General features: G+C 42.4%; 6 protein-coding genes across 6 annotated transcripts in view; 4 read left to right on the forward strand and 2 right to left on the reverse strand.

Moving 5' to 3' along the window:
- Positions 1-786, forward strand: part of LOC122946570 (interferon lambda-3-like) — a 1,638-nt gene extending 852 nt beyond the window's left edge. Inside the window, exons 4-6 of the mRNA XM_044306290.1 lie at positions 1-59; positions 158-238; positions 700-786. The exon at positions 1-59 is cut by the window's left edge and continues 76 nt beyond it. Of these exons, the coding sequence (XP_044162225.1) occupies positions 1-59; positions 158-238; positions 700-786 (227 nt within the window). The remainder of the gene's footprint in view (positions 60-157; positions 239-699) is intronic.
- Positions 787-8,340: 7,554 nt separating this feature from the next.
- LOC122946571 (interferon lambda-3-like) lies at positions 8,341-9,980 on the forward strand. The gene is made up of 5 exons (XM_044306292.1): positions 8,341-8,400; positions 8,938-9,015; positions 9,117-9,251; positions 9,350-9,430; positions 9,894-9,980. Exons 1-5 carry the CDS (start codon positions 8,341-8,343, stop codon positions 9,978-9,980), a joined length of 441 nt encoding a protein of 146 aa, XP_044162227.1.
- Positions 9,981-21,195: 11,215 nt separating this feature from the next.
- On the forward strand, positions 21,196-22,833 carry LOC122946572 (interferon lambda-3-like). Its single transcript, XM_044306293.1, has 6 exons — positions 21,196-21,255; positions 21,358-21,519; positions 21,793-21,870; positions 21,972-22,106; positions 22,205-22,285; positions 22,747-22,833. The coding sequence occupies exons 1-6, from the start codon at positions 21,196-21,198 to the stop codon at positions 22,831-22,833; spliced, it is 603 nt and encodes a 200-aa protein (XP_044162228.1).
- An 8,374-nt stretch (positions 22,834-31,207) lies between these two features.
- On the forward strand, positions 31,208-32,876 carry LOC122946574 (interferon lambda-3-like). The gene is made up of 6 exons (XM_044306295.1): positions 31,208-31,312; positions 31,415-31,576; positions 31,850-31,927; positions 32,029-32,163; positions 32,262-32,342; positions 32,790-32,876. Exons 1-6 carry the CDS (start codon positions 31,208-31,210, stop codon positions 32,874-32,876), a joined length of 648 nt encoding a protein of 215 aa, XP_044162230.1.
- A 3,141-nt stretch (positions 32,877-36,017) lies between these two features.
- On the reverse strand, positions 36,018-59,076 carry LOC122946576. Its single transcript, XM_044306297.1, has 11 exons — positions 59,056-59,076; positions 58,860-58,940; positions 53,425-53,502; positions 52,950-53,030; positions 52,620-52,687; positions 39,521-39,710; positions 39,136-39,213; positions 38,885-38,995; positions 36,553-36,570; positions 36,360-36,440; positions 36,018-36,089 (listed from the first exon to the last, which is right to left on the reverse strand). Exons 1-11 carry the CDS (start codon positions 59,074-59,076, stop codon positions 36,018-36,020), a joined length of 879 nt encoding a protein of 292 aa, XP_044162232.1.
- Positions 59,077-63,805: 4,729 nt separating this feature from the next.
- On the reverse strand, positions 63,806-65,202 carry LOC122946577 (interferon lambda-3-like). Its single transcript, XM_044306298.1, has 5 exons — positions 65,062-65,202; positions 64,654-64,731; positions 64,367-64,510; positions 64,169-64,249; positions 63,806-63,895 (listed from the first exon to the last, which is right to left on the reverse strand). The coding sequence occupies exons 1-5, from the start codon at positions 65,200-65,202 to the stop codon at positions 63,806-63,808; spliced, it is 534 nt and encodes a 177-aa protein (XP_044162233.1).
- Positions 65,203-71,604: the final 6,402 nt, after the last annotated feature.

Raw genomic sequence — 71,604 nt, forward strand, 5'->3', positions numbered from 1 at the left:
ACACTGTAACAAATTCCATGAAGGCTTTCCTTAAATTGAGGGACCAGCTGATAATTTGTGTAAGTTCCTTCTTCTTATCCTGTATGTCCATCACACTTTTGCCCATGAAATAGACCCAACATGGTGTAAATTCCTTATATCCTGTTCTCCTTTACAGAGAGAGTTGCCTGAATACAGTGATCCTGCCTCTGAGCAGCTGGAGCCGTGGCTGAGTCATCTCCAAGATTTCAAAGACAAGGTACGTGTCTTACAGAAGCTGCACACTGATAGTTTACAGGATATTTTTTTGTAAGGAGTAAAATGATGAGGATTTTATAGAGATATTGAAAGCAGAAAGCTTTATTGGAATGGTATGTTTCAGTTAGGAAGAAAAGAAACGGAGGGGGGTGCAGCTGCAGGATGTTACTGTCAGTGTCTGTCTGAGACTTCCTGCTGTGAGAGGGGAGAGGGAGCATCGAGGGGAGAGGACAGGCTTTGGAGCATTTATTCCAATAGGCTGCTTTATTCTGCTGTTGGTCTTGCGATGTGTATTTCTCTTGTTCTGTGATCATCTAGTACAGGACGATGGCACAACTGGACCTTAGAACTGACAATCACACTATAGTGCTACCCACATTCAGTTACTCAGCATTGTCACCATTTGGGGAGAGACTGTTGTGATCAGTACATAATGAGATATCTCACTGTCCTCCATTATAGGCCTCCCCTCAATGTGTCCAGGACGCTGTTGTGCTCAACCTCATCTCATTAAGGATGCAAAATGTGATGTGTCCAAGTGATTCCTAGTGTCTCCAAGATGGACTCTTTCTTAATCGTATGCACAAGAATAATCAAGACATCAGTTTTCTATCTTCTGTCATCAAATACTGTTCAAGAAATATGAGAAACTACCTGGAGGTTCACCTATAACCGTCCACATGACCTTTTATTATTTATTTATTTATAATTGTATTTATAATTATATTTTATATATTGTAATATTTCTCTATTTATGTTATATCTAATAATATATTGTTTTATACAGAGAGGTTTCATCCCTGGAGGATGCATTGAGTTTGTTAAATTATGTTTATTTATACATGCTCTATTAAATTAAGATTTTAAAATAATTCTGTCTCATAATATTTTTAATTTTTTTGTCTTGTCTGAAAAAAACATTTTTAAAATCTGTCACCAGAAACCTACTGATTACCCAGACACTGTGCATTGTAGGGCTAGCTCCGGTTAATGTAATGATACCTTTTACTTAGCAATTCCTGGAGAAAAAAAAATGACAAAAAATTACTTTCCAAAATTTTTAGTCCCGGTAGTCCGTAGACATCACAGGCACAAATAGGTTAAAGCCTGTAACCTCTAGACATAATTAGACAGCAACAGGTTAATAAGCAGTAATATAATTCCAGTGACCTGAAATGCGCCGCTCGCCAGTGATAAAATACTTGCTTTATTTATTAATCGATGTGGCGAAACCAACCTCGCCACCGGGTTTTGGAGGGGCCTGTTTGCCAGCCTCTTGCCTCAGGATTATGGCCCATACTAACTTTGAAGGAGAAGACAGATCGGCCGCACAGCTTAAATCTGTGGAGCAGGAAAGCCATGCTTGCGGCCGGCCAAATGTGACTTCCATGGAATTCGGGAACCCGAATTAATTGTGTCTCATACAATGCTCATTGTATTTTGTTGATTGCGTTACAGACAGAGGGAAGGGGGTTTTGTGTACAATTGCTGGGAAGGTGTCAATACTGTAAATGCATGTGATTGGCTGTTTTTACAAAACCCTGTGGGTGGTAACCTTGTTGGAAGATGTGTATAAATCAATGCTGTGTGTTCAAATAAAGAGTTCCTGTTTTACACTCAACATAGAGCCTCGTCTCATGTGTGTGGGGATTGCTATACGTGTATACTCCCCTGGCTATTACTTCTAGCTCTTGTAAGAGCTGTTCCTGTTCCTGGTTCCTGTGGTGGTATCAGTGTCGAGTGGAGTGCTTGGAGTCCTCTGGAGGCACTGGGAGCATCCATTAACGGAGTTACCCAGTCGGGGTGCCGGGAGATCTTTTACATTGGTGGCAAGCGGCGGGATCGTTCCCACAGCCAGAAGGACAGCTACAGGAGACACCATTCCATGGATTTTACAATTTGAGGGCAACACATGTCCTAGTACAGCGACCCTGACAGCACCAGAATGGAAACAGCGGTGGAGTACGATGAGGGTGTCATGGATGACCGAGATGCAGTTAACAAAGGCATCTGGTACCAGGCACTGGGTATTGTGGAGTATCTGCGGGACGAGAGACTCCCCACGGAAGACCAGCGGTTGCAGAAGCGAGTAGCCTTGCGGATGCCCTTCCTGGGAGAGCAGCCCCGGGAGGAATGGGTAAAGGAATTGGAACTCCTAGCATGGCAGGAGCTGTGGCTGAAAGATGCCTACCAGGCGCTCTGGTGGTATGGGGCACAGTACCTACCCAGGACAGCTGAGCATGACAAGCCAGAGGGAAAGGAGTTTCATGGTCCTGGCTTGTTATGGGAGACTTTTTCAAAGCTGGAGTTTGGGAGCCTTACACAAGCCCGGTTCCGTGATCTCTTGGAATGGAGGGAGAGCAGGTATGACTGGGATGACACTCATGAGCAGGACCTGGTCCATCTGGTGACCCGGTAGATGGAGCTGGAACAGGGCTACCAGCAGCTGTTCCACTCCAGTGAGAAGGCTCAGCAGGAGAGCAGAGTGACAGACCCAGGTCCAGAGCCCTTCAGCTGGGAGGATATTGTGGATGTTTACTGGGAAGAACCCCAGGTGGCTGGTGGAGATGGGACTGAGGTCTCTCCACTGCTCCTGCAGGGAATTGGGAGCCCAGTCTCCATTCCCCAGCTGCAGGCTGAGTTACAGGGAACAGAGACAGTCGGTCCTGTCCCCCAGCGGCATTTTGTCCTACAGGGAATAGAGAGCCCAGTCTCCTTTCCCCAGCAACAGGACACTGTATTGGGAGCGGAAAAAGTCTGTCTCCCTCCCCAGAGGCTTGAAGTATGTATGGGAGAGGAGCTTGTTACCCCCTCTCCCTATTGGCAGTGTGAATTGCAGGGAATTGTGAGCCCAGTCTCCATTCCCCAGTGGCTGGGTGATTTACAGGGAATTGGGAGCCCAGTCTCCATTCCCCAGCGGCCGTGTGATTTATTGGGAATTGGGAGCCCAGTCTCTATTCCCCAGCAGCAGGCTGAGTTACAGGGGACAGAGACAGTCGGTCCTGTCCCCCAGCAGCAGATTGAGTTGTTGGGAATTGGGAGCCCAGTCTCCATCCCACAGCAACAGAAGGATTTGTTGGGAATTGGGAGCCTAGTCTCCATTCCCCAGTGGCAGCTTAACTTACCAGGGGGAGACAGTAAGCCCCACAACTGTGCAGATGCGACCGTGGTCTCTGCACTTACAGCACAGGGGGTAGGGACTGTCGGTCATGTCCCCCAGCAACAGGGCTGTTTAGCAAAAGGGGAGACAGTCGGTCTCCCTCTCCAGCAGCAGAGCTGGGTATCCAAAGGGGAGAGAGTCAGTCTCCTTCTCCAACAACCAGGCTCCAACCAGGCTTTTTCCGTGGTAGCGCTGGCACCAAGGCAGAGTACCGCTGATCCCTGCCCACAAAGCAACCTCCACTCCAAGCCAGGGAGCAACACAGAGACCGGCAGTACCAGTTACCAACATAACCTTGCCGGACTCACTGGACAGAGACAGGCTACCAAATTCAACAGGTCCAGTATTTAGTTGTGGGTGGACTGCCAGACTAACTCAGGTACCGACTGACTCGAGGTCAGGTATCTGGTTAGTGTTCCCTGGGAGGGGGAGATGTGTGGCGAAACCAACCTCGCCACTAAGTTTTGGAGGGGCCTGGTTGCCAGCCTCTTGCCCCAGGATTATGGCCCATACTAACTTTAAAGGAGAAGACAGACCGGCCGCACAGCTTAAATCTGTGGAACTGTTTTGGGCAGGAAAGCCATGCTTGCGGCCGGCCAAATGTGACTTCCATGGAATTCGGGAACCCCTGCTCGGATCTGGGTGATTTTTGGATATGTTGTTCACCCAGATCAGAGCTATCCATGGATGTATACGTTATGGGGATATGTGGGGTTTTGAGGTGTTTTCTGTGTTTTGGGAAAAATGTGTGGTTTCTGTCTGTGAGTAATTAAGTTAGCCCATTACGTTTGGTAATTGTATTTTGTTGATTGCGTCTCAGACAATGCCAGTGTGTTAGTTAATTGTGTCTCAGACACTGCTCATTGTATTTTGTTGATTGCGTTACAGACAGAGGGAAGGGGGTTTTGTGTACAATTGCTGGGAAGGTGTCAATACTGTAAATGCATGTGATTGGCTGTTTTTACAAAACCCTGTGGGTGGTAACCTTGTTGGAAGATGTGTATAAATCAATGCTGTGTGTTCAAATAAAGAGTTCCTGTTTTACACTCAACATAGAGCCTCGTCTCATGTGTGTGGGGATTGCTATACGTGTATACTCCCCTGGCTATTACTTCTAGCTCTTGTAAGAGCTGTTCCTGTTCCTGGTTCCTGTGGTGGTATCGGTGTCGAGTGGAGTGCTTGGAGTCCTCAGGAGGCACTGGGAACATCCATTAACGGAGGTACCCGGTCGGGGTGCCGGGAGATCTTTTACATTGGTGGCAAGCGGCTGGATCGTTCCCACAGCCAGAAGGACAGCTACAGGAGACACCATTATTTTCTGGATCCACAATCTGTCTACATGCACACCCCAGGCAGAGGAATCTGTGATGAGAACTTCAGATTTTCAATGTAGAAGAAGCTTCAGCTCTTGGCGAGTGGATGGATACACTTAACAACCCCTTTTCTAGGCTCTAGAGCAGGGTTTCTCAACTCCGGTCCTCTGGACCCACCTACCGGTCAGGATTTGAAAATATACCACAGAATGAATACCTGTGGTAAGTCCTGATGCATGGACACTAATTATATCACATGCTCAATACTAAGGAAATCCTGACAACATGACTGGTAGGTGGGTCCCAAGGACCAGAGTTGAGAAACCCTGATCTAGAGACATCTGTGGAAAGAAATGGAAGGAGCCTGCATGAGCTATGGCTCATAGTATTACATCTCTTGATGAAGTTAGGAGATCCAACATTTTCATGACGTAACAAAATTATTCTTTGGAGTGAGAAAAGAGGTGACTTGCTCCCTTCAGGATTGTGTCTCCTCTCTGACGACAATTTTACTCTTAGCTTATGAGTGTTTATGACAAAAACAGATGTTTTAGCTCCTGAGTTGGATCTAGCTTTGACCCCTTGTAAATGATCCAGAAGACATGATCTTGTAACAGCTGCATGGTTGCGAGCAGATCCATCAGAAGCTGTTGTCTGGAGGACGCCTTAACCTGGGCACACTTTGAATCTCTAGGGCTGCTCTCAGAACTACTGTGGTCTTCATGAAAACTCTTGGAGCAAATGACATGTTAAAGTGCAGACAAGTTATTTGGAGATAAAGAATGTGCAAGATCGTGTATTCTGAGAAATTTCCTGTGGATGGATAATATGGGGATGTGCAGTAGATACCGGTAAGAGGTATTGTGGTTAGAAAATCCTCTTTCTCCAAAACACCAGGAGTGATCGGATAGACTTCATTTTGAATTTCGTCTTCACCAGAAACCTAGGAAGGTAGGTGAGAATTTCCCTGCCTCTCCTCGGTATCTCCTAGAAACCAACCAGTTTTAAAGGCCATCAGACAGATGCTATTCTGTAGAAAGGCTGTCAAGAAATGGGATCAATGACTTCTATGGGGTCCTTGGGCCATCATAAAAGTAAAAAATAGGACATGTCATTTTTATTTTATCACCAGTATTCATAGTCCGTTGAAACAATGAATATGTGAATACACCCATAGATTTAATTGTTCTAAAAATGATTGTTTCCCTTATGTCCTAACTAGCAGCACAATAATGGGGGTATTTCTCCCCAATGTGTAGGACAGATGGACTCAATTTACCACTAATTACAAAATTTTTCAAACTATGAGACATAACTTAGGTTTAAACAACAATAAAATAGAAAAAAAAATGTCTACTTCCTTGGTAGTTTAATGAAATGGAGGGGTCAAGGTCACTCAGCCCTTTGCAGACAGTGCTCTGAACCATTCCCTTCGCGCACCCAGCACCTGCTACTTACTATTATTACCAATGTATGCCCAGTGCCAGTACACAATGTTTCTGTTACTCAGCCAGTGCCAGTACACAATGTTTCTGTTGCTCAGCCAGTGCCAGTACACAATGTTTCTGTTGCTCAGCCAGTGCCAGTTCATCCATCAATGTGCCCGATGCTTGTATAGCTCACTCACCAATGAGTCCAGTGCTCATCTAGCACCAGCCCACGTGTCAAAATGACAGATTCTGGTGAAGTGCCAGCTTGATAGATGTATGCATGACCAGAGCTAGTTCACATGCCAGAGCAAAGACCACCCATCATTGTGCCCGAAACTTGCCCAGTGCAAAGCTTATCCATGGTGCACCTGATGGTTGCAGGTGACTGCCCAGCCAAAAGGTCACGTGTCATTGTCCCTGATGCTTGCTCAGTGTCAGCTCACCCATCAAGGTGCCCACAGCATGCCCAGAGTCAATTCATTCAAAAGCTCCTGTTGCATGTCCAGTGCCAACTAACCGGCCAATAATTTACCTATCAATTCATCCACTTCATGTCCTCCACCACTTCACCAGTCATTCTATGCCAGGCTGATTTTCTCCTACCTGCCCAATACATCTAATGTATTTCTTCTATAGTGACAGGCCTGGAGGAAACATGTATACAGCATTCTACAGTGACAGGATCTCCCACACCCCATTCCAACTTCTCCTCCAGTGACTGGAACCTGCCAAATACAGGCCGCAGCCTGGGGCTATGCCAATTTGTGTCTCACATCCCCTCCACACCAAGTGCCACTTACAGTTTCTAAAGACCAAGATAAACATGGCCCCTGTGTGCCATCACTTTTTGACATGGCCAACATCTTCCCAAGTAGCTGAGCTGACCACACCTGGGCGACGTCTACTGCTATTACACGGTGGAGGAAGAAGGCAGGAGCTGTAGCATTGGCTTGTTCAGTCTGTGAAACCGGGCACTTTACTTTGGGACAAGGAAGCTGCGTATCTGGCACAAGTGCAGGACAACTCCATTGTGTTAGGTGGAAGAAACATAAAGGTGGCTAGATCCAGAAACTTTGGTGCTCAATCATTGAGGGAATATCTTTCCGGTTCTCAGGGGAGACAGCTCTTGGGTGTTCAATTTTGAGTCTGCCACATGAGAGGGCCCTCCCTATGAGGTTACTTCTTGTTAAATCCCCATTATTGTGCTGCTGGTTAGGACAGAAGTGAAGCATTGATTTCTACTATTATTTTGTTTTCCCTTAGTCCTAACAGCAGCACAAGTTTCCTGCCCTAAATAAGTTACTTCTTTATAATAAACACAAGGTGGGAGAGGATGGATGTCTTTAATAATATTAGAAATCAAAGCTTGTCGCTATTGTGTGAACATAACATTAAAGGGGTTGGACCAAATGTATAAGTTACAGAACACAGTGCTCAGCTATCTCGGGCGCTCCCATAGAGAATTGATGGCGCAGTAGTGTGCATGCAAGACCTGACCCTCCATCAGAACGGGGAAACGGGACCCCTGTTCTCAGGATCGGTGTGGGTCCTAGCAGTCAGATCCCCAGAAATAAGCTAGTTGTCCCCTATCCTGTAGATAGGGGATTACTTATCAACCTGGTACAACCACTTTAAGATCTTCACTGTCATAAAATGGACGATATTGACAATAGGTTTTATTCAATGAGAAGCAAAATTTTAGATAAGTTAGACTTTAGGTTTATTGCCATTTTTGTGTCACAAAGCAATAACTACAATAAAAACCGTATGTACATACAGGCCATTATGGCTAATGTTTTGCCACCATCAACATCTAAGTTAAACTGCTGTATATAATACCAAGTAAAAACTTCCAAGTATGAAGAATCACAGCATGATTCTACACGAAGTCAGAGGGTAAGATTCTTCATAAAACACTGATGGCAGGGAGTTACTGAGGGACGGGGGATACTGGTTATGTACAGATATGCTGTGCAGTAACAGGAGGATTCCTGTAGAGATTTCTCACCTGCAGGAGTCTCCTCCCAGTTACCTGACGTCTGCTTCTCACCTGTATAGTAAGGAAACTGAAAGTGGCAAGGGTTTCCCAAGGCTGCCTTGTCTCCCGTCACTTGAATTCTGAACGTTAGATGAAAGATTTCTCCACATCCTGAAAATAAAGGGATTTTTCTCCTGTAGACTGAACTATAAAAGGAGAAAGATGGAAGGGCTTGAGATAGAACTGAGATCAACAGGAGAGAGACACAAGACAACCAATCAGGTAAGTGTCTTCTCCTGGGTGTATACAGATTAATGGGAGCCAGTACACAGTCTGTGATTATGGACATCAGATATGGTTTAGTAACTCATCTCATATTCACAGATTTCCAGAGAGAAGAAAAGGTTGAAGTATTCAGCAGGAAGCACTGACCATGGACATCAGATTGTTGGCTTTGCTGGTTTCTCTGGTTGTAGTGGGTGGACGTCCACACAGGAGACTCTGCCCTTTGTTCCAGCACTCATCCATGTCTACCTCCGACGTGAAGTCCCTCAGACATCTGCGAAATGATCAGGTCAGTGTAAAGCGCAGCTTCTATTTCCATTATTGAATCCCATTTCTAGAGTGATATGAGGACATTGAGTTGAGGGTTCATCGCTCTATAGCATACAGAGGAGCTTCCTGAATGGCATGTATGAGCTCCAGATAAGGTTACAATACCTGAAAACTAACTGACCAAGCCCCTAGATGGTGGGGCAGGACCAGGGAAACAATTATGTTTGTCCACATTGTAGAAAACTCATTTTTATTCTTCAACAGCAAAAGAAAATATCCGGTGATGGAGTGAAATGTTACACCACCATGACTAGACACAAGACATCTATATGTGACCTCAAGGTATGGAAATAAGATTCCACCAAAGTCTTTGTCAAATCACCTAACTCTATAAATGAGCAATGGCAGAACCCCTCATATCACATTTGTATTTTGTTCTACAGCCAAGTGACCGCCTGATCCTGACCCTGGAACGAGTGTCGCTGACGCTGGACGTCCTGACTAATATGTCTACCTCTGACACTGTAACAAATTCCATGAAGGCTTTCCTTAAATTGAGGGACCAGCTGATAATCTGTGTAAGTTCCTTCTTCTTATCCTGTATGTCCATCAAACTTTGGCCCATGAAATAGACCCAACATGGTGTAAATTCCTTATATCCTGTTCTCCTTTACAGAGAGAGTTGCCTGAATACAGTGACCCTGCCTCTGAGCAGCTGGAGCCGTGGCTGAGTCATCTCCAAGATTTCAAAGACAAGGTACGTGTCTTACTGACGCTGCACACTGACAGTTTACAGGATATTGTCTTTGTAAGGAGTAAAATGATGAGGAATTTTATAGAGATATTGAAAGCAGAAAGCTTTATGGGAATGGTATGTTTCAGTTAGGAAGAAAAGAAACGGAGGGGGGTGCAGCTGCAGGATGTTACTGTCACTGTCTGTCTGAGACTTCCTGCTGTGAGAGGGGAGAGGGAGCATCGAGGGGAGAGGACCGGCTTTGGAGCATTTATTCCAATAGGCTGCTTTATTCTGCTGTTGGTCTTGCGATGTGCATTTCTCTTGTTCTGTGATCATCTAGTACAGGACGATGGCACAACTGGACCTTAGAACTGACAATCACACTATAGTGCTACCCACATTCAGTTACTCGGCATTGTCACCATTTGGGGAGAGACTGTAGTGATCAGTACATAATGAGATATCTCTCTGTCCTCCATTATAGGCCTCCCCTCAATGTGTCCAGGACGCTGTTGTGCTCAACCTCATCTCATTAAGGATGCAAAATGTGATGTGTCCAAGTGATTCCTAGACTGTCTCCAAGGTGGACTCTTTCCTAATCGTATGCACAAGTATCATCAAAACATCAGTTTTCTATCTTCTGTCATCAAATACTGTTCAGGAAATATGAGAAACTACCTGGAGGTTCACCTATAACCGTCCACATGACCTGTTATTATTTATTTATTTATAATTGTATTTATAATTATATTTTATATATTGTAATATTTCTCTATTTATTCTATATCTAATAATATATTGTTTTATACAGAGAGGTTTCATCCCTGGAGGATACATTGAGTTTGTTAAATTATGTTTATTTATACATGCTCTATTAAATTAAGATTTTAAAATAATTCTGTCTCATAATATTTTTATTTTTTTTGTCTTGTCTGAAAAAAACATTTTTAAAATCTGTCACCAGAAACCTACTAATTACCCAGACACTGTGCATTGTAGGGCTAGCTTCGGTTAATGTAATGATACCTTTTACTTAGCAATTCCTGGAGAAAAAAAAATAACAAAAAATTACTTTCCGAAATTTTTAGTCCCGGTAGTCCGTAGACAGCACAGGCACAAATAGGTTAAAGCCTGTAACCTCTAGACATAATTAGACAGCAACAGGTTAATAAGCAGTATTATAACTCCAGTGACCTGAAATGCGCCGCTCGCCAGTGATAAAATACTTGCTTTATTTATTAATCGATGAGGCGAAACCAACCTCGCCACCGGGTTTTAGAGGGGCCTGTTTGCCAGCCTCTTGCCTCAGTATTATGGCCCATACTAACTTTGAAGGAGAAGACAGACCGGCCGCACAGCTTAAATCTGTGGAACAGTTTTGGGCAGGAAAGCCATGCTTGCGGCCGGCCAAATGTGACTTCCATGGAATTCGGGAACCCAAATTAATTGCGTCTCAGACAATGCTCATTGTATTTTGTTGATTGCGTTACAGACAGAGGGTAGGGGGTTTTGTGTACAATTGCTGGGAAGGTGTCAATACTGTAAATGCATGTGATTGGCTGTTTTTACAAAACCCTGTGGGTGGTAACCTTGTTGGAAGATGTGTATAAATCAATGCTGTGTGTTCAAATAAAGAGTTCCTGTTTTACACTCAACATAGAGCCTCGTCTCATGTGTGTGGGGATTGCTATACGTGTATACTCTCCTGGCTATTACTTCTAGCTCTTTTAAGAGCTGTTCCTGGTTCCTGTGGTGGTATCGGTGTCGAGTGGAGTGCTTGGAGTCCTCCGGAGGCACTGGGAGCATCCATTAATGGAGGTACCCAGTCGGGGAGCCGGGAGATCCTTTACAATCGATTTTACGTCAAATGGCGCGAGAATGCGGAATGCAGAAAGGCGACAGCTGTTTCGCAATAAATGTGCTTCTATAGACATTTAGTTGTGGAGGCACAGGGGTGTGAAGATATGCACGCACACTATTGACTTGACTACACCACTTCTGATGAAATTCGCATCCCCATTAGGTCATCCTGAGCCCTTCTAAAGTTGCTGCAGTGTTTAACATAAAGATAGTGGTGATTTTTTTTAACTTTTGGTTGTTGACTTAATAAGCAGTAATGATTAATTAATTAATTACCATGGGCCTAAAGCTGGGCAGAAAGGAGCGAGAACCATGCTCTGCGAGGTCAGAGTGGGAGAACGGCTTCTACTTGTTCCTCCAAAATCTTCCGAAACACTCTGGGCACTAATGGCAGAGGTAGGAATATATACACCATTGCTGATTGACAGACGGCCTGTTGCTAGAGCATAATGAGAGCAATATAGAGAGCAAAGTTGGAAACCTTAGTATTCTCCTCTGTCACCCTGGCATCTAGAGGTGGTCCTTCCACTTTTTGACTGAGAGAAGATTGTACAGTTGAGTTTTCACTACCCTGGATGAACCTCTTTGCAGCCTGTTTTTTTAACTCCTTACCTTTGGTAAGTTGTTTGACTGAACAAGCTTTTGTTGGTTTGGCAGGTAAGGTTGGAAATAAGCTAAGGTCAGTCTGACAGCCCTGAGATCTTTCTGGTTGGGTGACAACCCTTTTGTCGTGTTTTATTTTCTGGATCCACAATCTGTCTACATGCACACCCCAGGTAGAGGAATCTGTGGTGAGAACTTTAGATTTTCAATGTAGAAGAAGCTTCAGCTCTTGGCGAGTGGATGGATACACTTAAAAACCCCTTTTCTAGGCTCTAGAGCAGGGTTTCTCAACTCCGGTCCTCTGGACCCACCTACCGGTCAGGATTTGAAAATATCCCACAGAATGAATACCTGTGGTAAGTCCTGATGCATGGACACTAATTATATCACATGCTTAATACTAAGGAAATCCTGACAACATGACTGGTAGGTGGGTCCCAAGGACCAGAGTTGAGAAACCCTGATCTAGAGACATCTGTGGAAAGAAATGTGTATATTGTCTTGGAAGGAGCCCGCATGAGCTATGGCCCATAGTATTACATCTCTTGATGAAGTTAGGAGATCCAACATTTTCATGACGTAACAAAATGATTCTTTGGAGTGAGAAAAGAGGTGACTTGCCCCCTTCAGGATTGTGTCTCCTCTCTGACGACAATTTTACTCTTAGCTTATGAGTGTTTATGACAAAAACAGATGTTTTAGCTCCTGAGTTGGATCTAGCTTTGACCCCTTGTAAATGATCCAGAAGACATGATCTTGTAACAGCTGCATGGTTGCGAGCAGATCCATCAGAAGCTGTTGTCTGGAGGACACCTTAACCCGGGCACACTTTGAATCTCTAGGGCTGCTGTCAGAACTACTGTGGTCTTCATGAAAACTCTTGGAGCAAATGACATGTTAAAGTGCAGACAAGTGATTTGGCGATAAAGAATGTGCAAGATTGTGTATTCTGAGAAATTTCTTGTGGATGGATAATATGGGGATGTGCAGTAGATACCTCTAAGACGTATTGTGGTTAGAAAATCCTCTTTCTCCAAAACACCAGGAGTGATCGGATAGACTTCATTTTGAATTTCGTCTTCACCAGAAACCTAGGAAGGTAGGTGAGAATTTCCCTGCCTCTCCTCGGTATCTCCTAGAAACCAACCAATTTTACAGGCCATCAGACAGATTCTATTCTGTAGAAAGGCTGTCAAGAAATGGGATCAATGACTTCTATGGGGTCCTTGGGTCATCATAAAAGTAAAAAATAGGACATGTCATATTTATTTTATGACCAGTATTCATAGTCCATTGAAACAATGAATATGTGAATACACCCATAGATTTAATTGTTCTAAAAATTATTGTTTCCCTTATGTCCTAACCAGCAGCACAATCATGGGGGTATTTCTCCCTAATGTGTAGGACAGATGGACTCAATTTACCACTAATTACAAAATTTTTCAGACTATGAGACATAACTTTGGTTTAAACAACAAAAAAATAGAAAAAAAAAGTCTACTTCCTTGGTAGTTTAATGAAATGGAGGGGTCAAGGTCATTCAGCCCTTTGCAGACATTGCTCTGAACCATTCCCTTCGCGCACCCAGCACCTGCTACTTACTATTATTACCAATGTATGCCCAGTGCCAGTACACAATGTTTCTGTTGCTCAGCCAGTGCCAGTACACAATGTTTCTGTTGCTCAGCCAGTGCCAGTTCATCCATCAATGTGCCCGATGCTTGTATAGCTCACTCACCAATGAGTCCAGTGCTCATGTAGCACCAGCCCACGTGTCAAAATGACAGATTCTGGTGAAGTGTCAGCTTGATAGATCTATGCATGACCAGAGCTAGTTCACATGCCAGAGCAAAGACCACCCATCATTGTGCCCGAAACTTGCCCAGTGCAAAGCTTATCCATGGTGCACCTGATGGTTGCAGGTGACTGCCCAGCCAAAAGGTCACGTGTCATTGTCCCTGATGCCTGCTCAGTGTCAGCTCACCCATCAAGGTGCCCACAGCATGCCCAGAGTCAATTCATTCAAAAGCTCCTGTTGTATGTCCAGTGCCAACTAATCTGCCAATAATTTACCTATCAATTCATCCACTTCATGTCCTCCACCATTTCACCAGTCATTCTATGCCAGGCTGATGTTCTCCTACCTGCCCAATACATCTAATGTATTTCTTCTATAGTGACAGGCCTGGATGAAACATGTATACAGCATCCTACAGTGACAGGATCTACCATACCTCATTCCAACTTCCCCTCCACTGACTGGAACCTGCCAAATACAGGCCGCAGCCTGGGGCTATGCCCATTTGTGTCTCACATCCCCTCCACACCAAGTGCCACTTACAGTTCCTAAAGACCAAGATAAACATGGCCCCTGTGTGCCATCACTTTTTGACATCGCCAACATCTTCCCAAGGAGCTGGGCTGACCACACCTGGGCGACGTCTACTGTTATTACACTGTGGAGGAAGAAGGCAGGAGCTGTAGCATTGGCTTGTTCAGTCTGTGAAACCGGGCACTTTACTTTGGGACAAGGAAGCTGTGTATCTGGCACAAGTGCAGATGAACTCCATCGTGTTAGGTGGAAGAAACATAAAGGTGGCTAGATCCAGAAACTTTGGTGCTCAATCATTGAGGGAATATCTTTCCGGTTCTCAGGGGAGACAGCTCTTGGGTGTTCAATTTTGAGTCCGCCACATGAGAGGGCCCTCCCTATGAGGTTACTTCTTGTTAAATCCCCATTATTGTGCTGCTGGTTAGGACATAAGTGAAGCATTGATTTCTACTATTATTTTGTTTTCCCTTAGTTCTAACAGCAGCACAAGTTTCCTGCCCTAAATAAGTTACTTCTTTATAATAAACACAAGGTGGGAGAGGATGGATGTCTTTAATAATATTAGAAATCAAAGCTTGTCGCTATTGTGTGAACATAACATTAAAGGGGTTGGACCAAATGTATAAGTTACAGAACACAGTGCTCAGCTATCTCGGGCGCTCCCATAGAGAATTGATGGCGCAGTAGTGTGCATGCAAGACCTGCCCCTCCATCAGAACGGGGAAACGGGACCCCTGTTCTCAGGATCGGTGTGGGTCCTAGCAGTCAGATCCCCAGAAATAAACTAGTTGTCCCCTATCCTGTAGATGGGGGATTACTTATCAACCTGGTACAACCACTTTAAGATCTTCACTGTCATAAAATGGACGATAATGACAATAGGTTTTATTCAATGAGAAGCAAAATTTTAGATAAGTTAGACTTTAGGTTTATTGCCATTTTTGTGTCACAAAGCAATAACTACAATTAAAACCGTATGTACATACAGATCATTATGGCTAATGTTTTGCCACCATCAACATCTAAGTATCACGATCGGCGTAACTGTCACATACGTGACACGGAGGGAGGAACAGAGGGAGGCCCTGCCCTAGTGAGAGGGAAGGTGGTGACCCCTGACTCACCTTGCGTCTGGCACCTGGCTGCCCTGTCGTCCCTAGACGGGTTCCTCACCCGTACGCCGATCACGTGCCTAAAACCCTGGCTTTCCCTAGGATGAGCCCTAGATAGTGAACAGGGCGGTGGGAACACTAGTCCGCACCACTAGCTCTAGAGGAAAACACCAAGGGGAGGACAGACAATACAAACTAAACATATAATCCCAGGTGGGCAACAACAGGAGACAACAAAAGCCCAACAGGGATCCGGAGGGTAGCACTCTGGAACAACAACCAGATTCTCAGCTCCAGTGGGTCAGTATAGATGTCCAGGCAGGAAGCTCTATAACTGGCAACAAGAGAAGTGTGAGAGGAGAATATAAGGAGTTTGGGAGTGGCAGACAAGAAACAGCTGAGGAGGAGAAGCTACGGATCCCTGAGTGAGACAAAAAGGATAGCAAGGCAAACACAGAAAACAAACACTAAGAAACACCGTGATCTTTAGACATAGAGCGCGCAGCCACCCGCTGCGACTTCCTGACCCCGGGTATAACAGAGTCAGACGTGGCTCTTGACACCCTCGTGACAGTACCCCCCCTTTCACGAGGGGCCTCCGGACACTCAGGACCAGGTCTCTCCGGATGAGAGACATGGAAAGCCTGAATCTACCTGTTGGCGTTTACCTCTGACGCTGGAACCCACATTCTTTCCTCGGGACCGTAACCCCTCCAATGCACCAGATACTGAAGAGAGCGGCGGACCCGACGAGAATCAACAATTCTGGATATTTGAAACTCCAGATTACCATCCACAACAACAGGAGGAGGTGGCAGCGGTGATGGTTCTAGAGGTGGAACATACTTCTTGAGCAACGACTTATGGAAGACGTTATGGATCTTAAAAGTCTGAGGTAGCTCCAGGCGAAAAGCCACAGGGTTAATGACGGCTACAATTTTATAAGGACCAATGAACCTAGGACCCAGTTTCCAAGAGGGAACCTTCAACTTAATATTCCTAGTAGACAACCACACATAGTCATTCACTCCTAGGTCCGGACCTGGCGACCGTTTCTTATCGGCCATGCATTTGTATTTACCACTCATATTTTTCAAGTTAGCTTGCACCTTCTGCCATACCGATGAAAGAGATGAAGAAAACCGTTCCTCTTCGGGAACCCCAGAAGACCCCCCCTCTTTGAAAGTACAAAATTGGGGATGAAAACCGTATGCACCAAGAAATGGTGACTTGCCAGTGGATTCCTGACGGCGATTATTTATGGCAAACTCGGCTAACGGTAAATATGATGACCACACCTCTTGGTTTTCAGACGCAAAACACCTTAAATATGTTTCTAGGTTTTGGTTGGTACGCTCAGTCTGTCCATTCGACTGAGGATGGAAAGCTGAGGAAAAGGATAAGTGTACCCCTAAACGGGTACAAAAAGCTTTCCAAAACTTAGAAATAAACTGGGTTCCCCGATCCGAAACCACATCGGAAGGGACCCCGTGAAGCTTCACGATTTCACTGATAAACACCTGAGCAAGAGTCTTAGCATTAGGAAGTGCGGGTAGCGCAATAAAGTGTACCATTTTGCTAAACCTGTCTACTACTACCAAGATAACTGTTTTACCCGCAGACAAAGGTAAGTCAGTGATGAAATCCATTGATAGATGTGTCCATGGTCTATTGGGGATGAAAAGTGGCAATAAAGACCCTGCTGGACGTGTATGAGAGACTTTCGCGCGTGCACAAGTAGAACAAGTAGACACGAAATCTATTACATCCTGACGCAACCTTGGCCACCAAAAACGACGAGACAATAGCTCCAAGGTTGCTTTACTACCTGGGTGCCCAGCAAGTGCCGAATTATGATGTTCCTTCAATAACTCAAGACGCAGGTTTAACGGTACAAACAATTTCTCTGAGGGGCAAGAGGCCGGGGCGTCCCCCTGGGCCTCTAACACCTTTCCCTCTAGAACAGAGTGTACAGCCGAGACAACCACTCCTCTTTGTAAAATAGGTACCGGATCACTAACATTACCCCCTCCAGGGAAACTACGAGACAATGCGTCTGCCTTGGTATTTTTTGCCCCAGGACGATAGGTGATTACAAAGTTAAATCTGGTAAAGAATAGCGACCACCTAGCTTGTCTAGGGGTGAGACGCTTAGCCGATTCTAGGTACAGAAGGTTTTTGTGATCCGTAATTACCGTGACGGGGTGGATTGCTCCCTCTAAGAAGTGACGCCACTCTTCAAACGCCAGTTTAATCGCCAACAGTTCCCTATTTCCAATATCATAGTTCTTTTCTGCTGCAGATAATTTTTTGGAAAAGAAAGCGCAAGGACGCCATTTGCCAGGAGACGGACCCTGAGACAATACAGCCCCCACTCCCACCTCCGACGCATCAACTTCAACAATAAAAGGCTGGGAGACATCAGGTTGAATTAGAACAGGTGCCGAGGTAAATCTCTCTTTTAGAGAGGAAAATGCAATTTTAGCGGCGTCAGACCATTTAGAAAAATCAGTCCCCTTCCTAGTCATGTCAGTAAGGGGTTTAACGATCACTGAATAATTTTTAATAAACTTTCTGTAGAAATTTGCGAAACCCAAAAACCGTTGTAGAGCTTTAAGGTTCTCAGGAAGATCCCAATCTAAAATTGCCTGGACCTTCCCAGGATCCATACGGAAACCTGAAGCAGATAATAGATATCCCAGGAATTGTATTTCCTGAACGGCGAAGACACATTTTTCAATTTTTGCATATAATTTATTCGTCCGTAGGACCTGCAGTACTTGCCTGACATGTACTTCATGTGTTTTCAGATCAGCCGAATAAATTAAGATATCATCTAGGTATATGACTACAAACCTGCCGATGAGATGACTAAAAATATCATTAACGAAATGTTGGAAGACAGCAGGGGCATTGGTCAGACCGAAAGGCATGACTAAATTTTCGTAATGCCCCTCAGGGGTGTTAAAAGCTGTCTTCCACTCATCCCCTTCCTTGATACGAATCAGATTGTAGGCCCCCCTAAGATCAAGTTTGGAGAACCACCTAGCACCCGCAATCTGATTAAAAAGGTCAGGAATGAGAGGAAGAGGGTATGGGTCTCGGACGGTTATCCGGTTTAGCTCACGGAAATCTAGGCAAGGACGCAGGCCCCCATCTTTCTTTTTAACAAAGAAAAACCCTGCAGCCACGGGTGAAGAAGAGGGTCTGATGTGTCCCTTGGCCAGACTCTCGGAGATATAATCTTTCATGGCTTGTCTCTCTGGACCCGAAAGATTATACAACCTGGACTTGGGTAATTTTGCACCGGGAATCAGGTTAACCGGGCAATCATAAGGACGATGAGGTGGTAGCTTCTGACAACCCTTTTCAGAAAAAACGTCCTCAAAGTCCGAAATAAATGTAGGTAGGGAAGCTATGGAGGCGATTAAGCAATTGTTATTTAAGCAATTCTCTCTGCAATGCTCACTCCACTCCAATATCTCCCTGGCCTGCCAATCCACCACTGGATTGTGCGCTACCAACCAGGGAAGACCCAATACCACAGGAGAGGGAAGGCCCTCCAGAACGTAACATGAAAGACGCTCCTTATGGTGGTCCCCTACCCGAAGATGTAAGTTATGGACAACGTGAGTGAGGTTTCTCTGAGACAGAGGAGCAGAGTCAATAGCGAATATGGGAATGGGTCTCTGCAGCGTACAGAGAGACAAACCCATAGTGCGGGCAAAATGGGCATCTATCAAATTTACCCCTGCACCACTGTCTAGAAAAAAAGAAATAGACTCCGTCTTAACACCAAAAACAATAACCGCTGGCAACACAAATTGAGATGTTCGTATGGAGGAAACGTATACCCCCCGGCTGACATCCTCCGCACAGCCTGGGGTTAGTAGTTTTCCGACGGTCTTTTGTTTTTGGGAAAGGAGGGACAGACATTAATGAAATGACCCTTCCCCCCACAGAAAAAACAAGCCCCCCACCTACGGCGAACCTCAGGAGGACGGACCTGACGAGAAGTTCCTCCTAGCTGCATAGGCTCATCCAAGTCCGTACAGACTAACTGCTGCTTGGGAGAGGTTACCGATTGCTCAGGAATTTTCGATCTCTCCCTAAGACGTCTATCTATCCTGATAGAGAGGGACATAACAGCATCAAGGGAAAGGGGGGTCTCATACAGCGCCAGCGCATCCTTAACCCTTTCAGATAACCCAGAGCAGAACTGACTCCTGAGAGCCGGGTCGTTCCACTGAGTATCCGTAGCCCCCCTGCGGAACTCTGAGCAATATTCCTCTGCTGGCCGATCTCCCTGTAGGAGTCTCCGTAACTTCGACTCAGCCAGGGCGACACGGTCAGGGTCATCATATATGAGACCCAAAGCCCCAAAAAATCCCTCCACTGACCGGAGAGCCTGGGAACCAGGGGGTAACGAGAACGCCCAGGATTGCGGGTCCCCCTGAAGCAGGGAAATAACAATCCCCACCCGCTGTTCTTCATTACCTGAGGAGTAAGGGCGCAGCTTAAAATATAATTTGCAGGCCTCACGGAACAACACAAATTTGTCCCTTCCCCCAGAGAATCTGTCAGGAAGAACAACCTTGGGTTCTGTAACAACCTGGTTACCCATAGCAACCGCTGGGCTTACGGTCTGCTGCATTTGCTGCTGCTGTTGGAGGACAGACGCCTTCAATCCTGCCACCTCCAAAGACAGGCCTTGAAGCTGTTTTGCCAAAGCAGCAATAGGATCCATATTGGATTCTAAGTAGAGAAAAAAAAATGTAAATAAATTTTTTTTTTTTTTTTTTTTTTCTCAAAAAATAAGGGCCAGTTATAATATCACGATCGGCGTAACTGTCACATACGTGACACGGAGGGAGGAACAGAGGGAGGCCCTGCCCTAGTGAGAGGGAAGGTGGTGACCCCTGACTCACCTTGCGTCTGGCACCTGGCTGCCCTGTCGTCCCTAGACGGGTTCCTCACCCGTACGCCGATCACGTGCCTAAAACCCTGGCTTTCCCTAGGATGAGCCCTAGATAGTGAACAGGGCGGTGGGAACACTAGTCCGCACCACTAGCTCTAGAGGAAAACACCAAGGGGAGGACAGACAATACAAACTAAACATATAATCCCAGGTGGGCAACAACAGGAGACAACAAAAGCCCAACAGGGATCCGGAGGGTAGCACTCTGGAACAACAACCAGATTCTCAGCTCCAGTGGGTCAGTATAGATGTCCAGGCAGGAAGCTCTATAACTGGCAACAAGAGAAGTGTGAGAGGAGAATATAAGGAGTTTGGGAGTGGCAGACAAGAAACAGCTGAGGAGGAGAAGCTACGGATCCCTGAGTGAGACAAAAAGGATAGCAAGGCAAACACAGAAAACAAACACTAAGAAACACCGTGATCTTTAGACATAGAGCGCGCAGCCACCCGCTGCGACTTCCTGACCCCGGGTATAACAGAGTCAGACGTGGCTCTTGACACCCTCGTGACACTAAGTTATACTGCTGTATATAATACCAAGTAAAAACTTCCAAGTATGAAGAATCACAGCATGATTCTACACAAAGTCAGAGGGTAAGATTCTTCATAAAACACTGATGGCAGGGAGTTACTGAGGGACGGGGGATCCTGGTTATGTACAGATATGCTGTGCAGTAACAGGAGGATTCCTGTAGAGATTTCTCACCTGTAGAAGTCTCCTCCCAGTTACCTGACGTCTCCTTCTCACCTCTATAGTAAGGAAACTGAAAGTTGCAAGAAGTTCCCACGGCTGCCTTGTCTCCCGTCACTTGAATTCTGAACGTTAGATGAAAGATTTCTCCACATCAGGAAAATAAAGGGATTTTTCTCCTGTAGACTGAACTATAAAAGGAGAAAGATGGAAGGGCTTGAGATAGAACTGAGATCACCAGGAGAGAGACACAAGACAACTAAGCAGGTAAGTGTCTTCTCCTGGGTGTATACAGATTAATGGGAGCCAGTACACAGTCTGTGATTATGGACATCAGATATGGTTTAGTAACTCATCTCATATTCACAGATTTCCAGAGAGAAGAAAAGGTTGAAGTATTCAGCAGGAAGGATTGACCATGGACATCAGATTGTTGGCTTTGCTGGTTTCTCTGGTGGCAGTGGGTGGACGTCCACACAGGAGACTCTGCCCTTTGATCCAGCACTCATCCATATCTACCTCCGAAGTGAAGTCCCTCAGACATCTGCGAAATGATCAGGTCAGTGTAAAGCGCAGCTTTTATTTCCATTATTGAATCCCATTTCTAGAGTGATATGAGGACATTGAGTTGAGGGTTCATCGCTCTATAGCATCTAGAGGAGCTTCCTGAATGGCATGTATGAGCTCCAGATAAGGTCATAATACCTGAAAACTAACTGACAAAGCCCCTAGATGGAGGGACAGAACCAGGGAAACAATTCTGTTTGTCCACATTGTAGAAAACTCATTTTTATTCTTAAACAGCAAAAGAAAATATCTGGTGATGGAGTGAGATGTTACACCACCATGACTGGACACAAGACATCTATATGTGACCTCAAGGTATGGAAATAAGATTCCACCAAAGCCTTTGTCAAATCACCTAACTCTATAGATGAGCAATGGCAGAACCCCTCATATAACATTTGTATTTTGTTCTACAGCCAAGTGACCGCCTGATCCTGACCCTGGAACGAGTGTCGCTGACGCTGGACGTCCTGACTAATATGTCTACCTCTGACACTGTAACAAATTCCGTGAAGGCTTTCCTTAAATTGAGGGACCAGCTGATAATTTGTGTAAGTTCCTTCTTCTTATCCTGTATGTCCATCACACTTTTGCCCATGAAATAGACCCAACATGGTGTAAATTCCTTATATCCTGTTCTCCTTTACAGAGAGAGTTGCCTGAATACAGTGATCCTGCCTCTGAGCAGCTGGAGCCGTGGCTGAGTCATCTCCAAGATTTCAAAGACAAGGTACGTGTCTTACAGAAGCTGCACACTGATAGTTTACAGGATATTTTTTTGTAAGGAGTAAAATGATGAGGATTTTATAGAGATATTGAAAGCAGAAAGCTTTATTGGAATGGTATGTTTCAGTTAGGAAGAAAAGAAACGGAGGGGGGTGCAGCTGCAGGATGTTACTGTCAGTGTCTGTCTGAGACTTCCTGCTGTGAGAGGGGAGAGGGAGCATCGAGGGGAGAGGACAGGCTTTGGAGCATTTATTCCAATAGGCTGCTTTATTCTGCTGTTGGTCTTGCGATGTGTATTTCTCTTGTTCTGTGATCATCTAGTACAGGACGATGGCACAACTGGACCTTAGAACTGACAATCACACTATAGTGCTACCCACATTCAGTTACTCAGCATTGTCACCATTTGGGGAGAGACTGTTGTGATCAGTACATAATGAGATATCTCACTGTCCTCCATTATAGGCCTCCCCTCAATGTGTCCAGGACGCTGTTGTGCTCAACCTCATCTCATTAAGGATGCAAAATGTGATGTGTCCAAGTGATTCCTAGTGTCTCCAAGATGGACTCTTTCTTAATCGTATGCACAAGAATAATCAAGACATCAGTTTTCTATCTTCTGTCATCAAATACTGTTCAAGAAATATGAGAAACTACCTGGAGGTTCACCTATAACCGTCCACATGACCTTTTATTATTTATTTATTTATATTTTTATTTATAATTATATTTTATATATTGTAATATTTCTCTATTTATGTTATATCTAATAATATATTGTTTTATACAGAGAGGTTTCATCCCTGGAGGATGCATTGAGTTTGTTAAATTATGTTTATTTATACATGCTCTATTAAATTAAGATTTTAAAATAATTCTGTCTCATAATATTTTTAATTTTTTTGTCTTGTCTGAAAAAAACATTTTTAAAATCTGTCACTAGAAACCTACTGATTACCCAGACACTGTGCATTGTAGGGCTAGCTCCGGTTAATGTAATGATACCTTTTACTTAGCAATTCCTGGAGAGAAAAAAATAACAAAAAATTACTTTCCGAAATTTTTAGTCCCGGTAGTCCGTAGACATCACAGGCACAAATAGGTTAAAGCCTGTAGCCTCTAGACATAATTAGACAGCAACAGGTTAATAAGCAGTAATATAACTCCAGTGACCTGAAATGCGCCGCTCGCCAGTGATAAAATACTTGCTTTATTTATTAATCGATGTGGCAAAACCAACCTCGCCACCGGGTTTTGGAGGGGCCTGTTTGCCAGCCTCTTGCCTCAGGATTATGGCCCATACTAACTTTGAAGGAGAAGACAGACCGGCCGCACAGCTTAAATCTGTGGAACTGTTTTGGGCAGGAAAGCCATGCTTGCGGCCGGCCAAATGTGACTTCCATGGAATTCGGGAACCCGAATTAATTGCGTCACAGACAATGCTCATTGTATTTTGTTGATTGCGTTACAGGCAGAGGGAAGGGGGTTTTGTGTACAATTGCTGGGAAGGTGTCAATACTGTAAATGCATGTGATTGGCTGTTTTTACAAAACCCTGTGGGTGGTAACCTTGTTGGAAGATGTGTATAAATCAATGCTGTGTGTTCAAATAAAGAGTTCCTGTTTTACACTCAACATAGAGCCTCGTCTTATGTGTGTGGGGATTGCTATACGTGTATACTCCCCTGGATATTACTTCTAGCTCTTGTAAGAGCTGTTCCTGGTTCCTGTGCTGGTATTGGTGTCGAGTGGAGTGCTTGGAGTCCTCTGGAGGCACTGGGAGCATCCATTAACGGAGGTACCCAGTCGGGGTGCCGGGAGATCTTTTACATTGGTGGCAAGCGGCGGGATCGTTCCCACAGCCAGAAGGACAGCTACAGGAGACACCATTCCATGGATTTTACAATTTGAGGGCAACGCATGTCCTAGTACAGCGACCCTGACAGCACCAGAATGGAAACAGCGGTGGAGTACGATGAGGGTGTCATGGATAACCGAGATGCAGTTCGCAAAGGCATCTGGTACCAAGCACTGGGTATTGTGGAGTATCTGCGGGACGAGAGACTCCCCACGGAAGACCAGCGGTTGCAGAAGCGAGTAGCCCTGCAGATGCCCTTCCTGGGAGAGCAGCCCCGGGAGGAATGGGTAAAGGAATTGGAACTCCTAGCATGGCAGGAGCTGTGACTGAAAGATGCCTACCAGGCGCTCTGGTGGTATGGGGCACAGTACCTACACAGGACAGCTGAGCATGACAAGCCAGAGGGAAAGGAGTTTCATCGTCCTGGCTTGTTATGGGAGACTTTTTCAGAGCTGGAGTTTGGGAGCCCTACACAAGCCCGGTTCCGTGATCTCTTGGAATGGAGGGAGAGCAGGTATGACTGGGATGACACTCATGAGCAGGACCTGGTCCACCTGGTGACCCGGGAGATGGAGCTGGAACAGGGATACCAGCAGCTGTTCCACTCCAGTGAGAAGGCTCAGCAGGACAGCAGAGTGACAGACCCAGGTCCAGAGCCCTTCAGCTGGGAGGATATTGTGGATGTTTACTGGGAAGAACCCCAGGTGGCCGGTGGAGATGGGACCGAGGTCTCTCTACTGCTCCTGCAGGGAATTGGGAGCCCAGTCTCCATTCCCAAGCTGCAGGCTGAGTTACAGGGGACAGAGGCAGTCGGTCCTGTCCCCCAGCGGCATTTTGTCCTACAGGGAATAGAGAGCCCAGTCTCCTTTCCCCAGCAACAGGACACTGTATTGGGAGCGGAAAAAGTCTGTCTCCCTCCCCAGAGGCTTGAAGTATGTATGGGAGAGGAGCTTGTTACCCCCTCTCCCTATTGGCAGTGTGAATTGCAGGGAATTGGGAGCCCAGTCTCAATTCCCCAGCGGCTGGGCGATTTACAGGGAATTGGGAGCCCAGTCTCCATTCCCCAGCGGCAGGCTGAGTTACAGGGGGCAGGGACAGTCGGTCCTGTCCCCCAGCAGCAGATTGAGTTGTTGGGAATTGGGAGCCCAGTCTCCATCCCACAGCAACAGAAGGATTTGTTGGGAATTGGGAGCCTAGTCTCCATTCCCCAGTGGCAGCTTAACTTACCAGGGGGAGACAGTAAGCCCCACAACTGTGCAGATGGGACCGTGGTCTCTGCACTTACAGCACAGGGGGTAGGGACAGTCGGTCCTGTCCCCCAGCAACAGGGCTGTTTAGCAAAACGGGAGACAGTCGGTCTCCCCCTCCAGCAGCAGAGCTGGGTATCCAAAGGGGAGACAGTCGGTCTCCCTCTCCAACAACCAGGCTCCAACCAGGCTTCTTCCGTGGTAGCGCTGGCACCAGGGCAGAGTACCGTTGATCCCTGCCCACAAAGCAACCTCCACTCCAAGCCAGGGAGCAACACAGAGACCGGCAGTACCAGTTACCAACATAACCTTGCCGGACTCACTGGACAGAGACAGGCTACCAAATTCAACAGGTCCAGTATTTGGTTGTGAGTGGACTGCCAGACTAACTCAGGTACCGACTGACGTGAGGTCGGGTATCTGGTTAGTGTTCCCTGGGAGGGGGAGATGTGTGGCGAAACCAACCTCGCCACTAAGTTTTGGAGGAGCCTGGTTGCCAGCCTCTTGCCCCAGGATTATGGCCCATACTAACTTTAAAGGAGAAGACAGACCGGCCAAAAAGATTAAATCTGTGGAACTGTTTTGGGCAGGAAAGCCATGCTTGCGGACGGCCAAATGTGACTTCCATGGAATTCGGGAACCCCTGCTCGGATCTGGGTGATTTTTGGATATGTTGTTCACCCAGATCAGAGCTATCCATGGATGTATACATTATGGGGATATGTGGGGTTTTGAGGTGTTTTCTGTGTTTTGGGAAAAATGTGTGGTTTCTGTCTGTGAGTGATTAAGTTAGCCTATTATGTTTGGTAATTGTATTTTGTTGATTGCGTCTCAGACAATGCCAGTGTGTTAGTTAATTGTGTCTCAGACAATGCAAGTGTGTTAGTTAATTGTGTCTCAGACAATGCTCATTGTACTTTGTTGATTGCGTTACAGACAGAGGGTAGGGGGTTTTGTGTACAATTGCTGGGAAGGTGTCAATACTGTAAATGCATGTGATTGGCTGTTTTTACAAAACCCTGTGGGTGGTAACCTTGTTGGAAGATGTGCATAAATCAATGCTGTGTGTTCAAATAAAGAGTTCCTGTTTTACACTCAACATAGAGCCTCGTCTCATGTGTGTGGGGATTGCTATACGTGTATACTCCCCTGGCTATTACTTCTAGCTCTTGTAAGAGCTGTTCCTGTTCCTGGTTCCTGTGGTGGTATCGGTGTCGAGTGGAGTGCTTGGAGTCCTCCGGAGGCACTGGGAGCATCCATTAACGGAGGTACCCGGTCGGGGTGCCGGGAGATCCTTTACAATCGATTTTCCGTCAAATGGCGCGAGAATGCGGAATGCAGAAAGGCAACAGCTTTTTCGCAATAAATGCGCTTCTATGGGCATTTAGTTGTGGAGGCACAGGGGTGTGAAGATATGCACGCACACTATTGACTTCACTACACCACTTCTGATGAAATTCGCATCCCCATTAGGTCCTCCTGAGCCCTTCTAAAGTTGCCGCAGTGTTTAACATAAAGATAGTGGTGATTTTTTTTTACTTTTTGTTGTTGACTTAATAAGCAGTAATGATTAATTAATCAATTACTATGTCCCTAAAGCTGGGCAGTAAGGAGCGAGAACCAGGCTCAGCGGGGTCAGAGTGGGAGAACGGCTTTTACTCGTACCTCCAAAATCTTCCGAAATACTCTGGGCACTAATGGCAGAGGTAAGAATATATACACCATTGCTGATTGACAAACGGCCTGTTGCTAGAGCATAATGAGAGCAATATAGAGAGCAAAGTTGGAAACCTTAGTATTCTCCTCTGTCACCCTGGCATCTAGAGGTGGTCCTTCCACTTTTTTACTGAGAGAAGATTGTACAGTTGAGTTTTCACTACCCTGGATGAACCTCTTTACAGCCTGTTTTTTACCTCCTTACCTTTGGTAAGTTGTTTGACTGAACAAGCTTTTGCTGGTTTGGCAGGTAAGGTTGGAAATAAGCTAAGGTCAGTCTGACAGCCCTGAGATCTTTCTGATTGGGTGACAACCCTTTTGTCGTGTTTTATTTTCTGGATCCACAATCTGTCTACATGCACACCCCAGGCAGAGAAATCTGTAGTGAGAACTTCAGATTTTCAATGTAGAAGAAGCTTCAGCTCTTGGCGAGTGGATGGATACACTTAAAAACCCCTTTTCTAGGCTCTAGAGCAGGGTTTCTCAACTCCGGTCCTCTGGACCCACCTACCGGTCAGGATTTGAAAATATCCCACAGAATGAATACCTGTGGTAAGTCCTGATGCATGGACACTAATTATATCACATGCTCAATACTAAGGAAATCCTGACAACATGACTTCTAGGTGGGTCCCAAGGACCAGAGTTGAGAAACCCTGATCTAGAGACATCTGTGGAAAGAAATGTATATATTGCCTTGGAAGGAGCCCGCATGAGCTATGGCCCATAGTATTACATCTCTTGATGAAGTTAGGAGATCCAACATTTTCATGACGTAACAAAATGATTCTTTGGAGTGAGAAAAGAGGTGACTTGCCCCCTTCAGGATTGTGTCTCCTCTCTGACGACAATTTTACTCTTAGCTTATGAGTGTTTATGACAAAAACAGATGTTTTAGCTCCTGAGTTGGATCTAGCTTTGACCCCTTGTAAATGATCCAGAAGACATGATCTTGTAACAGCTGCATGGTTGCGAGCAGATCCATCAGAAGCTGTTGTCTGGAGGACGCCTTAACCCGGGCACACTTTGAATCTCTAGGGCTGCTCTCAGAACTACTGTGGTCTTCATGAAAACTCTTGGAGCAAATTACATGTTAAAGTGCAGACAAGTGATTTGGAGATAAAGAATGTGCAAGATTGTGTATTCTGAGAAATTTCCTGTGGATGGATAATATGGGGATGTGCAGTAGATACCGGTAAGAGGTATTGTGGTTAGAAAATCCTCTTTCTCCAAAACACCAGGAGTGATCGGATAGACTTCATTTTGAATTTCGTCTTCACCAGAAACCTAGGAAGGTAGGTGAGAATTTTCCTGCCTCTCCTCGGTATCTCCTAGCAACCAACCAATTTTACAGGCCATCAGACAGATGCTATTCTGTAGAAAGGCTGTCAAGAAATGGGATCAATGACTTCTATGGGGTCCTTGGGCCTTCATAAAAGTAAAAAATAGGACATGTCATATTTATTTTATGACCAGTATTCATAGTCCATTGAAACAATGAATATGTGAATACACCCATAGATTTAATTGTTCTAAAAATGATTGTTTCCCTTATGTCCTAACCAGCAGCACAATAATGGGGGTATTTCTCCCCAATGTGTAGGACAGATGGACTTAATTTACCACTAATTACTATATTTTTCAGACTATGAGACATAACTTAGGTTTAAACAACAAAAAAAATAGAAAAAAAAGTCTACTTTCTTGGTAGTTTAATGAAATGGAGGGGTCAAGGTCATTCAGCCCTTTGCAGACATTGCTCTGAACCATTCCCTTTGCGCACCCAGCACCTGCTACTTACTATTATTTCCAATGTATGCCCAGTGCCAGTACACAATGTTTCTGTTGCTCAGCCAGTGCCAGTTCATCCATCAATGTGCCCGGTGCTTGTATAGCTCACTCACCAATGAGTCCAGTGCTCATCTAGCACCAGCCCACGTGTCAAAATGACAGATTCTGGTGAAGTGCCAGCTTGATAGATCTATGCATGACCAGAGCTAGTTCACATGCCAGAGCAAAGGCCACCCATCATTGTGCCCAAAACTTGCCCAGTGCAAAGCTTATCCATGGTGCACCTGATGGTTGCACGTGACTGCCCAGCCAAAAGGTCACGTGTCATTGTCCCTGATGCTTGCTCAGTGCCAGCTCACCTATCAAGGTGCCCACAGCATGCCCAGAGTCAATTCATTCAAAAGCTCCTGTTGCATGTCCAGTGCCAACTAACCTGCCAATAATTTACCTATCTATTCATCCACTTCATGTCCTCCACCACTTCACCAGTCATTCTATGCCAGGCTGATTTTCTCCTACCTGCCCAATACATCTAATGTATTTCTTCTATAGTGACAGGCTTGGAGGAAACATGTATACAGCATTCTACAGTGACAGGATATCCCACACCCCATTCCAACTTCTCCTCCAGTGACTGGAACCTGCCAAATACAGGCTGCAGCCTGGGGCTATGCCCATTTGTGTCTCACATCCCCTCCACACCAAGTGCCACTTACAGTTTCTAAAGACCAAGATAAACATGGCCCTGTGTGCCATCACTTTTTGACATGGCCAACATCTTCCCAAGGAGCTGAGCTGACCACACCTGGGCGACGTCTACTGCTATTACACTGTGGAGGAAGAAGGCAGGAGCTGTAGCATTGGCTTGTTCAGTCTGTGAAACCGGGCACTTTACTTTGGGACAAGGAAGCTGCGTATCTGGCACAAGTGCAGATGAACTCCATCGTGTTAGGTGGAAGAAACATAAAGCTGGCTAGATCCAGTAACATTGGTGCTCAAACATTGAGGGAATATCTTTCCGATTCTCAAGGGAGACAGCTTTTGGGTGTTCAATTTTGAGTCCGCCACATGAGAGGGCCCTCCCTATGAGGTTACTTCTTGTTAAATCCCCATTATTGTGCTGCTGGTTAGGACATAAGTGAAGCATTGATTTCTACTATTATTTTGTTTTCCCTTAGTCCTAACAGTAGCACAAGTTTCCTGCCCTAAATAAGTTACTTCTTTATAATAAACACAAGGTGGGAGAGGATGGATGTCTTTAATAATATTTAATATTAGAATTTAAAGCTTGTCGCTATTGTGTGAACATAACATTAAAGGGGTTGGACCAAATGTATAAGTTACAGAACACAGGCTCAGCTATCTCGGGCGCTCCCATAGAGAATTGATGGCGCAGTGGTGTGCATGCAAGACCTGCCCCTCCATCAGAACGGGGAAACGGGACCCCTGTTCTCAGGATCGGTGACGGTCCAGGCAGTCAGATCCCCAGAAATAAGCTAGTTGTCCCCTATCCTGCAGATAGGGGATGACTTATCAACTTATCTTCACTGTCATAAAATCTTCACTGTCATAAAATGGCCGATAATGACAATAGGTTTCATTCAATGAGAAGCAAAATTTTAGATAAGTTAGACTTTAGGTTTATTGCCATTTAAATAAAATCTTGTGTCACAAAGCAATAACTACAATACAAACCGTATGTACATACAGACCATTATGGCCAATGTTTTGTCACCATAAACATCTAAGTTATACTGCTGTATATAATACCAGGTAAAGACTTCCAAGTATGAAGAATTACAGCATGATTCTACACAAAGTCAGAGGGTAAGATTCTTCATAAAACACTGATAGCAGGGAGTTACTGAGGGACGGGGGATCCTGGTTATTTATTTATTTATTTTATGAACTTATATAGCGCTACTATATTCCGCAGCACTTTACAGACATTAGCATTAACTGTCCCCAATGGGGCTCACAATCTAAGGTCCCTATTACTGTGTCTTTGGAGTGTAGGAGGAAACCAGAGTACCCGGAGGAAACCCACGCAAACACCGGGAGAACATACAAACTCCATGCAGATGTCATCCTTGGTGCTGCCCATATGTACTGATATGTACTGATATGCTGTGCAGTAACAGGAGGATTCCTGTAGTAATTTCTCACCTGCAAAAGAGTCTCCTCCTAGTTACCTGACGTCTCCTTCTCACCTGTATAGTAAGGAAACTGAAAGTTGCAAGAAGTTTCCACGGCTGACCTGTCTCCCGTCACTTGAATTCTGAACGTTAGAGAGAAGATTTCTCCACATTGTGAAAATGAAGGACTATCTCTCCTGGAGACTAAACTATAAAAGGAGAAAGATGGAAGGGCTTGAGATAGAGCTGAGATTAACAGCAGAGAGACACAAGACAACCAAGCAGGTAAGTGTCTTCTCCTGGGTGTATACAGATTAATGGGAGCCAGTACACAGTCTAGGATTATGGGCATCAGATATGGTTTAGTAACTCATCTCATATTCACAGATTTCCAGAGAGAAGAAAAGGTTGAAGTATTCAGCAGAAAGGATTGACTATGGACATCAGATTGTTGGCTTTGCTGGTTTCTCTGGTGGCAGTGGGTGGACGTCCACACAGGAGACTGTGCCCTTTGTTCCAGCACTCATCCATGTCTACCTCCGAAGTGAAGTCCCTCAGACATCTGCGAAATGATCAGGTCTGTGTAAAGCGCAGCTTTTATTTCCATTATTGAATCCCATTTCTAGAGTGATATGAGGACATTGAGTTGAGGGTTCATCGCTCTATAGCATCCAGAGGAGCTTTCTGAATGGCACGTATGAGCTCCAGATAAGGTTACAATACCTGAAAACTAACTGACCAAGCCCCTAGATGGAGGGACAGAACCAGGGAAACAATTCTGTTTGTCCACATTGTAGAAACCTCATTTTTATTATTTAACAGCAAAAGAAAATATCCGGTGATGGAGTGAGATGTTACACCACCATGACTGGACACAAGACATCTATATGTGACCTCAAGGTATGGAAATAAGATTCCACCAAAGCCTTTGTCATATTACCTAACTCTATAGATGAGCAATGGCAGAACCCCTCATATAACATTTGTATTTTGTTCTACAGCCAAGTGACCGCCTGATCCTGACCCTGGAACGAGTGTCGCTGACGCTGGACGTCCTGACTAATATGTCTACCTCTGACACTGTAACAAATTCCATGAAGGCTTTCCTTAAATTGAGGGACCAGCTGATAATCTGTGTAAGTTCCTTCTTCTTATCCTGTATATCCATCACACTTTGGCCCGTGAAATGGACCCAACATGGTGTAAATTCCTTATATCCTGTTCTCCTTTACAGAGAGAGTTGCCTGAATACAGTGATCCTGCCTCTGAGCAGCTGGAGCCGTGGCTGAGTCATCTCCAAGATTTCAAAGACAAGGTATGTGTCTTACTGACGCTGCCACTGACAGTTTATAAAATATTGTTAGTAGTAAAATGATGAGGAATTTATAGAGATATTGAAAGCAGAAAAAGTTATGGGAATGGTATGTTTCAGTTAGGAAGAAAAGGAGGGGGGTGCAGCTGCAGGATGTTACTGTCAGTGTCTGTCTGAGACTTCCTGCTGTGACAGGGGAGAGGGAGCATCCGGGGAGAGGACAGGCTTTGGAGCTTTTAATTTTATAGGCTGCTTTATTCTGCTGTTGATTCTGCTGTGTATTTCTCTTGCTCTGTGATCATCTAGTACAGGACGATGGCACAACTGGACCTTAGAACTGACAATCACACTATAGTGCTACCCACAATCAGTTACTCAGCATTGTCACCATTTGGGGAGAGACTGTTGTGATCAGTACATAATGAGATATCTCGCTGTCCTCCATTGTAGGCCTCCCCTCGATGTGTCCAGGACGCTGTTGTGCTCAACCTCATCTCATTAAGGATGCAAAATGTGATGTGTCCAAGTGATTCCTAGACTCCAAGATGGACTCTTTTATAACCGTATGCACAAGAATCATCAAGACATCAGTTTTCTATCTTCTGTCATCAAATATTGTTCAGAAAATATGAGAAACTGCCTGGAGGTTCAACTATAACCGTCCACATGACCTTTTATTATTATTTTATTTATTATTGTATTTATAATTATATTTTATACATTGTAATATTTCTCTATTTATGTTATATCTAATAATATATTGTTTTATATAGAGAATTTTCATCCCTGGTGGATACATTAAATTTGTGAAATTATATGCTGTTATATATGTTCAATTAAACTAACATTTTAATTTTAAAATATCTATTTCTGTTTAATTTTTTATTTTTTATCTTCTCTGGAAAAGCAAACTTTTTAAAAATCTTTGACATGAAATTTACTGATAAACCAGCCACAATGCCTTGTAGGGCTACCTCAGATGAATGTAATGATACCTTTCATTGATCCATTGTCACAACCAGACAGCTGAGAAGCTCTGACAGAGGCCTTTCAGAACCTCCTCCTTGACTTTCTTTGTTGTGGTATTCAGTTCCTCATCTCGTTAGCCTCTCTCAGCTGTCATGTGTTGGACTAATTGCTTCCCTTTAAATTCCTCCCCAGAATGCTTTTCTGGGCGGCTTATACTTCTTCCTGGAGTGTGTCTGCATGCTGACCTTGTTCTCCTCTCTGCTACAAAGTTAAGTGTTGAACAATTATCTGTTATTTTCTGTTTGCTGGATCCCAGGTGACCCTGACTCCCTCCGTATCTTGTGTAGGGAGCCGGTGGTCGTGTCCCCTCACTATTGTAGGGTGCTCAGGGGTTATATAGTCAAGGTACGTGGATATGCAAACTTCCACCATTCGGATCTTTGCATAGGCTGAGCAGCCAGGGAAAGTGCCAGGTCTTCTGCAGGGGTCTCCCTTTTGTTCCTTAGCTTTTGGATCCAGCGAGTCATTTATGCATGTTGCTTTGCCTTGTTTCCTGTACACCGTCCGTGACATCCATTCAAGAAAAAATATATTTGTAATTCATATGCAAATTACCAGTTAATTGCACTGAGGGCGGGCCTAAGTTACTCTGTGCACTTTTGTTCCCCATTTCCTCTGTCAGCCCCTCCCTTTCCTTAATTGACAGGGCCTGCACAGTTATCTCACCTGACCCTGACATGTTCTATAATTTGCAGCATGAGCACACAGATGTGGACGGAAAACAGATTACGTCCGTGTGCTGTCCACTTTTTTGTGGCCCTACAGAAATGAAAAGGTCCGTGGACCGAAAATATGGTCGTGTGAATGAGGCCTTATACTTTCACACATTAAAAGGTTTTACTCATTCCGAACACTTGTTCACAAGATATCCCCCACTGATTATGAAAACGTGTGCCCTGAGTTCGCCCATTTGAATGGAGCAGTGGTCACACATGACATTGCCGCAGATAGCTGAGGGGATAAGTGTATGTAATAGGCCAACCCTCTTTTTGGATGTTATAATGCATGTTAAATCCCCAAATGAGACCCCCAAATAAATACAGAAACCAAACTTAGACCCCCGGATTCCTTTCAGACCTTCAAAATGAATCCAGACCACTCGGCTCATACTCCAAAAAGTGGGCTCTTAAAGGGCATCTGTCACAACACACCACTAGGTGGAATGGTTGGCAGCTCTCCATATGCAATTGTAAGCAGAGTCATATGTCCTCACTGGCATCTTTGTGGGTTCAATCAATCCTAAGAAAAAATATGTTTTATAATATGTAAATTACCCTCTAGGTGCAACAGGAGCAGTGCCATTGCACCTCATTCAATCCAGAGGCATTCCCCCATCTTCTATGTTGCTCCCCCACCTCTGTGATGTACTGGCCAGGCAGTCCGCTGGGCTTATAATAAGTCATGGGTCTAATATGTCCAGTCTAGGAACCAATTCCTCAAAGCATGAACCATGTAAGCAACGGACATGAGGACCAATGGACTTACACAGATCAGAAGATCATCTCTAGTTTTGAGGAGCATCATGAGTGACTGTGATACAGGGTCAGGTACGGAAAAGTGGACAGATTTGGCAGAACCTCTGTGGCTATTATAATTTGCTCCAATATCAGAATCAGATGGTTGCTCGGTTGTAGAAGAGAAGATGTTGAAAACTTTATAGGTTCCTGAAGATGTATATACAGAGAAGAAAGTGGACAGCAAGAGAGGAGAGAGCTAGATACGTATGTACTTACATCAGATGTTCACTGGGCTGCAAAAGAAATAATGGTAAAATCACTATTATTTCCTAAAACTAGTTTCTTGAGTATGTCTGGAGGAAAAAATAGGCTTTTTAGGAGATAAATATTATACAAGAAAGTGGTGAGCAACAGAAGAGACATCTAGATGTGTACTTTTCTTTAGGTCACATACAGATCATGATATCATCCGAAACAAAACCTGGGACAGACAAGTCTGCATCTACAAAATATCGTCCCAGTCAACCTGTTCATGAGAGAATTTCTGGGCAGGGAATAAGAGCAATGGTGATCAGGGTTTTGGAAAAGCCATCAGTAGTGTCTGTGGGTGGATTATTCAGAGGGAGACTCCAGAAATAGCGGAACAGATCACTGGTTTGAGGATCTCCAAAGGAGAAAAATGAGGAGGTGATACTGTGCTCAACAGGGGAAAACAAGGATAGGGAAGGTGGGATAGGGAAATGAGGGTGGAAGTGCAAGCAGATGAGAGAATCCCCTGGGGGATGTGGTATGCTCTCACACAATAATGGCCCAAAAGACCTAACAGAATACAACCCCACTTGGAGCAGACTTTGTAGCCAGTCACCAAGGTCTATTAGACTTTACTGACGATATGGTACTGTCTGCGTTCCACATGTAAAAGGGTGATGCCTGGAAGAAAGATCTCCCTTTAAGAAACCATGAAGACTTGGCACCAATGATAATCATTAGAAGATCAGTATTAATGTTAGACAATTTTTATTTTACAATTTCTTTGAAATTCATATACAAAACCAATGAAAAAACTCCAATAAATAACATAAAATAATATAATAATATAAGTTAATAACCAAAAATATAATAAAATAAATACATGAATTATAGATATGAATATATTCAAATAAATTATAGAAATATTTACACAAAATATAAATTAATCTTTTTGAAAATAACAAAGAGAGATGAGGCTGAGTAACACGGCATCCTGGAGACATTGTGGAGATGCCTAGAATAAAATAGGCAAAGGGTTATTAGGCACATTGTGGATTCACCATGAACTATAAATTCCTCATTTTCATGTCATCTTCTCTATCTTCTATCTATGTTCTTTCTTCCTTATGTCTTTTCAATGAAATTAGATCATTGTATAATGTGAAGCTCTCTGATCATCAGTAAAACCTCATCTACTCTACATGTCCAGATTTCTCTGCTCCACAATGAAGGACAGGATAACATTGGTGCATGTTAAATCTGTTGGCCAGTATTGGATTCTTACCTCATCCACAAAGTGATGGAGATGGTGCAGCCATGGCTTCAGCTCCTCAGAAGGTGTTTTACTGTGTCCTGGTGACTCCCTCTGAATATTAGAAAAATGATGATAATTTACGAGTCAATATGTCCCATACCGGAACCAAGACATCAGATCATGAATCATGCAAACAATGAACATGAGGACCATATAAACTTACACAGATCAGAAGATCATCCTTGATTTTGAGGAACATCATCAGTGACCAGTGGCGTAGCTATAGGGGTCGCAGCGGTCGCAATTGCGACCGGGCCCCTGAGTCAGGGGGGCCCACAGGGCCCCCTCACGCCAGGAGAGCGCAGCCGCAGCTGAATAACTAAAATACGATTTACAGGGGGCGGAGCGGAGGCCGAGAGGAGAGGCCCTGCGTGACACGCACTGCAGGGCAGCTGAAGTGAGAAGGGGCCGGGGGAGCGGCTTCAGTTGAGGTGCGACGCAGGACTTAGTCACGTACCTCACTGTGACCTCCTGCGTCGGATCTCGCGAGATGACGCGATGACGCGGCGCGGGAAGGCACAGTGAGCGAGGCATTGGTGACCGCCTGTACCAGGATGCCACAAGCTGTGAAGGAGAGAGAGGTAAGTATTAATTATTATTATTTTTTTTATGTACCCTACGTTCTACCCTTATTGCAGAGGCACTGGGGGCACGAGAGGAGGACCACTGACAGTACTCAGTGGACATCATAGTATTAATAAGAGGGGGACATTACATTAATAATAAAGAGGGGGACATTACATTAATAATAAAGAGGGGGACATTACATTAATAATAAAGAGGGGGACATTACATTAATAATAAAGAGGGGGACAATACATTATTATTAATATAATGGCCCCCTCTTTATTATTAATATAATGGCCCCCTCTTTATTATTAATATAATGGCCCCCTCTTTATTATTAATATAATGGCCCCCTCTTTATTATTAATATAATGGCCCCCTCTTTGTTATTAATATAATGGCCCCCTCTTTGTTATTAATATAATGGCCCCCTCTTTGTTATTAAAGAGGGGCCATTATATTAATAATAAAGTGGGGGCCATTATATTAATAATAAAGAGGGGGCCATTATATTAATAATAAAGAGGGGGCCATTATATTAATAATAAAGAGGGGGCCATTATATTAATAACAAAGAGGGGACCATTATATTAATAACAAAGAGGGGGCCATTATATTAATAATAAAGAGGGGGCCATTATATTAATAATAAAGTGGGGGCCATTATAATATACAGGGGGAATAATATTATGGGGAATGGGGGACTATCTGTCTGGCTCTAGCACAATATTGGGGGGCAGCAGGAGGAGTTGTTGAGACACCAGGAAGGAGAGGTTTATAGTAAAGTGAGGAACCTAAATTTTTTTCTGTGAAACTCTGCAGAGACGAGAAGCGGCAGAAAGAAGGTATCATGGTGGTCTTATCTCTGAATGAAGACGTCGAGGAGAGTCTACATCACAGGAGACGTCACTGGATGTAACAGGTATGGTGCGGCATTCTCCTGTAATAATATTATCCATGCACATATCTGTTTCTCGGTAGGGTAAGGGGTATATAGAATTTGACCCACACTGCCTCAGCCCGGCCCCAGACTTCAGGTAACACTGTGTGTGTTCTGAATTCTGGGGCCTCACACCCATCTACAACATTATCTGTACTCAGAGAGTTATCACTGTGTTACATAGGACTTCTAGTGATCTACTACAGTATTTGTTAAAAGGGGCGTGCCCGGGGTAGGGGGGGGGGGCACCATTTTTGGCTTGCCCCAGGTGCAGGCAACCCACGCTACGCCACTGCTCTCCTATCCTGCGAGTGTGACTGCGACTGCGAGACACACTGACTGACCTGACTGACTTACTGAGGTGAGCGTCCGACTGACCGGGGTCCTGGTCCGGTCGGTCCAGTGAGTGAGTGACTGCGACTTTGTGTCTGTCCTGAGTGAATCCGGGCTCTGACCCGCCTGGTGGGAGCGCCGGTGAGATCGTGATAATAAGCCCAGACCAGACCAGTCAATACACCCTTTAGGAAATCTCAGTATTCTCATCATGCATCATGTGACTGCAGCAGGCAGCGATCGATCAGCCAGGATTAATGTGCACAGCCTGGAAGGCCCCCCTTAGGAAAGTGACAAACTGCCCCCCCCCCCCCCCCCCCCCTCAGTCTTGGGCAAGTGACAAACTGCCCCCCCCCCTCAGTCTTGGGCAAGTGACAAACTGCCCCCCCCCCCCCTCAATCTTAGGCAAGTGACAAACTCATCTCTGCTACATCTACAATGCACAACTACAACAAATGTAATGCCAAACAGCAGTTCCTTGTGATGCCTTGGATAGCTTCCAATGGACCCACACAGCCTGTATTAACTGACCAATAACATGGAGATCCCAGTGCCAGCTGCCTTGCTGGTGGACGATTGGCATATACTTCTGCTGTGGGGTAGGGGGGGCCCAAATTGAACTCTTGCACCAGGGCCCATGAGCCTATAGCTACGCCCCTGTCAGTGACTGTGATACAGGGTCAGGTACAGCAGACGTGGACAGATTTGCCAGAACCTCTGTGGTTATTGTAACTCGCTCCAAGGTCAGAATCAGTCGGTCACTGGACTGCAGAAGAGAAGTTGAAAGAGTTACAGATTCCTAAAGTGGTTCCTTGTGTATCTTCACGGTTAAAGTGAATTTCATTTTAAGGAGTATTATGTACAAGATTGGTGAGCAAGAGAAGAGACAGCCAGATGTGTACTTACCTTTAGGTCACAAACAGAAGGCTTGTGTCTCATCATTCTTTTGTAGCATTTCATTGCACTGGTGGACATGTTCTTCTCCTGTGGAGGGTCAGAACAAGATTTGAAGCTTTTTATCATGTAATGCGTATTATACATATTATATATTGTAAAGACTTCGTTCAGAATATGTTCTAGTGGATTGTGACTGCTGATGTCTAACATAGAGGGTCAAGAGTCAAAAAGTCAGGGACCGCAAGTAGATGGTATATATAGATGGTATATATAATATATAGTGGAAAAGAATGGATGAATTATCTTGCAGTTTTGGTTTGCTTCCTAACTTTTGACTCGACCTCCATAGCCATGAATCAAAATCCTGTCAGTAGAAGACAAACTTTCTCCTTACATGTTCATTCTGCAGTTGTCTGATCATCTTGATGTCTGCGGAAGATGCTGATTTATATCTGGACATCAAGCAGCGTCTCTTGTGTGGATGCCCAGTCACGGCCACAAGTAAAATACAGAAGACCACCAGTCTGACGTCCATGGCTGAAGTATTGGTGTCAATCTGAAGACTTTCTTCTCTTCCTATGAACCTGTGTATAAGATATTAATATATATGATTATTGTACAAAAATCCTTCATGTAAATGTCCACAGCTCTGATCTTCTGTATATACACCCAGGAGAAGACACTCACCTGCCCGGTTGTCTTGTGTCTCTCTGCTCCTGATCTCAGTTCTGGCTCAAGTTTTCTCATCTTGCTCCTTTTATATTTCAGTCTCAAGGAAAGAAATTCCTTTATTGTCATGATGTAGAGAAATCTTCTCTCTAATGTTCAGAATTCAAGGGACAGCAGCCGAGGGAACTCCTTACAGATTCAGTTTCCTTACTATGCAGGTGAGATGGAGACGTCAGGTAACTGGGAGGAGACTCCTAACACTCAGAAAACTCCTACAGGGCGAGCTATGTACATAATGAGGATCCTCCGGTCACTCAGTAACTACCTCCGTATTATTACATCTGATATCTGCAGATAGCAGTAATTCCTGTATTACTGGAGGATCTTTAGCGAAGAATCTACATGCAGTTCCTGACTTTTCTTCACTCTCTATATTAGAAATCAGCAGTCACACTCCACTGACGCATATATTATAGGAAGTCATTTACACTGAATATGTAAGGTTAAGCTAAAAAACTCCTGCTCTGTCCCTTCACAGGAGAAGACCATGTCCAGCAGTGCAATGAAATACTATAGAAGAATGATGAGACACAAATCGTCTGTATGTGACCTAATGGTAAGTTCATATCTGGCATTCTCTTCTTTTGTCCATCACTTTCTTAAATAATAGTCATTTTAAATCTCCCCTAAAACTTCTAAGATACATCTTTAGGAACTATCATCTTTTCAACATCTTCCCGTTTACAGACCGATGATCTGATTCTGACATTGGACGTTCTGCCAAATTTTTCCCACCTCTGCTGTGCCTAACTCTGGATCACAGTCACTCATGATGTTCCTCAAATCAAGGATGATCTTCTGATCTGTGTTCATATGGTTCTCATATTTATTGTTTGCATGAGACGTCGTTTGATGTTTTGGTTGACCCATTACTTGCATTCTTAGGGAATCACTAGGACACAGGGAAATACCTTCTGAAAAGCTGAAGCCATGGCTGCAACATGACCATGACTTTGTGGAATATGGAAGGGTCTGACGCTGATCTACAGAGGTAACGTGCACCAATATCATCCAGGAGCAGATAAATTATTCTGGACATATATAGACAACGAGGTTTCTCTCCAGCATCTCCAGGATACTAATGGACACTAAGGATTTACTATTCCTTTAACGACCAAATACAAAAACCATCCACAGGTGACACTAAGTATAATCTCATTGCTCTGTAATAATAAAACACAATGGAACATGTTAAAGCAATAATAAAGCATGTAATGACACCACGCCGTACATGCATCACTCCAGTTTTCCATCTGTGACATTTTTTATTTTACTGTCCTACACAAAAAGCATTCCAGTATATTTCCCATGGATAGATGATACAAATAATAGAATGAAATTATGATAGCGTCCGAAACAAAACCTCTGCATCTACAACACATCAGCCCAGTCTACCTGTTGATGAGAGAACTGTTGGGTTAGGGATGAGACTGACAATGATCAGGGTAGGGGAAGAGTTTCGGCTTTAGTGTCTGTGGGTGTATTATTCAGAGGAGCCCCCAGATGAAGATGTTCCAACGAAACGCGCGTCAGGGTGTGCAGTCTTTCTGAGGAGATATCATCTTTTTAAGGGTATGTCATAACTTGGATATATTATATCTTACTCTGTATTTATAGGTAGGGTAGGGATACTGCCTCTGATTTGTAACAGGGCTTTCATTGCACACTATTAGCATAGCACTTTGCACTTTATATGTAGGGATGCCCATTCAGTAGGTTATTTTTAGTGCTCCCTCCTCTTTTGGTCATACCCATGATATACATCTCCCAGTGGTGTACTGCACTCAGTGTTTTTACGTTTGTCATCTATTTTTGTATGTTTTTTAATATATTCCAATAAATCTGTATTTTAACTACAGCTATTTAGCCTCAGTGTTTTGTTGTAGGTCTCTATATAACGCTATGGCAGCATATTCTTCAATTCACTAGACGCGTTTCAAAACCAACATATATATAATCCATTGAGGAAGAAACCGTTTTGGTTTCGAAAACGCGTCTGCTGAATTGAAGAATATGCTGCCATAGCGTTATATATACAGCTGAACAAAAAGCCTAGTAAGAGGCTGTGGCGCTCAAGGCCTCTTATAACATTTGATCGGCGGGGGTCCAGGGTGTCACACCCCCACAGATCTGATACTGATGGCCTATTCAGAGGATAAGTCATAAGTATCATCTCCTGGATAACCCCTTTAAGGTCCCCTAGTGGTTAAAAATGAAGTTAAATAAAATAAAACAGAAAAATACAAAAACAGAAAAAAATTAAAAAATATTAGCCTGTTTCCTTATTTTACAAATAAAAGACAATAAAAAAAAAATAGGTATCAACACGCCTAAAAATGGCCAAATAATTAAAATATTAAATACTTTATCCCATCACTGAATGTCATAACAGCCAAATGTATTTTTCTTTGTGGCTTCACCTTTCAAAAACATTAAATACATAGAAATAGTTCAGTAGATGATTGGCACTCTTTCTGGACTCACACTGAGACGTGTATTTTCAAATAAAAGAATCCATTTATTGGTAAAACTAAACTGATAAAAATATAAGAATGTAAAAGAAGGAGGCATATATAATCACATATATGGCAATGAGCTCTTAATATTGGACACTCAGTAAATATGATGAACAAAAAAACCACAATCAATAAATAACAAAAAGATCAGTAGATGGTAAAATTGTATATATATATATATATATATATAGATCTGGAAAAAGGACGGCACACCGGTCTTGAAAAAGTAAAAGTGGTTTTAATCAACCTTGCGGTACAACGTTTCGGATCCAATACTGAGCCTTTCTCAAGGTGCTTGAGAAAGGCTCAGTATTGGAGCCGAAACGTTGTACCGCAAGGTTGATTAAAACCACTTTTACTTTTTCAAGACCGGTGTGCCGTCCTTTTTCCGGATCCATTGATTGGGGTAAGGAGTCGATTCCCCTGGAACGTGCACCCTATTTTTTCCGTGGAGTAGTCAGTGCCGCCATTTTTCATATCTATATATATATATATATAGAGAGAGAGAGAGAGAGAGAGAGAGAATTATTCTAGAGAGGTCTGCGCTAAAGAGATAAAAAGCAATTCATGTGTATCTACAGTCAGGTCCATAAATATTGGGACATGGACACAATTCTAACATTTTTGGGTGTATACATCGCCACAATGGATTTGAAATGAAACAGACAAGATGTGCTTTACCTGCAGACTGTCAGCTTTAATTTGAGGGTATTTACATCCAAATCAGGTGAACGGTGCAGGAATTACAGCAGTTTGCATATGTGCCTCCCACTTGTTAAGGGACCAAAAGTAATAGGACAGAATAATAATCATAAATCAAACTTTCACTTTTTAATACTTATAAGGAACGTAAAAAATTGGTCTGAGCACTCAAATACTGGAATAATGCATGTATAAGGTCATAAATTGTTTATTCTCTGCAAAGCATACACAATAAAAGCAATATAAAACTGACATATGTAACAATTACGGACATAAAATGCGGACATAAAATAAACTCTGCATAAAATAGATCCAATCAATTGTGGCGATAATAGTTAATGGGGTTAAATACATGAAGTAGTAAAAATCAGCAGGTTTTGTGTGTATCCACCTCAAGTTCAGTTTGCCAATGTCATTACTTGATTAATCGGCAGGTGTGTTCCTCCACCTGTAGGGATGTACCCACTCTATTCCAAGACAGATTGGTAAAAAATGAAGCGGTCATAGGTAATCTGAAAAACAATCATAAATTAGGCGATATGGCAGAAGGGTTTGCAGTATATATGTGGCGTCCCACTGTACCGCGCTGCCTAAAACACCTTTCCGGACGGCTTCTATTGACGTAAGTGTCCTTTGTGAACGGGCCAGTTTATATGATCCTCAATTGACCAGGTTTGTGGTGAGTATTGCAGGAATCTCAAGGTGTATAATGCAGCCAGTGTCCGGCAACACCAAGGAGTCGGTGGGGTTCCAGAGGGGTATCTTTCAATCTGGATTCTTCAAAGAAGCTGTCCGGAAAGGTAAAAGGTGTTTTAGGCAGCGCGGTACAGTGTGACACCACATATATACCGCAAACCCTTCTGTCATATCGCCTAATTTATGATTGTTTTTCAGATTACCTATGACCGCTTCATTTTTTACCAATCTGTCTTGAAATAGAGTGGGTACATCCCTACAGGTGGAGGAACACACCTGCCGATTAATCAAGTAATGACATTGGCAAACTGAACTTGAGGTGGATACACACTCATCATTATAACTTGAGGTGGATACACACACCAAACCTGCTGATTTTTGCTACTTCATGTATTTAACCCCTTCATGTGAGAGGATTAACTATTATCGCCACAATTGATTGGCTCCATTTTATGCAGAGTTTATTTTATGTCCACATTTTATGTCCGTAATTGTTACATATGTCAGTTTTATATTGTTTTTATTGTGTATGCTTTGCAGAAAATAAATAATTTACGACCTTATACATGCATTATTCCAGTATTTAAGTGCTCAGCCCAATTTTTAACTTTCCTTATATACTATTGCGTTGGTTGGGTGGACCAACAGGGCTTTGTAGCACCACTCCTTTGTTAAAGGCACAGTGAGCCACTATTACCTTTGAATTTTTAATACTTGGTTGCAAATCCTTTGCAGTCAATTACAGCCTGAAGTCTGGAACGCACAGACATCACCAGACGCTGGGTTTCATCCCTGGTGATGCTCTGCCAGGCATCTACTGCAACTGTCTTCAGTTCCTGCTTGTTCTTGGGGCATTTTCCCTTCAGTTTTGTCTTCAGCAAGTTAAATGCATGCCCAATCGGATTCAGGTCCGGTGATTGACTTGGCCATTGCATAACATTCCACTTCTTTCCCTTAAAAAACTCTTTGGTTGCTTTTGCAGTATGCTTTGGGTCATTGTCCATCTGCACTGTGAAGCGCCGTCCAATGAGTTCTGAAGCATTGGGCTGAATATGAGCAGATAATATTGCCCGAAACACTTTAGAATTCATCCTGCTGATTTTGTCAGCAGTCACATCATCAATAAATACAAGAGAACCAGCTCCATTGGCAGCCATACATGCCCATGCCATGACACTACCACCACCATGCTTCACTGATGAGGTGGTATGCTTAGGATCATGAGCAGTTCCTTTCCTTCTCCATACTCTTCTCTTCCCATCACTCTGGTACAAGTTGATCTTGGTCTCATCTGTCCATAGGATGTTGTTCCAGAACTGTGAAGGCTATTTTAGGTGTCGTTTGTCAAACTCTAATCTGGCCTTCCTGTTTTTGAGGCTCACCAATGGTTTACATCTTGTGATGAACCCTCTGTATTCACTCTGGTGAAGTCTTCTCTTAATTGTTGACTTTGACACACATACACCTACCTCCTGGAGAGTGTTCTTGATCTTGCCAACTGCTGTGAAGGGTGTTTTTTTCCCTGGGGAAAGAATTCACCACAGTTGTTTTTCGTGGTCTTCAGGGTCTTTTGGTGTTGCTGAGCTCACTGGTGCGTTTCTTCTTTTTAAGAATGTTCCAAACAGTTGTTTTGGCCACGCCTAATGTTTTTGCTCTCTCTCTAATAGGTTTGTTGTGTTTTTTAAGCCTAATGATGGCTTGCTTCAATGATAGTGACAGCTCTTTGGATCTCATCTTGAGAGTTGACAGCAACAGATTCCAAATGCAAATAGCAGACTGGAAATGACCTCTGGACCTTTTATCTGCTCATTGTAATTGGGATAATGAGGGAATAACACACACCTGGCCATGGAACAGCAGAGAAGCCAATTGTCCTATTACTTTTGGTCCCTGAACAAGTGGGAGGCACAGATACAAACTGTTGTAATTCCTACACCGTTCACCTGATTTGGATGTAAATACCCTCAAATTAAAGCTGACAGTCTGCAGGTAAAGCACATCTTGTTTGTTTCATTTCAAATCCATTGTGGTGATGTATAGAGCCAAAAATGTTAGAATTGTGTTTGATGTCCCAATATTTATGGACCTGACTGTATATAGACAATTCATAGTCAGTATATGAAATATAAAATCATGCAACACTACTTCCACAATGAAATCCAACCTCTGATGGTCTATATCTGTAACTGTTTTTTATGTCCTTTTGGTGGCACTTATTTGGTATCCAGTGTGACTTGTTCACGGTAGGTTGGTAAGTATCCAAGATCCTTTTTACTTTTAGTTTGTTATCAGCCTAGGTACCTTTAAACACGCTGCATTCATACATATGATACGGCAATCTCCCCTTTGTATTCTCCCCATATGCGTACTGACTCACAGTTAGTTGCTGAGGGATCTCAGTTACTTGCCGGCCGTGGCGTCCCACGTTTTACTCAGCTTGTAGAGATCTTACCGCAGATGTGAAGTTTCTGTTTGCTCTCGTACGCTGGGGGATGGTATCAGCTAGGTGCCGCAATTGTTTGCAAGCCGCGCAACGGTGATGTTGGTAGGTACGGTCCTTTCATGAAGTTGCGGAGTGCTCCGATATATTGGTAAAATCCGGACCTATAGCTGCATCAATATTCGGGGGGTCTTCCTACACCAGATGCGTTTCGGGACTCTCACTGGTCCCTTCCTCAGTGGTTAAGCCCCCATAGTGTCCGTGCAAGATTTAAATACCGTGGATCGCATGTGTTCTTGAGCTATCTGAAAGCTGTGGACCGGAATTTGTTCCAATATGTTCTCTATTCGAACATTGATACACATACAGATTAAACTCAAATATAATCAATATATCTTCATATATCGTCTGTATTCAATATCTCATAGATACACTGCGACAACGTGTTTCATCAACTTGTATTCCCTATACACTCATACTCCGGAATTATGTGTCTATAAAAAATAAAAATACATATGTATACAAATATATAAAAAAAAGATGATTAAAAATTAAATAAAGAGGATAAAATACATTCCACATGCACCTGTAACGGTTTTGTCACGCTTGCTGTTCTCATGCGATATTGGTGCGTTTTCATCATATATGGCACCCTTGCGGTTTCTATGCGGTATTGATGCGTTTTCTCCATATAATTGTTAATATCAAACAATATGAGTATATATCCCAATACATAGGGGGAATTACATAGGTAAGTAGATAAATAGATAGACCAATGAGTAGGTGAATCTGTGTAAACAGTTCTATGAAGATATATAATATTAATGCATTTTATGCGATATGAATGGGTTTTCTTTATATAATTGTTAATATCAAATAGAAAATTATGAATATATATCCCAATACATGGGGTGAAAAAAATGAATAAATAAATAAGTGAATCTGTGTAAACAGTTGCGAGGGGCACCCGCCCTGAATCTACAGGAAACCGAACACTTCCAATTCTGCATTTCAACCTTCAGGTATTATAGAATTATATTCTAAAATTCGTCTTGATTGAAGCCTTGACATTTTACTTATATGATCGCCCCCCCAATGCCTTTCTACTCTTTCTAAGGCTGCATATTTTATTCCAGTTGGATCTCTATTGTGTATAACTTTAAAATGTTTAGACAATGTATGTTTCTCATATCCATTTCTTATATTATTCACATGTTCTGAGATCCGCTTTTTCAGGGTTCTCTTAGTCCTTCCAACATACTGCTTATTACAAGGACATTGTATAACATAAATTACGTTGGCAGAGTCACAACAAGTTGAACAGTCCTTAATTGTATGTACATATGTGCTAGAAGTTGCTTCTATCGTCATAGGTTTTTGGGGAAAAGACGTAATAGTGCAGTTTGTGCATTTTCCACACCTGTGGATTTGACCCACTGATGTATAGAGTTATATTTTTTCTTTACTGGCTTGATTGAGGGGGCTACTTTCAGGCCCAAATTCTGAACTTTTCTGAAGGTTATTGATGGATTATCAGACATCATTGGGCCTATAACTTTATCTTTCCTCACATAGTGCCAATGTCTCTTAATTATTTTACGGATCTCCCTATATTGTGTATTATATGGTAGAATCATACGTATTATATTATCAAGATCCTTTGGGGGTCTTGTTTCATCTTTAAAGAAATCCTCTCTCTTCATGTCCCTCACCTTAGTCAATGCACTTTCTACTTTATTAGTTGGATATTTTTTCACCAAAAATTGCTGCTTCATTTTTACCGCTTTTTCGAAATCATCTTCTCTTGTACAATTTCTTTTAATACGTCGAAATTAACCTAGAGGGACGTTTAGCAGCCATTTTGGTAAATGACAGCTAGTGTGTATTATGTAACTATTTTTACTGACTTCCTTCTGGTATGTATTGCAGATCAGGTGCCCATTTTCCACCTGAATCTGCAAATCCAAGAATTCAACTGTTGAACTACTTACATTAGACGCAAAACGTAAGTTTTTAGTATTGATATTCAGTTCTTCTAAGAAAATTTGGAGCTCATTTTCTCCCTTCCGCCATATGGGAAGGTCCCGAAGGGACTCTGTTTGAACAAGACCCCAGCACAAGACCTGTGCAATGATGAGTTCAATAGAGAATGGGATGATTTATTACATACACAATCATTAGCGTTAGTAAATCTAATTGTAAAAAGAAGGTCACAACTCTTGGATCAGGTCACTAACCAAATAAATATAATAAAAGAGAAAATTGCTAAAATGTCAAAAAATGAGGAGTTTGACATTTGGCAACAGAGGATCTGTAAAAGTCTGGATAAAGCTGAACAGGAAATTATACATTAAAAAATTAAAAATTTTTGCGCTAATGGTAATAGAAAAGGGAGTCAAGAAATAGAAGGGGAATTTAATCAACAGACAAATGAATATAGAAATGAATATAGAGATGAAGAACAGGGGACTAACACAAGGACAAATATAAATACACAAAACCAACATCGAATAGATTTGAAGCCTTGATGAATCAACCTTTTTTAGACAAGACCCCACCACAGAGCACGTACCCGTCAAAAAACACCCCAATCACCTGGGAAGACACGTCAGATAGAATCACAGACAACTCACCATTACAGCCTGAGACACAGACATATGTCTCAGGAGAACTATCCCAGAACATATCAGAAGCACAAAACACCACATGTAAGGAAAAGGTCATATCAAACACTGAACGACCATCCACAGAGACACCAATATGTAACTCACAGACATGAAAGGGGAAGAGAAAGATACGGAGAGGAGGAAGAAATAGGAAGCGGTTACAACAGATAGAAAATATGTCAGGACAATAATCAAATAGTTAATTTGAGCATGATTACCCATACCCCAGCACAAAAAAGTCTACTGAATAAGGGTCTGAAGTTTGCCCCCACTCAAAAATGGAATAAATTTGACACCTATATAGGTGTGGAGAAATTACCGAGAAAGATTTGTCTTAAAAAACTACTTTATAAAAAACCCTATCATAACAGGGGAACAAATGGGAAAGAGTGACCATTTCCAACATACTGATCTGAAAAGCAGATCCAAAAAATATCTTAGGCAGGAAATTAGCCAAGAACTGACGACGTTTCGACATTGTGTGGAACATGATATTAGGAACTTGAGGGACACACCTAGATACAGTAAAATAATCTCACTAGAGCTGAAATGAAAGCAGTTAGGGAATTACAGGAACAAGAGGGAATTACCATTCGCCCTGCCGACAAAGGCCGAACAGTGGTAATTCTCGACACAGCGAACTATAATATTGAGTGCAGACGACAACTAATGGATACCACTGCTTATGTGAAGTTATCTAATGACCCAACGAAGAAATACCATTTAGAACTAGCTTAATACTGTAAGAGGTGTTGACAAGGGTATTCTATCTAAAGAGGAATGTGCCTTTATATTGGATACACAACAAAGACTTCCGGTACTTTATTACTTACCAAAATTTCATAAAGACCCGTTAAACCCACCAGGCCGTCCAATAATATCTGGCATTAGCTCCCTAACCTCTAATTTATCACAGTATATTGATAAGCTTTTACAGCCAACAGTTAAAAAAATGAAATCATATATTAAAGATACAACACAGATTATTAAAATGGTTGAAAATATGCGAGTGGAACGACATTGGTTAATAGGTACACTTGGTGTACATTCCCTATACACCATAACCAACCATATGCAAGGTATGGAAGCAATGAGAAGGAGATACCTTCGGAACAAATTGGTTATATATCCTAACGCACAACTATTTTTATTTTGATATGGATTTTTTTCTCCAGATTTAGGGGACTGCTATGGGCACCAGATTTGCCTCCAGTTACGCCAATTTATTTATGGCGGATTGGGAAGAAGACACCATAATTCCCAAGCTGGGGGCAGGTCTGGTGCTCTGGCAACGTTACATTGATGATATTTTCTTTATATGGTGGAAGGGAGCACCAAATTTTCTTAGAAGGACTGAATATCAATACTAAAAACTTACGTTTTGTGTCTAATTTAAAAAAATATGACAAAAGAAGCAACTTCTAGCACATATGTACATACAATTAGGGACTGTTTAGCTTGTGACTCTGCCAACGTAATTTATGTTATACAATGTCCTTGTAATAAGCAGAATGTTGGAAAGACTAAGAGAACCCTGAAAAAGCGGATCTCAGAACATGTGAATATGTGGATATGAGAAACATACATTGTCTAAACATTTTAAACTTATACACAATAGAGATCCAACTGGAATAAAATATGCAGCCTTAGAAAGAGTAGAAAGGCATTGGGGGGGCGATCATATAAGTAAAATGTCAAGGCTTCAATCAAGACACATTTTTGAATTTTATTCATTTTTTCACCCCATGTATTGGGATATATATTCATAATTTTCTATTTGATATTAACAATTATATAAGGAAAACCCATTAATATCGCATAAAATGCATTTATATTATATATCTTTATAGAACTGTTTACACAGATTCACCTACTTATTGGTCTATCTATTTATCTACTTACCTATGTAATTCCCCCTATGTATTGGGATATATACTTATATTGTTTGATATTAACAATTATATGGAGAAAACGCATCAATACCGCATAGAAACCGCAAGTGTGCCATATATGATGAAAACGCACCAATATCGCATGAGAACCACAAGCGTGACAAAACCGTTACAGAAGCACGTGGAATGTATTTTATCCTCTTTCTCTATTTAATTTTTAATCATGTTTTTTTATATATTTGTATACATATGTATTTTTATTTTTTATAGACACATAATTCCGGAGTATTAGTGTATAGGGAATACAAGTTGATGAAACACGTTGTCGCAGTGTATCTATGAGATATTGAATACATACGATATATGAAGATATATTGATTATATTTGAGTTTAATCTGTATGTGTATCAATGTTCGAATAGAGAACATATCGGAACGAATTCCGGTCCACAGCTTTCAGATAGCTCAAGAACAAATGCGATCCACAGCATTTAAATCTTGCACGGACACTATGGGGGCTTAACCACTGAGGAAGGGACCAGTGAGAGTCCCGAAACGCATCTGGTGTAGGAAGACCCCCCGAATATTGATGCAGCTATAGGTTCGGATTTTATAATCAAACACTCCTAAGCAATCAATAACTCAATCTTCCCCCAGAGTGCATGTACTCTGGGGAGAAACACAGCTAGCGCTCCATAACTATGGACGTGCTCGTGTTACCAGGGGACGTGGCCTACATAGCGCATCACAGGGGGCCTGGCTCAGCATCGCGTCTCACACGGAGCAGCCGCGCCGCAACTCAAGAGCGCATCGCTGGAGCCCGGACAGATTAATTGGTGACAGGTTTACAAAAAGTACAGTATATAATTTATTATCACTGTAATCGAACTTACCTACAAAATGAAGGGAAAGTATAATTTTTATTGCACAGTGAACACTAAAGAAAAACGTAAAAACAATAGTGCAAGTGCGTTCGTTTTCAATTCCACAACATTAATACGTTTTTTTTCCACCTGTCCAATGTATAAAATGAAATATTAAATGGTGCCATTAGGAAATACAACCTGTCCAACAAGAAACAAGCCTTCATATGGCCATGTAAACAGACAAATAAAAAGTTATGACAGGGAGGAAAAAAACTAAATTGAAAAATGGCACGAAAGGAGTTAAAACCAGAAAAAAATAGAATTTTCTGCAAGGCACCAAATTAAATGGAAAAGAAATGGAATTATACCTTTGAAAGTTGTGAAAATGTAATCTACTTTGACCATCGTATAGTTATATGGAAAATACTATAAATGAAGAATTGAGGAGAGAGCATTCTGGAGAAAGACATCATACATCACCAGGAATGGAATCGTGAAAGAATGGATCTTCATGGCAACAATAATAATCATCATCAGAAGATCAGTATTAATGTTGAACAATTTTAATTTTACAATTTCCTCGAAATTCATATAAAAATACATAAGAAATCCAATAAAAAAAATGCAATAATATATTTAAAAACATAATTAGCAAACATATAATAAAATAAATATATTCATTATAGATATAAATATATTAAAATAATTTAAATACATAAAATATAATTTAATCTTCTTGAAAACATCAAAGAATATTTTTTTTTTTTAGGGAAATTTGACAAAAGAAAAATATTTTCTTAAATCCCCAGAAAACATTGATAAAGAGAATGAAGTTCCTGAAGAGTTTCTCTTTCCAATATTTCATAGTCACCATTTCTCATAGGATGACGAATACTGACTTCATGGGGGATGCTTGAAAATTGAATCCTCTAGACTTGTGGATCTTCTTTCAAGCTTCTTTGTAGTTATTTTCCATGAGCCCAACACCCAACATCTTCAACCATTAGCAAGATGAGGCTGAGTAACATGGCGTCCTGGAGACATTGTGGAGATGCCTACAATAAAATAAAGAAAGGGGTTATGAGGCACATTATGGATTCACCATTAATTATAAATTCCTTGTCTTCGACTTCATGTCATCTTCTCTATCTATGTTCTTTCTTCCTTTTCTCTCTTCAATTAAATCAGTTCATTGCATACTGTGAAGCCTTTTGATCATCAGTAAAACCTCATCTACTTGTCTAGACTAATTTCTTATCTCCACAATGGAGGACAAGATGATTTTGGTTCATGTCATAACGGTAGTCCGTCTCTTACCTCTTCCACAAAGTGCTGGAGATGGTGCAGCCATGGCTTCAGCTCCTCAGAAGGAGTTTTATTGTGTCCTGGGGATTCTCTCTGAACGTGAGAAATAAGATGATAAGTTATAAGTCAATATGTCCAGTACCAGAACTGAAACATTAAAGCAGGAACCAATCAAACAATTGACATGTGGACCATATAAACTTACACAGATGAGAAGATCATCCCTGATTTTGAGGAACGACATGAGTGACTGTGATACAGGGTCAGGCACATCAGACGCGGACAGATTTACCAGAACCTCTGTGGTTACTCTCTCCAAGGTCAATATCAGTCAGTGACTGGGCTGTAGAAGGGAAGATGTTCAAAGATTTATAGGTTCCTTAAAGTGGTTCCTTGTGTATCTTCAGAGTTTAAGTACATTTAATTTAAAGGAGTATTATGTAAGAAATTGGTGAGCAAAAGAAGAGACAGCCAGATGTGTACTTACCTTTAGGTCACAAACAGAGGGCTTGTGTCTAATCATTCTTTTGTAGCATCTTATTGCACTGGTGGACATGTTCTTCTCCTGTGGAGGGTTAGAACAGGATTTATTGGAGCTTTACATCACGTAATTAGTATTGTACATATTATATGTTGTAATGACTTACGGTAATTGAGAATATGTTCTAGTAAAGTGTGACTCCTGATGTCTACTATAGAGGTTGAGTCAAACGACAGGAACCACATGTAGCTGGATGAATGTAGTAGATCAATGAGTCCAGCTATAAAGTTGGTTACTCTACCATTCCACCAGCATACAATATAAAATGGAAAAGATTGGATCAATTATCTTGCACATTTCATTTCTTTCCTGACTTTTGGCTCAGCCTCTATAGTGATGAATCAGACTCCTGTCAGTACATGTTCATTCTGCAGTTCTCTGATCATCTTGATGTCAGTGGTAGATACTGAGTTATAGCTGGACATTGGGCAGAACTTCTTGTGTGGATGTCCGGTCACGGTTACAAGTAGAATACAGAAGACCACCAGTCTGATGTCCATGTCTGGAGTATTGGTGCCGATCTGAAGACTTTTTTCTCTTCCAATGAACATGTGTATAAGATATTAATACATATGATTATTGAACATAAACCCATCATGTCAAGGTCCACAGCTCTGATGTTCTGTATATACACCCAGGAGAAGACACTCACCTGCCCGGTTGTCCTGTGTCTCTTTGCTGCTGATCTCAGCTCTGGCTCAAGTCTTCTCATCTTTCTCCTTTTATAATTCAGTCTCAAGGAGAGAAATTTCTTCATTCCATCACGATGTGGAGAAGTTTTCTCTTTAACGTTCAGAATTGAAATGACAGGAGACAAGTGACAGCAGCCGTGGGAACTCCTTACAGATTCAGTTTCCTTACTATACAGGTGAGAAGAAGACGTCAGGTAACTGGGAGGAGACTCCTAACACTCAGAAAACTCCTACGGGAGAAGCTATGTACATAATGAGGATCCTCCCGTCATTCAGTAACTACCTCCGTATTATTACATGTAACATCTGTAGATAGCAGGGGTTCCTGTATTACTGGAGGATCTTTAGTGAAGAATCTACATGCAGTTCCTGACTTTTCTTCACTCTCTATATTAGACAGTCACACTCTACTTGGGCATATACAAAATTAAGTAATTTATCCTTAATTTGCAATGTGCAGGAGAAGAACACTTCCAGAAGGGCAATGAAAAAATACAGACAAATGAGACACAGCGTCTATATGTGTCCTAATGGCAGGTTCCTATCTGGCAGTCTCTTTTCTTGTTCACCACTTGCATAATAGTCTTCTCAAATCTTCCCTAGACCTTCTAAGATGCATCTTTAGGAAAGTATTATCTTTTCAGCATCTTCTCGTTTACAGCCCAGTGACAAGCTGATTTAGAACAGTTGGGTGAGGGAATAAGATTGGCAGTGATCATGGTTATGGGGGAGGTGGCTGTAGTGTCTGTAGGTCTATTACCCAGAGGGAGATCCTACAAATGATGTGAAAGATCACTGGTTTGAGGCACTCCAAAGAATAAAAAAGAAGATTGGGAGGTGATTCTGTGCGCAACAGGTGACAACAAATGATGAGGAAGGTTTCATGGGGAAAAGTGGGTATAAAAAGGGCATCTAATAGAGAAAGTGGATCCAGCACCATAAATACTTGAGTGAAGGTTTCTCTATTTCCAGCAGTGAATATTACGGCGATAATAAAGCACGTCCTCGTCACTTCCTGCTTTAGTCTACGCGTTTCGAACAAGCAATGTTCTTACTCATGACTATCAACTAACCCAAATAACCAACATATATAAAAGGTCAGTTCCGTCCTCCCACACATACAAGAAATTCAGGTGTGCATACTAATTTAATTAGTTGGGGTTCGGGTCACTTAGCTAACTTTGTTTTCAGTGAGCAAATACATCAAACTTTATAAAATGATATGTACATAACATATAACCTGAACATGTGTGGGGGATAAAAGACACTGGATAACATAATAGATGCAACATGGCTGGGCTCACAAAAAATCTTCCAAATTAAGAAACAAAATATTAAGAAAAAACATCCAGCAACTTTTGTATACAAAAACCGCAGTGTCTGAACATCCACCAATACTACCAGGTTATTTGGGGTATGACATATAAATAGTAGATTAAAAACAAAAGTAGAATACATACATAAGGCGAATGCAGCTATAAGACAACACCAGGAATTGCGGACTACTATTATGATCAATAAATAAGCATCAACTCTTTTTTTTAATTTGGTGTTTAACCTGAAAATCCAGAACGCTTCTCTCTGGGCAATTAACCTCTTCAGGTCTCCTCCTCTCTTTGGAGTGAAAACACGTTCAATGGCATACGCTAAAAAAACATATTCAAGCTTCTCTCATGTGCTGTAATAAAACGTCTCTCTGCATTGGAGATGTCTGTGTACGCAGGGTTTGTAATATAGTCTAAGTCTTCCAGGAGTCTGGATTTAAATTTCCTCGTTGTACATCCTACATATAATACCTTGCATTCCCTGCATTCTATAACATATACCACCCCCGTAGAATTACAATTAATATAAGACTTGATGGGGAAAGTGGTTAACACTGGCAGAATCATACAAATAATTTTTTAGGGACTACAAAGCTGCAGGCTCTGCACAGACTACTACCGCATCGTGTGAATCCAACATATTTCAGCCACGTTTGAGTAGTATCGCGTATGGAATGGCAAGTGAAAAGCGAGGGAGACAGAGAGGTCGCGAGGCAAGGTGGACGTCTTGAGACCACTCTATGTCCGGCTCTCAGCAATCCATATAATGTCTCATCCTCATAAAGCAGTGAAATGCATTTAGAAAATACTTGTTGTATTAGAGAGAATTGGTTACAGTAAGTGAGGACCAGCCTGGGCAATTGTTTATTTTTATCTTTATTCATAGTGTTTATAAATAACAAATCCCGGAGATTTTTTCTCTGTGCTATTGCCTGTGCTCTAGAGACCCTCCAGTGTGGATAGCCTCTGGCTTTGAGCCGCATGTTAATAGTTTCACTCGCATTTTAAAACAAATAATCCTCACTACAATTCCTTCTCGCACGAATAAATTCTCCAACGGGTATGGATTTAATCGCGTGAGGCGGAAGGTGACTGTTTGCCCTGAGTATCGTATTGCCTGCTATTGATAGGTTTAGTTTGTATATTCTGGTTTGACACACCTGTTAAGGTCAAGTCCAGGTAATCAATTGTAACCGCACTGTGTGAACACACAAAACACAGGGATCCATAGGGATTGTCATTCAAGTATTTTAGAAATGAGGTTGTGGCAGATACATCGGCGGCCCAAATAATGAGCAGATCGTCGATGTACCTGCCATACCACTCAGTCTCCCCAAAAAAGGATTGTCAGTGCTATAGATGTAGTGCTCCTCCCAATATGACATGGTAATATTAGCTAGGGAAGGAGAGCACTTAGCCCCCATAGATACTCCCTGTATTTGCAGGAAAAATAGGTAATTGAAACAGAAATAATTGTGGTTACGTAAAAATGTTGTTACCTCCAATATATAATCAATAAACTCCTCACTATGATGGCTATACTTATGTAGGTGATATTCCAACGATAATAATGCAACATGATGGGCAAAAGAATGATACAAAATGTAATTAGGCAACCATTTTTTATCAAATAAATTTCTTAAATGTCTCCAGTATCTCCCCTCAACCTCACTAACATCAAAAAACAGCACTAACAGAGTAAAAAAATAGGTAAGACATTGTCATTAAGATGGCAGAGAAGGGCGGAGTGGTGGTGGTCTTGGATAAAGGCATTTATGAACAACAGAAGATGAATATTGTGATGGACTCTTCCACATACAGAAAATTAGAATCCAACCCTATAGAATCATATAAAATGGAATATCTGGATATTTTGTGTAGAGGTAGAGATTTGGGATATTTTTCCCACAAGGAATATGTTTATCTGTGTGTGGAGTTGCCCATTACACCAATAATACATGCCTTGCCCAAAATACAAAGAGGGTTAAGCCTACCGCCGCTCCGGCCAATAATATCAGGCATAGGTTCCCTAACAGAAAGATTGGGACAGTGGTTGGATACCATCTTACAGCCTCTGGTAAAACGTGTTCCAGGTTATATCAAGGATACTGGAGACATTTTAAGAAGTTTCTTTGATAAAAAAATGGTTACCTAATTACATTTGGCTAACTACTGACGTTGTGAGTTTGTATCCTTCTATTCCCCTTCTATATGTTGCATTAATTATCGTTGGAATATCACCTACATAAGTATAGCCATCATAGTGAGGAGTTTATTGATTATATATTGGAGGTAACAACATTTTTACTTACCCACAATTATTTCTGCTTCAATTACCTATTTTTCCTGCAAATACAGGGAGTATCTATGGGGGCTAAGTGCTCTCCTTCCCTAGCTAATATTACCATGTCATATTGGGAGGAGCACTACATCTACAGTATAGCACTGACAATCCTTTTTTGGGGGAGACTGAGTGGTATGGCAGGTACATCGACGATCGGCTCATTATTTGGGTCGCCGATGTATCTGCCATAACCTCATTTCTAAAATACTTGAATGACAATCCCTATGACCTGCGTTTTGTGTGTTCACACAGTGCGGTTACAATTGATTACCTGGACTTGACCTTAACAGGTGTGTCAAACCAGAATATACAAACTAAAACTTACCGCAAATCAATAGCAGGCAATACGATACTCAGGGCAAACAGTCACCATCCGCCTCATGCGATTAAATCCATACCCGTTGGAGAATTTATTCGTGCGAGAAGGAATTGTAGTGAGGATTATTTGTTTCAAAATGAGAGTGAAACTATTAACATGCGACTCAAAGCCAGAGGCTATCCACACTGGAGGGTTCCTAGAGCACAGGCAATAGCACAGAGAAAAAAGGGATTTGTTATTTAAAAACACTATGAATAAAGATAAAAATAAACAATTGCCCAGGCTGGTCCTCACTTACAGTAACCAATTCTCTCTAATACCACAAGCATTTTCTAAATGCATTTCACTGCTTTATGAGGATGAAACATTATATGGATTGCTGAGAGCCGGATAGTAACACAGTGTTCTGGAGACATTGTGGAGATGCCTACAATAAAATAAGTAAAGGGTTATTAGGCATGTTGAGGAATCACCATTAACTATAAATTCCTAATCTTCATGTCATCTCCTCTATCTGCCATCTTTGTTCTTTCTTCCTTCTGTCTTTTCAATTAAATTAGTTCATTGCATAATGTGAAGACTTGTGTTAATCAGTAGAACCTCATCTACTGTATGTGTCCAGGCTCATTTCTCTGCTCCACCATGGAGGACAGGATGATATTAGTGCACGTCACACCTGTAGTCCAGTGTAGGACTCTTACCTCTTCCACAAAGTGCTGGAGATGGTGCAGCCATGGCTTCAGCTCCTGAGAATGTGTTTTACTGTGTCCTGGTGATTCCCTCTGAACATGAGAAATACAAGATGATGATATTATGGGTCAATATGTCCCGTACCAGAACCAAAACATCAAAACGTGAACCATTCAAACAATGAACATGAGAACCATATGGACGTACACAGTTCAGAAGATCATCCATGATTTTGAGGAATATCATGAGTGTCACACTCTACTTCAGCATATACTAAATTAAATCATTTATACTGAATGTGTAATGTATATGGAGTAATGTAAAGCTTAAAAACTTCTGCTCTCTCCCCCAACAGGAGAAGAACATGTCCACCAGTGATGAGACAAGCCATCTGCATGTGACCTAATGCCATCTGCATGTGACCTAATGGCTATTATGTCCTGTAACGGCATACAAGGGAATGCTCCAAACTCCCGAATGGAACCTCACAAATAGCTGCTAGCAGACGAATAGGAAACGCACCCAAGCGGCTTACACTCCTCGCAATCAGTCTCTAACAGCATACAGTGAATCCCCCCAAGAACGAGACCAAGCTCCGTTCAATTATCTCTCAGGACAAAGGGAAATCGCCAATACACGTGGCGACAACAGGACAGAAATCATTTTTCAAATATACAATGTCACAACCACTACAGTAAACACAGACATTTAACATATCCAAAAATGGCACGAATTAGACCAGGGGTTCAAAAGTTTGTAAAAGTCCTTTGTGAACAAAGGAAGCATGGCTTTTCTGCCCAAAACCAGTTTTTACAGAGTTAGGCCTCTTTCACACTTGCGTTGATAGGATCCGGCGGGCACTTCCGTTGCCGGAAGTGCCCGCCGGATCCGTAACACCGCAAGTGAACTGAAAGCATTTGAAGACTGATCAGTCTTCAAAATGCTTTCAGTGTTACTATGGCAGCCAGGACGCTATTAAAGTCCTGGTTGCCATAGTAGTAGTGGGGAGCGGGGGAGCGGTATACTTACCATCTGTGCGGCTCCCAGGGCGCTCCAGAATGACGTCAGAGCGTCCCATGCGCATGGATGACGTTTCCATGCGGTCAAGTCATCCATGCGCGTGGGGCGCCCTGACGTCACTCTGGAGCGCCCCGGGAGCCGCACGGACCGTAAGTATACTGCTCCCCTGCTCCCCACTACACTTTACCATGGCAAACAGGACTTTAGCGTCCCGGCAGCCATGGTAACCATTCAGAAACAGCTAAACGTCGGATCCGGTAATGCGCCGAAACAACGTTTAGCTTAAGGCCGGATCCGGATTAATGCCTTTCAATGGGCATTTATTCCGGATCCGGCCTTGCAGAAAGTGTTCAGGATTTTTGGCCGGAGCAAAAAGCGCAGCATGCTGCGGTATTTTTTCCGGCCAAAAAACGTTCTGGTCCTGAACTGAAGACATCCTGATGCATCCTGAACGGATTTCTCTCCATTCAGAATGCATTAGGATAAAACTGATCAGGATTCTTCCGGCATAGAGCCCCGACGACTGAACTCTATGCCGGAAAAGAACAACGCAAGTGTGAAAGAGCCCTTAGGCTGTGTGAGATAATTGGCTTAACTGGGTGTGGTAAGTCAACTAGGTACAGAAAATACCTCTATTCACAACAGCAAAAATACATAACTCCTATCAAACTGAACAGAACCTCCACATTCATCAGATGGCTTGGATCTGAGCGCTCAAGATATCCGAACAGCGCTCAGATACCACAAACACAGTCAAATCGCCATGGGGTTTAAGTTTAGCATGGCTGATGAGAGGGCCCATAATCCTGGGGCAAGAGACTGGCAACCAGGCTTCTCCAGCACCCAGTGGCGAGTTTGGTTTCCCCAGATGTCCATTGCTTCCATGGACTATGATTTGATGTTTTGGTTCTAGTAAATATCATCTTGCATTTCTAGCGTTCACTGGAAAACACTAGGACACAGGGAAACACATTCTGAAGATCTGAAGCCATGGATGCACCATCTCCACCACTTAGAAGTGGTATGGGTCCGACACTGATCTACAGAAGTAACAAATACTAATATCATCCCGTCCTCCATGGTGGAGCAGAGAAATTACTGTGGACATATACAGTAGATGAGGTTTCTCCACAGCATCTCCAGGATGCCAGTGGATGCATCACTAAGGATTTACTATGTCCAAACACTAAAACCATTTACACAGGACACTAAATATAATCTCATTGCTCTGTACAAAGAATACTCCAAGTTGTTTTATCTGTGATATGGATCGTGTGCACTGAAAATTAATAATAAAACATGTAAATGTCAACACTCTGTACATGCAGTACCCCAGTTTTCCATCTGTGGTGTGTTATTTAACTATCCTGAACAAGAGTATTCCAGTATATTTCCCATGGATAGATGATACAAATAATTGGATAAAATCATGATAGCGTCCGAAACAAAACCTGGGACAGATTCCTCGGAATCTACAACCTATCAGCCTAGTCAACCTGTTGACAACATAATTGCTGGGCTAGGGAATGAGAGGGGTGGTGATCAGGGTTGTGGAAGAGCCGGCTGTAGGGTTCAGAAGTGGATTGGCCATAGACCTTACAGGGAAATTTTCGGTAGACCAATGCCCAGGGGGCCACCCAAGCCCCCATCTCTGCCACTGACCGGGTATACAATGAGCTTTCAGCAGTAATTAACTCTGCGAGAATCAGGTACAGAAACAAAACCTAAGACAGAGACCTCTGCATCTACAACCTAACAGCCTAGTCCACCTGTTGAGAATTGCTGGGCTAGGGAATGAGAGCGTTGGTGATCTGGGTTGTGGAAGAGTCGGTTGTAGTGTCCATAAGGGATTGGCCATAGATCTTACAGGGAAATTTCCCAGTATGACAAAGTCCAGGTGGCTGCCCAAGCCCTCCTTTCTACACAATGAGTTTTCGGCACTAATTAACTCTGCAAGAATCAGGTTCTCATGTACTCGGCCAGTGACCACACATGCCCTCCTGAATTCAACTGCTCTGGCCCACATCTTACCTCTTAAGACCCCCTGCTCCATATGGACTAAGGACAAAAAATAGCATCTACCGTATTGATGGCCATCACAGAGACAGCTTTTGGGGCAATATATTATGCTGTTCTGTGCTATATGGTTCTGATGGGATGGTATTACAGGGCTTTTATTCTCAGATAAAAGGTGGTGGAATTCACCCCCCCTCCCCTGGCCACGCCCCTACCCACCCCTAGGACCACCCCTTAAAACCGCCCCTTTAGAGAACAGGGATGCAAGTAAAATTGCCAGTGACGGTCGTGACAGCCAGGCTGCCAGTGCCCGCGACCGCCGCCGCCCTAGTCTACACATGGGCAGCGCAGCCTGGCCTGGCCCCTTCCTTCCCTGTTCCTGTTCCCCTAATCTTTTTTAATTTAAAAATGAAATAAATGAAAAATTACCTTTTTCCTTTTGTTTCCTTTTCCTGCCTGGTGCCGCTCTGCCTCCTGACTCCTGCTCGTGCCGACACCCACGACACTAAACTGCCGCCCGCGCCTCCAGCAGCCGCCCTCCCTGCTGGGCGGGCCTGTCAGTGGAGCAGGAGGCGGGGGGTCCCGGGTCTGGGGCCGCAGACAGCAATGGAGTCGGCCTGGGTGCGGGGTTTGGGGCCACAGAATCGGCGTCTCCTCTCTCACTCTCTCCGCCGCTGTCGGTGGTGGGCGGGAGCTGGGCGGGCCTGAGCCAGTGGAGAGCCGGAGGTGCCGGAGGCTGCAGGGACTGAGCAATCATGTAAACTGTAAGTAAGCAGCCTAAGCAGCGGGCCAGCTGGGCCCAGTAACTAAAGGGGGGCGGGGCGAGTCGGCAGAAAATAGGTGGCAGAACGCCGTTCCGGGGCGTTCCACCAGAAAAAAAGGCCCGCTAAAGAAGCTTATTTGTGTTGCTCTGCCTTCTGTCAATTTGGACCCCCTACAACATGAGGGCCCTTTTTAGGATTTTTTCCAGGGCCACTTTCAGTTCCTAGTCCACCACAGGAAATGTCTGTGGGTGTATTATTTAGAGGGAGACCCCAGAAATAGTGGATATAGAGGATCCCCTGATGGTCCCATGATCTAACAAAATAATGGCCTCAAAGATCTAACAAAAGACAACCCCACTTGGAGGTGACTTTGCAGTCATTCACATTGTCACCATGGTCTATTAGGTTTTACTGATGTTATGTCCTGCATGTACAAAGACACTATCTGGGATCCACATGTTTAAGATCCAGGGATAAAAAAAAGGTGATGCCTGGAAGAAAGACCTCATTTCAAGAAACCATGGAACCTTCAAGCTTCATGGCACCAGTAATAGTCAACAGATCAGTATTAATGTTGGGCAATTTTTATTTTACCATTTCTTTGAAATTCACATAAAGAATACATAAGAAATCTAATAAATAAAATGCAATGATAAATTATTACACATTTATTAGCAAGTTTGTAATAAAATAAAGATATTAATTATAGATATAAAAAAATATTCTAATAAATTATATAAATATATGAAAAAAAATTATATTCTTGAAAATATCAAAGAATATTAATAAATACATACATTAAATATATTAATTATAGACATAAATATATTCTAATACATTTTTATAAATGCATAAAATATAAATTGATCTTCTTAAAAACATCAAAGAATATCATCTTTCATCAACATGAGAAAAATACTTTCTTAAGAGGCCCAGAAAATATTAATGAGGAGAATGAAGTTCCAGAAGAGTTTCTTTTTCCCTGGCGGCTGAGGTTTAAAATCCATGGAAAGTGATTTTCTTCTTTCTATTACCAATATTTCCTAGTCCCCATTAGTCACAGGATGAAGAATATTGACTTGACATGAGGATGCTACAAAATTCAAGCTAGGAAATTAAATCCTCTAGATGTTTGGATCTTTAAAGCTTCTTTATAGTTATTTACCATGAGCCCAACATCCAACATCTTCCACCATTAGTGAGATGAGGCTGAGTAACACGGCGTCCTGGAGACATTGTGGAGAAGCCTACAATACAATAAGTAAAGAATTTATAAGGCATGTTGTAGATTTACCTTTAGCTATAAATTCCTCGTCTTCATGTTATCTCTTCTGTCTGCCATCTATGTTCCTTCTTTCGTCTGTCTTTTTAATTAAATTAGATCATTGTATAATGTGAAGCCCTCTGGTCATTAGTAGAGCCTCATCTACTCTATATGTCCAGGCTCATTGTTCTGCTTCACCATGGAGGACACAATGATATTGGTGCATGTCACAACAGTTGGCCAGTGTCAGACTTACCTCTTCCACAAAGTGCTGAAGATGGTGCAGCCATGGCGTCAGCTCCTCAGAAGGTGTTTTACTGTGTCCTGGTGACTCCCTCTGAACAAGAGAAACACAAGATAATGAAAAGATATGGGTCAAAATGTCCAGAAACAGAACCGTAATGTCAAATCGTGAACCAAGCAAAGAGTGACCATCAAAACCATATGGACTTACACAGATCAGAAGATCATCCCTGATCTTGAGGAACATCATGAGTGACTGTGATACAGGGTCAGACACATCAGACGTGGACAGATTTACCAGAACCTCTGTGGTTATTGTAAATCGCTCCAAGGTCAGAATCAGACGATCACTGGGCTGTAGAAGGGAAGATGTTGAAAGAGTTATAGGTTCCTAAAAGTAGTTGCTTGTGTATCTTTTGCGTTAAAGTGGATAACATTTAGAGAGTATAACATAAGAAATTGGTGAGCAAGAGAAGAGACAGCCAGATGTGTACTTACCTTTAGGTCACATACAGACGGCTTGTGTCTAATCATTCTTCTGTAGCATTTAATTGCACTGGTGGACATGTTTTTTTCCTGTGAATGGTCAGAACATGATTTATTGGAACATCATGTAATGTGTATTATACATATCATATATTGTAATTACTTAATTGAAAATATGCTCTAGTAGAGTGCGACTTCTGATATAGAGGGTAAATCAAAAGTAAGGAACTGCATAGAAATGGATGAATGTACTAGATCAATGGGTGCAGCTATGAAGTTAATACCTCTACCATTCTGTCAATATATAATGGAAAAACTGGATCAATTATCTTATAGATTTGGTTTCCTTCCTGACTTTTGACTCAACTTCCATAGTCATGAATCAGACTCCTCTCAGTAGAAGACAATATTCCTCCTTACATGTTCATTCTGCAGTTCTCTGATTATCTTGATGTCAGCAGAAGATGCTGATTTATATCTGGACATCGAGCAGCGTCTCTTGTGTGGATGAGCGGTCACTGCCACAAGTAGAATACAGAAGACCACCAGTCTGACGTCCATGCCTGGAGTATTGGTGCTGATTTTGAGACTTTCTTCTCTTCCTATGAACCTGTGTAGAAGATATTGTCACATACAACATGATTATTGTACATAAATCCATCATGTAAATGTTCACAGCTCTGATGTTCAGGAAAACACTTACCTGCACAGTTGTCTTGTGTCTCTCTGCTCCTGTTCTCAGCAATGGCTCAAGTCCTCCCATCTTTCTCCTTTTATATTGTACTCTCCAAGAGAGAAATTCCTTAATTTTCATGTTGTGGAGAAATCTTCTCTCCAACATTCAGAATTCAAGTGACAGCAGCCGTGGAAACTCCTTAGAGATTTCAGTTTCCTTAGTATACAGGTGAGAAGGAGATGTCAGGTAACTGGGAGGAGACTCCTAACACTCAGAAAAATCTTTCCCCTAATACAGGAGGAGCTATGTACATAATGACGATACTCCTGTCACTCAGTAACTATCTCTCTACCACTACATGCGATATCTGTAGATAGCAGTGATTCCTGTATTACTGGAGGATCATTAGTGAAGAATCTGCATGCAGTTCCTGACTTTTCTTCACTCTCTATATTAGACATCAGCAGTCACACTCTTCTTGATCATATACTAAATTAAGTCATTTATACTGAATGTGTAATGTATATTAAGTAATGTAAAGCTGCAAAACTCTTGCCCTGTCCCTCCACAGAAGAAGACCATGTCCAGCAGTGCAATGAAATACTACAGAAGAATGATGAGACACAAGCCGTCTGTATGTGACCAAAAGGTAAGTTCATATCTGGCAGTCTCTTCACTCGGTCATCACTTTCTTAAATAATAGTCTTCTAAAATCTTCCCTACACCTTTTAAGATGCATCTTCAGGAACATATCTTTTCAACATCTTCCAATTTACAGCCCAGTGACCTTCTGGTTCTGACTTAGGACATTCTGGCAAATCTGTCCACATCTACTGTACCTGACCCTCACAGTCACTCATGATATTCCTCAAGATCAGAGATGATCTTCTGATCTGTGTAAGTCTATCATGTCATTGCTTGCATGGTTCATGATTTAATGTTTTGGTTGTGGTACGCGACATATTGACTCATAATTTATCATCATCTTATATTTCTAGTTTTTACTGAAAATCACAAAGACACAGGAAAACACCTTCTGAGTAGATGAAGCCATGGCTGCATCATCTCTAGCACTTTATGGAAGAGTGAAGAGTCCGACTCTGATCTACAGCGGTAACATGAACCAATATCATTCTGTCCTCCATGATGGAGCTTAGAAATTACTCTTGACATATACAATAGATGAGGTTTCTCCAGAGCATCTCCAGGATGCCAATGAACTCATCGCTAAGGATTTACTATGACCAATGACCAAACACCAAAACCATCCACACATAAAATTTAATATCTCACTGCTCTGTACATGGAGTAATCTAAGTTTTTTTATCTGTGATATGGATCGTGTGCACCAAAAATAATAAAACATGTAATGTCACCACGTCTGTTATTTTACTGTCCTGCACAAACAGTATTCTAGCATGTTTCCCATGAATAGATGATACAAAAAATAGAATAAAATCATGATAGCGTCTGAAACAAAACCTAAGACAGACACCTCTGCATCTACAACAGCCTAGTCCACCTGTTGAGAATTGCTGGGCTAGGGAATGAGAGCGGTGGTGATCTGGGTTGTGGGAAAGCTGTCTGTAGTGTCCAGAAGGGATTGGCCATAGACCTTACAGGGATTTTTCTCAATATGACATCCGCCCGCCCCCTTTCTCAGGATGGCCGAGCAGTTATAGCAGACTGTCAGCACATTTCTGACACTCTGCTTGAAACGTCTGACATCTGTGTTGGCACAGATGTCAGCCGCTTAACCCCTTCCATGCCGCAGTCCGTAGGGACCGCTGTATGGAAGAGTTTAACAGTGAGGGAGCTCCCTCCCTCTACCATCAGGGGCTGCTGTGCCTTTTCAGCCCCCGATGGGAGAGGGAGGGGGCCCCACTCCCTCCCCATCACCCACTGCTCTGTTGTGGCAGCGAGTGATGGTTACCATGGCAACCGAGCGCCTTCACAGGCTTCCTGCTGTCCATGAGGTGCTGATTAGACTTCTGCTAAAGGCAGAAGTCTGATCAGACTTTGTAAAGTGAAAATACAGTACAGTACGCTATATAGTGTACTGTACTGTATTATGCAGACAACAGACCCACTGGATCTTCAAGAACCAAGTGGGCCTGGGTAAACAAAAAGTAAAAATAAGTGAAAAATTAAAAAAACACATTTATCACTGATCAAAAAAAAAAAAAAATTCCCTACACATGTTTGATATCACCGCGTCCGTAATGACCGGATCTATAAAAAAAATTATGTTACTTTCCCTGCACGGTGAACGCCATAAAAAATAAAATAAAAACTATGATGAAATTGAAATTTTGCCCACCTTACTTCCCAAAAAAGGTAATAAAAGTGATCAAAAAAGTCGTATGCATGCCAAAATAGTACCAATCAAACCGGCACCTCATCCCACAAAAAATTAGCCCTTACATGAGACAATGGCCCAAAAAATAAAAAAACTATGGCTCTCAGACTAAAACATGATTTTTTTGTTTCAAAAATGCTTTTTTATGTTAAACGTAAAACGTAAAAAAATATAAAAGTAGACATATTAGGTATCGCTGCATCCGCAAGAACCTGCTCTATAAAAAATACCACATGATCTAAACCCCGAGGTGAACACCGTAAAAAAATTATAATAAAAACTGTGTCAAAAAAGCCATTTTATGTCACCTTACATCACAAAAAGTGTAATAGCAAGCGATCAAAAGTCGTATGCCCCCCAAAATAGTGCCAATCTAACCGTCATCTCATCCCACAAAAATGATACCCTACCTAAGACAATCGCCCAAAAACTGAAAAAACTTTTTTTGTTTCAAAAATGATATTATTGTGTAAAACTTAAAAAATAAAAGAAAGTATACATATTAGGTATTGCCACATCCTGCCACAACCTGCTCTATAAAAATATCATATGACATAACCCCTCAGGTGAAAACTGTCAAAAAAATTAAATAAAAACTGTGCTAAAAAAACATTTGTTTTGTCAACTTACGTCACTAAAAGTGCAAAACCAAGCGATTAAAAAGGAGTATGCCCCCCACAATGGTGCCAATCTAACCGTCATCTCATCCCGCAAAAAATGATATCCTACATAAGACAATCGCCCAAAAAAATAAAAAAAAATATGGCTCTCAGACTACGGAGACACTAAAACATGTATTTTTTTTGTTTCAAAAATGATATTATTGTGTAAAACCTAAATAAAAAAATAAAAAAAGTTATACATATTAGGTATTGACACGTCCGTAAGAACCTGCTCTATAAAACTACCACATGACCTAACCCCTCAGGTGAACACTGTACATTTTTTTTTATAAAAACCGTGTCAAAAAAGCAATTTTTTGGTTACCTTACATCACAAAAAGTGTAATAGCAAGCGATCAAAAAGTCATATATACCCCAAAATAGTGCCAATCAAACCGTCATCTCATCCCGCAAAAATGATACCCAACCTGAGATAATCGCCTAAAAACTAAAAAAAACTATGTCTCTCAGACTATGGAGACACTAAAACATGATTTTTTTTGTTTCAAAAATTATATTATTGTGTAAAACCTAATTAAATTAAAAAAGTATACATATTAGGTATCGCCGCGTCTGTAAGAACCTGCTCTATAAAAATAGGACATGATATAACCTGTCAGATGAAGGTTGTAAATAATAAAAAATAAAAACAGTTTTAATCCTTTTTTTCCCATAACAAAGCAAGGGTTAACAGCCAAAAAAAACTCAATATTTATTGCCCTGATTCTGTAGTTTACAGAAATGCCCCATATGTGTTCGTAAACTGCTGTATGGCCCCATGGCAGGGCGCAGAAGGAAAGGAACGCCATATGGTTTTTGGAAGGCAGTTTTTGCTGGACTGTTTTTTTGACACCATGTCCCATTTGAAGCCCCCCTGATGCACCCCTAGAGTAGAAACTCCAAAAAGTGACCCCTTTTAAGAAACTACCCCTCAAGGTATTCAAATCTTATTTTACAAACTTTGTTAACTCTTTAAGTGTTCCACAAGAGTTAAAGGGGTTGTCCAGGTTCAGAGCTGAACCTGGACATCCCTCCATTTTCACCCCGGCAGCCCCCCTGACATGAACATCGGAGCAGTTCATGCTCCGATGCTCTCCTTTGCCCTGCGCTAAATCGCGCAGGGCAAAGGCATTTTTCTGAGTTCCGGTGACGTACCGGGGCTCTCTATGGGGCTGACAGGAACCCCGGTGACGTCACCGGCACTGATGGGCGGGATTTGACTCTGCCCTAGCCAGTAAAACGGCTAGGGCAGAGCTAAAGCCCGCCCCTCAGAGCCGGTGACGTCACCGAACACACTGCTGGGCGGAAGTTACCGCCCGGCAGTGTGTTATTGTAAACACAAGAGCCTGTGCCCTGCGCGATCTAGCGCAGGGCACGGGAGCGCATCGGAGCATGAGATGCTCCGATGCCAGGCTCAGGAGGGCTGCGGGGGTGAAAATAAGGGTATGTCCGGGTTCAGCTCTGAACCCGGACAACCCCTTTAATTGCAAATGGGGATGAAATTTCAGAATTTCTATTGTTTGTTACTTTGCTTCACAAAAAGTGTAATATAGAGCAACCAAAATCATATGTACCCTAAAATAGTACCAACAAAACTGCCACCTTATCCCGTAGTTTCCAAAATGGGGTCACTTTTTTGGAGTTTCTACTCTAGGGGTGCATCAGGGGGCTTCAAATGGGACATGATGTCTAAAAACCAATCCAGCAAAATCTGCCTTCTAAAAACCAAATGGCGTTCCTTTCCTTCTGCGCCCTGCCGTGTGCCCGTACAGCAGTTTATGACCACATATGGGGTGTTTCTGTAAACTGCAGAATCAGAGTAATAAATGTTAAGTTTTGTTTGGCTGTTAACCCTTGCTTTCTTACTGGAAAAAATTATTAAAATGGAAAATCTTCCAAAAAAGTGAAATTCAGAAATTTTATCTCCATTTTCCATAAAATCTTATGAAATGCCTAAAGGGTTAAAAAAGCTTGTAATCAGTTTTGAATACCTTGAGGGGTGTAGTTTCTAGAATGGGGTCCTTTTTGGGTGGTTTCTATTATGTAAGCCTCACAAAGTGACTTCAGATCTGAACTGGTCCTTAAAAAGTGCTTCTAAACTTCTAAGCCTTGTAACGTCCCTAAAAAATAAAATGTCATTCCCAAAATGATCCTAACATGAAGTAGACATATGGGGAATGTAAAGTAATAACTATTTTTGTAGGTAATACTATGTATTACAGAAGTAGAGAAACTGAATTTTGTTTTGTAAATTTGGTATTTTTTTTATAAATAAAAACGATTTTTGTTTTACTACATTTTACCAGTGTCATGAAGTACAATATGTGACGAAAAAACTATCTCAGAATGGCTTGGCTAAGTCAAAGTGTTTTAAAGTTATCACCACATAAAGTGACACTGGTAAGATTTGCAAAAAATGGCCTGGTCCCTAAGGTAAAAATGAGCCCGGTCCCTAAGGGGTTAAAGGGGTTGTCTCATTTTAGCAATAGGCATTTATCATGTAGAGAAAGGTAATACAAGCCACTTACTAATGTATTGTGATTGTCCATATTGCTTTCTTTGCTGACTGGATTGATTTTTCCATCACATTATGCATTGCTTGTTTCCGTGGTTACGACCACCCTGCAATTCATCAGTGGTGGTCGTGCTGGTAAACTATAGGAAAAAGTGACAGCTTCTCTGGTGGCCGGGACCATGGGAACGCACATAGGCTGGTGCATTTTTCTATAGTGTGCAAGCACGACCACCACTGATGGATTGCAGGGTGGTCATAACCATGGAAACGAGCAGTGTATGATGTCATGGAAAAATGAATCCAGCCAGCAAAGAAAGCAATATGGATAACAACAATACATTAGTAACTGCCTTGTATTAAGTTTTTCTACATAATAAATGCTATTTGCTGAAGTGAGAGAGCCCCTTTAAGCTTCCTGCTCCATATGGGGGAGTAGGACAAAAAATATCATCTACTGTACTGATGGCAATCACGGAGGGACAGCTTTTGGGGCAATATATTGTGCTGTTCTGTGCTATATGGTTCTGATGGAATGGGATTTTGCACTATGGTATTTCTGAAAAAGCTTAATTGTGCAACTTCGTCTTTTGTCGACCCCCCCACCTACAACATGAGGCCACTTTTAAGATTTTCCAGGGTGACTTTTAGTACCCAGTCCACACCAGGAAGTGTCTGTGGGTGTATTATTAAGAGGGAGACCCCAGGAACAGCGGAAAAGATAACTGGTTTGAGGCACTCCAAAGGAGGTAAA

This window comes from Bufo gargarizans, chromosome 9 (genome assembly GCF_014858855.1).
Source record: "Bufo gargarizans isolate SCDJY-AF-19 chromosome 9, ASM1485885v1, whole genome shotgun sequence".
Lineage (NCBI taxonomy): Eukaryota > Metazoa > Chordata > Amphibia > Anura > Bufonidae > Bufo > Bufo gargarizans.

Coding starts and splice junctions, on each gene's coding strand:
- LOC122946571 (XM_044306292.1), top strand. CDS start 8,341: ATGGAAGGGCTTGAGATAGAACTGAGATCAACAGGAGAGAGACACAAG. Junction 9,016..9,116: donor CATCTATATGTGACCTCAAG/GTATGGAAATAA, acceptor TTTGTTCTACAG/CCAAGTGACCGCCTGATCCT. Junction 9,252..9,349: donor GGGACCAGCTGATAATCTGT/GTAAGTTCCTTC, acceptor TCTCCTTTACAG/AGAGAGTTGCCTGAATACAG.
- LOC122946572 (XM_044306293.1), top strand. CDS start 21,196: ATGGAAGGGCTTGAGATAGAACTGAGATCACCAGGAGAGAGACACAAG. Junction 21,256..21,357: donor GACACAAGACAACTAAGCAG/GTAAGTGTCTTC, acceptor TCATATTCACAG/ATTTCCAGAGAGAAGAAAAG. Junction 21,520..21,792: donor ATATCTACCTCCGAAGTGAA/GTCCCTCAGACA, acceptor ATTCTTAAACAG/CAAAAGAAAATATCTGGTGA.
- LOC122946574 (XM_044306295.1), top strand. CDS start 31,208: ATGAAGGACTATCTCTCCTGGAGACTAAACTATAAAAGGAGAAAGATG. Junction 31,577..31,849: donor ATGTCTACCTCCGAAGTGAA/GTCCCTCAGACA, acceptor ATTATTTAACAG/CAAAAGAAAATATCCGGTGA. Junction 32,343..32,789: donor TCCAAGATTTCAAAGACAAG/GTATGTGTCTTA, acceptor CCTCCATTGTAG/GCCTCCCCTCGATGTGTCCA.
- LOC122946576 (XM_044306297.1), bottom strand. CDS start 59,076: ATGGATGATCTTCTGAACTGT. Junction 53,031..53,424: donor CCTCTGTTTGTGACCTAAAG/GTAAGTACACAT, acceptor TCTCACGTTCAG/AGAGAATCCCCAGGACACAA. Junction 38,996..39,135: donor CTTCTGTTTGTGACCTAAAG/GTAAGTACACAT, acceptor TCTCTTCTGCAG/TCCAGTGACCGACTGATTCT.
- LOC122946577 (XM_044306298.1), bottom strand. CDS start 65,202: ATGGACGTCAGACTGGTGGTCTTCTGTATTCTACTTGTGGCAGTGACC. Junction 64,511..64,653: donor CGTCTGTATGTGACCTAAAG/GTAAGTACACAT, acceptor TCCCTTCTACAG/CCCAGTGATCGTCTGATTCT. Junction 64,250..64,366: donor GGGATGATCTTCTGATCTGT/GTAAGTCCATAT, acceptor TCTCTTGTTCAG/AGGGAGTCACCAGGACACAG.